We start from the raw sequence: 60,948 nt of genomic DNA, 5'->3' as shown, positions 1-60,948 counted from the left end.
GTACATTTTCTTGGAAACAGTAATAACTACAGCAAAAAGCCTCTTTTTTGTCTTCCCCTTTGGTAGGCATAGAAGATCTAGGCATAGAAATGCATACTTTGGGACATGAATGTTATTTGCTTGTGCTTATTTTAACTACCTGATATATTTTGCTGAATATTGGTTATGCTTTTGTCTCATAATTTATGGAAGTGTGTCGCTCGGTCACAGTGAGTGTGACCATTCTGTGGGAAGGTAAGAGTCAGACTGCTTGCTAGCAATGGGAAATACACAGCACTCAAACACACCAAAGTGAATAGCGCTGCTTTGTTAACCTGACTGCTAGGATTGACAAATACATACACCTAGGAACAGTTACTGGTATTGGAAAAACCAGCTCATCCAACATTCCTGTGATTTACAGGAAGCATGAGTCATGCAGTGCAAAACAGTGACCTTTGCACTTTTCTTGTATGCTGAAGAAATAACTTGTTAACTAACTTTCTCGTGTGCCGAGAACTTTCTTTCCTGACACCAGACTGGGCCATGGTGCAAAGAGTGGCAATTGTTGGAGCAGGTGTGAGTGGACTGGCCTCCATCAAATGCTGCCTGGATGAAGGGCTGGAGCCAACGTGCTTTGAGAAGAGCGATGGCATCGGAGGACTTTGGCAATTCACAGTAAGTGGCATAAACTCAATTTAAAGCTTTAAAGAAAGTGATGGCATTCTGCTACAGGAATGTATGCACGTAAGAGACAGTGGCCTTGCTTCAAAGTGGGTACAGGTGTACATCAGTAGTGTGGTAAACCTGCCGTGGAAGCAGATTTCCACATTTTGTTTTGACATTAGGCTTTTCATACTCTCCACCTGTGTAGACTGACCATGTGGGGAAACTGGACTGCATGCACAGTTCCCACCCTTCGTTCATCTGAAGGTCAGAACAGAACGTGCACAGGTAAGTTACTTTCCATGCAGCTGGGAACTCTGTAAAAGAACAGTTGTACTCGAGCAACTTCTACTGACACCTTGAGTGAACATGTGTAAATTAGGGGCAAGAACGGTTTGCATAATCCTGCTTCCTCCCCCGCACCCAAGCTTCATTCAGCTACACATTTCGAATGCATGAAAACACATGTACATTTTTTTGTTCTCCACCAGAATCAGAGGAATCCTGTTTTGTGCCTCCTTTCAGCAGACGCTGGCTTTGCAAAGTCCTAACAAGTTGGAATCTGGTGGCATCGTTGACCCACCTTATTGCCAAGGATTGCTAACAGAAAGTTATCAATGTCTTGTCAAAACTCTAACCCACAGGTGTTTGTTGTTGTTGTTGTTGTTGTTGTTGTTGTTGTTGTTGTTGTTGTTGTTGTTGTTGTTGTTGTTGTTGTTTGTTGTTGATATTAAGAGCCTAGGAAGCTGCTCTATACAAAGTGAGAACCTTTGTCTGCAGTGACTGGCAGCAGTGCTCAGGTGTCAGGGTTCTGCCCAGTGATCTTCTGTAGGCAAAGCAGATGCTCTGCCGCTATTCTATGACCCTTCTCACTTTGAAGTTAGTTGAAACCAGTGTAATTTCGCAGTGCAAATGGCTTACTTTGGCATCTTAGTTACTGTGTAACCGCTCTGTCACACAGGAAACACCTCAAAAGGGAAGAGTTGGTGTTTATAGATCGGTTCTGACCAATACCTCCAAGGAAATGACCTGCTTCAGTGATTTTCCGTTCCCAGAAGATTGCCCCAACTACCTGCGCCACTCTGCGCTCCTCGAGTACCTCCAGGCATATGCGAAGCATTTCTACCTTCTTGACTACATACGCTTCCAGGTGAGGGGGAAATTAGCAGGCAGGTATTTTGCAAGGAACAGGGCCAAAGAGTGCTCCATCCGTTCTAAGGCTCTCCTCCTGCATTGCAGGGGGTTGGACTAGATGACCTTCAAGGTCCCTTCCTTTTCTTTTTTAATTTAAAATGCTTTATTCATTTTACAAATAAAAAACAATCAACTATACAATCCACAACCAAAACAAATATAAATAATGGAAAATAAAAATATAAGCTCCACAAAAAAAAATGACAGAGAAGGAAAGGAAGAGAAAAGAAAAGAAATTAAGGAAAAAACAAACAACAAACGTTTTTTCCATTACACAAAATCATTCCTGGACTACAAACCATATTTTATATACCTATACACAAAGTTCCTGGACAGAATTTGCCTTATTTTTCTACTTTTCACGTTTTTCCTGTTCCTCTGTTGTGTCCCTTATTTGCTTTCTTTTGACTTCCCTCTAGCTCTTTGCAGTTTTTATACTTCCACTTCCTTTACTTCTTCATCTTTCAGATTCCAATCTAATAATAGTCTATATGTTTTTGATAGTGTCTTTCTATTATTTAATATTAATTATTTTTCTAGATCTGATATCTTTGTAACAAATCTGTTTTTTTAAAAATCTGATTTAAAGATTTCATTTAGGTGGTAATATTGTAGCCAATTCATCCCTGTCTGCTTGAGTTCTTCATATCTTTTAAGTTTTAATTGGTTATTTTCTTATTCTATTATTGCTTTATCAGTCGGCCAATTAGTTTCCATATTTTTCTTTTTCACTGTGATTGCCTCGACCACCAAGGGTTTTTTGGTTCTAATAGTTTTTTATTTCTTTCCCATACTGCAAAAAGCGATCTCCTTATTATATGGTTAAGGAATCCTCTATGCCTTTTGACTTTATTGTATCCTAAATAACCATGCCAGCTGAACCTGTTGTCCCAGCTTTCAATGTCTAGTATATTGTCATTTTTTAATATTATCCATTCTTTGAGCCATACTAGACACACAGCCTCGTAATATAATTTGAGGTCTGGCAGTACGAACGCTCCTCTATCTTTTACTTCCGTTAACAATTTAAACTTAATCCTCGGCTTTTTACCCTGCCAGATAAATCTTGCCAGGTTTTTCTGCCAATCTTTCAAACAAATTAAGCCATTTGTTATTGGTATTGTTTGAAAGAGGTACAACATTTTCTGCAGCACGGTCATCTTAATTGTGGATATTCTTCCCCATAAGGACAAATTTAGCCTCCTCCAAGTTTCCAATTCTGTTTTTCTTTCCTTCCATGTTTTGGTATAATTACGGTATTGTTGCATGAGTTTATATTCTTTGCCGTAATCCAAATTCCTAGATATTTTGCTTTGTTTGTTATTTTTAATCCTGTCATCTTTTCTAACTCTAGTCTTTCTTGTTCTGCCATGTTTTTCACTAATAATTTGGTTTTTATCTTTGTTCAATTTAAAACCTGATACCTGACCAAATTCATTTAATTTTTCCAATGTTTCTATTGTACTTTCTGTTGGGTTTTCTGTCGTTAATCATCAGCAAAAACCTTTAATTTGTAAGATCTCTGCCCAACCTAACTCCTTTTATTTTTGACCCCTCTCTAAATTAAGGTTACCAGATTTTTTTCAATGAATCCGCGGACACTTTAAATAAATAAATACTACACGTTTGGGACGTTGATGCTGCAGCGATGGCGGTGGCAAAGGGTCGGCCTCCACCTTGACCTCAACCGCCACATTTCCCCTTCCTCTGAGGCTTCTACCTCCTTTCTCCATGAGCCTGGGCAGCCCCTGAGTTGTTGGTTCTTCAGTGGTGGTGGTGATGGGGAAGCGGTGGTGGTGGGTCAGGCATGGAAGGCTGAGAAGGAAGGCCGAGAGTGAGCGGGGCAGAGGTGAGGCTCGGGCAACGCAATGCCTCCCTTCCCATCGGAGCAGCCCCATTCCAACTCCTACTTGCGTGCAAGCAGGAGGGGGCGGAGATCCCTCAGCTGGGAAGGGAGGCTTCACACTGCCTAACTGAGAGATCCCTGCCCCCTCCTGCTTGCACACAAGCTCTGGTAGGCAGCGTGAAGCCTCCCTTAACAGCTGGGGTCAGGGAAGGTGGAGGCAGCCCGGAAGCTGCATCTTAGAGCCCCTGCACCACCATCATATAGGGCAGTGATGGGCAACCTTTTGAGCTTGGTGTGTCAAAATTTGCCATAAAACCAAGCATATCTCGGGTGGTGTGTCACTTCGAGAAAAAAAAAACCATAATTTCGCAATATTTATAGTTCAAATAACAAAAATGTATAATCCTATATAATAATGTCCAAGATGTCCCTGCGTCCAAGCTGTCCCGTGTGTCCCTGGGTCACTGCGCATGTGCCCCAGGGATACAGGGATTGGACAGCAGAGACTGCGCGCTGCGCGCACTCTCCCCCCACTCTGCCTCCTCCAACCGCCGCTCCCGCCGGACACCGCCTCACTGCAGGGCACGTCAGGAAAGCGAGGGTGGAGGCCGGCGAAGGCCTCCTCACAACCCTCCCTGGCCGTGAGGAGCGGCGGTTGGAGGAGGCGGGGGGGGGAGAGTGCGCGCGTCCTTCCTGTCGGCGGCTGCGGGAGAGAAACGGAGGAGGAGAAAGCAGCGCTTTCTCCTCCTCCGTTCCTGTCCCCCTGCCGCCGACAGCAAGGACAGGTCCCAGGGTTCGGAGAAGCGCTGCGCAAGCGCTTCTCCGAACCCTGGGATGTCTGCTTCCTGTCGGCGGCTGCGGGAGAGGAACGGAGGAGGAGAAAGCAGCGCTTTCTCCTCCTCCGTTCCTGTCCCCTGCCGCCGACAGCAAGGACAGGTCCCAGGGTTCGGAGAAGCGCTGCGCAAGCGCTTCTCCGAACCCTGGGATGTCTGCTTCCTGTCGGCGGCTGCGGGAGAGAAACGGAGGAGGAGAAAGCAGCGCTTTCTCCTCCTCCGTTCCTGTCCCCCTGCCGCCGACAGCAAGGACAGGTCCCAGGGTTCGGAGAAGCGCTGCGCAAGCGCTTCTCCGAACCCTGGGATGTCTGCTTCCTGTCGGCGGCTGCGGGAGAGGAACGGAGGAGGAGAAAGCAGCGCTTTCTCCTCCTCCGTTCCTGTCCCCTGCCGCCGACAGCAAGGACAGGTCCCAGGGTTCGGAGAAGCGCTGCGCAAGCGCTTCTCCGAACCCTGGGATGTCTGCTTCCTGTCGGCGGCTGCGGGAGAGAAACGGAGGAGGAGAAAGCAGCGCTTTCTCCTCCTCCGTTCCTGTCCCCCTGCCGCCGACAGCAAGGACAGGTCCCAGGGTTCGGAGAAGCGCTGCGCAAGCGCTTCTCCGAACCCTGGGATGTCTGCTTCCTGTCGGCGGCTGCGGGAGAGGAACGGAGGAGGAGAAAGCAGCGCTTTCTCCTCCTCCGTTCCTGTCCCCTGCCGCCGACAGCAAGGACAGGTCCCAGGGTTCGGAGAAGCGCTGCGCAAGCGCTTCTCCGAACCCTGGGATGTCTGCTTCCTGTCGGCGGCTGCGGGAGAGAAACGGAGGAGGAGAAAGCAGCGCTTTCTCCTCCTCCGTTCCTGTCCCCCTGCCGCCGACAGCAAGGACAGGTCCCAGGGTTCGGAGAAGCGCTGCGCAAGCGCTTCTCCGAACCCTGGGATGTCTGCTTCCTGTCGGCGGCTGCGGGAGAGGAACGGAGGAGGAGAAAGCAGCGCTTTCTCCTCCTCCGTTCCTGTCCCCTGCCGCCGACAGCAAGGACAGGTCCCAGGGTTCGGAGAAGCGCTGCGCAAGCGCTTCTCCGAACCCTGGGATGTCTGCTTCCTGTCGGCGGCTGCGGGAGAGAAACGGAGGAGGAGAAAGCAGCGCTTTCTCCTCCTCCGTTCCTGTCCCCCTGCCGCCGACAGCAAGGACAGGTCCCAGGGTTCGGAGAAGCGCTGCGCAAGCGCTTCTCCGAACCCTGGGATGTCTGCTTCCTGTCGGCGGCTGCGGGAGAGGAACGGAGGAGGAGAAAGCAGCGCTTTCTCCTCCTCCGTTCCTGTCCCCCTGCCGCCGACAGCAAGGACAGGTCCCAGGGTTCGGAGAAGCGCTGCGCAAGCGCTTCTCCGAACCCTGGGATGTCTGCTTCCTGTCGGCGGCTGCGGGAGAGAAACGGAGGAGGAGAAAGCAGCGCTTTCTCCTCCTCCGTTCCTGTCCCCCTGCCGTCGACAGCAAGGACAGGTCCCAGGGTTCGGAGAAGCGCTGCGCAAGCGCTTCTCTGAACCCTGGGATGTCTGCTTCCTGTCGGCGGCTGCGGGAGAGGAACGGAGCAGGAGAAAGCAGCGCTTTCTCCTCCTCCGTTCCTGTCCCCCTGCCATCGACAGCAAGGACAGGTCCCAGGGTTCGGAGACGCGCTGCGCAAGCGCTTCTCCGAACCCCAGGATTCTAGCGCCCGTTATTGAACGGGCTGAAAACCACTAGTTGTAATATATAACTGTATTTAATAAACCAAAAGCTAATTATTTAACCAAACCAAACCAAAAAACCCTTATTTATCACAAAGTGCCCAGAGTTGTTGAGCTTTTGGGGGGGAGCTGTTTTGGAGGTTTTTTTGGGGGGTGAAAAAGTTGCTTTGTTTTTTTTTTGGGGGGGGGGAAAGAGAACAGAAATAAATGACGAATAATACCTTCGCTGGAACTAACACGCAGCACCGACATAGTCTGCCAAAGCGCCAGAAAATCCAGCACAGAACGGGTTAAAAAACGAACGCTGTTACACCCAATCATAGTCTGCCAAAGCTCCAGGGGAAAAAAACAGCACAGAAAGGGTTAAAAAACAATCTCTGGTTACCAGCAACAACAACAACAACAACAACAAAAGGATCCGGGTTCTAACAGCGGAGACAAGCTCTAGCGGAGACAAGCTGTAGGAGGAGCGGGAGAACAAATGGGGGGGGGGAAACCAACAACAACAGCGCGAATGGGCCGATGGGGTGTGTGCCAGCAGTGAGGGCTCTGCGTGTCACGTCTGACACGTGTGTCATAGGTTCGCCATCACTGATATAGGGACTTCCGAGCAGCTCCTGAAGCCAGCCAGACTCCAGAGCCAGCTGCTGAGACTGCCGCTGCTGTGTTAGATGAAATCCGGGGACATTCCGGGGATGGGATTTGTCTCGGGACGTCTGGTAACTCTACTCTAATTGCTTTAAATAATGTTTCCAGTATTGTAGTGAAGAGAAGCTGTGATAGCAGACATCCTTGCCTGGTGCCTTTAGAAATAATAAACATTTTGGATAACTCATTGTTTATTTATTATTTATTTTTGGTTTCTATATACAGTATCTCATTTATCCCTTCCAACTCTACAGTTCTTTTCTTGATTCTGTCCTTACATAAAACAGATTTTTTTGCACCCTATTTTCTTTTTTTAATTTTCTCATTTTTACAAAAATTATGACATAGGTACAGTTGCACATTGAAATCTAGAACTTCAAATCATTGACTGCTCTCCCCACCCTTCCTTCATATGTAATTATCTGTTAGGGATTTAATGCCGTGCAAGCTATCACAACAGCATAGTTCAAGAGGAAAACCACTTTGACCTGTGCACTTTCTAGGCACAGAACAGGCAAAAGTGTGGACAAGCCTAGCATGCATAATTTGAGTTGCTTTCTTCTTTTTTTGTTTTTTTGCTTTTGCTTTTACAAGACCACCGTATGCAGCATCAGAAAACACCCCCATTTCACAGCCACTGGTCAATGGGTGGTTGAGACGGAGACTCATGGGCAGCAGACATCAGAAATCTTTGATGGCGTAATGGTTTGCAGTGGCCAATATGCAGAGATCAATCTTCCATTGGATTCTTTCCCAGGTGTGTTTTGAATGCATTACCTGAAACAACACATAAGCTAGCACTCTCTCCTCAGAAAAAAAGAGATGTGTACTAAAATCTCAGAATATCTGGTACCTTCAGTCCAAGGAATTAACCGTACCGTGAAACTTTTCTCTTAAATCATTGATAGAAAAGTGTTACAGTGCCATGTCTGACTGGTACCAGAGGTTGGCCTGTCATCAGGCAGTGGAATTGAAGTCCATTAAGAGTGGCCGAAGGGATGCAGGTGGTGCTGTGGGTTAAACCACAGAGCCTAGGGCTTGCTGATCAGGTTAGTGGTTCGAATCCCCACGATGGGGTGAGCTCCCATTGCTCGGTCCCTGCTCCTGCCAACCTAGCAGTTCGAAAGCATGTCAAAGTGCAAGTAGATAAAGTGGGAAGGTAAACGAGAAGGTAAACGGTGTTTCCGTGTGCTGCTCTGGTTTGCCAGAAGCGGCTTTGTCATGCTGACCACATGACCCGAAAGCTGTATGCCGGCTCCCTCGGCCAGTAAAGCGAGATGAGCGCCGCAACCTCAGAGTTGTCCGCGACTGGACCTAACGGTCAGGGGTCCCTTTACCTTTAAGGGTGGCAGAACAGAAGGCACACCTGACCCACAGGGCATAATCAACAGGGAAGTTCTCCCACCATAGCTGCCAAGTTTTCCCTTTTCTCACGAGGAAGCCTATTCAGCATAATGGAAAATCCCTTAAAAAAAGGGATAACTTGGCAGCTATGTCTCCCACACAAGCCCTAATGAAATAATCACAAGCAGCTGGTAATTACAATTGCAAGGAGAAAGTTGCCATTTGAATTAAGACTGCCCTTTACATCTGAGAAGATTTGATGTTTCTGCTGGTAAATTTGAAAATGTTTCTACTGTTTCCAACAGAGGACATCTAAATATCTCTGAAAAACTCACACAAACAGGGCATGAGCTTAAAGGCCTTCCTAACTTTTTTTTAATCCCCAGCCTCTGAGATATACTGCATCTGAACATGAAGGATCCGTTTAGCTTTTATGGATGATAGCTGTTGACAGACCATGGATTATTATTTTTTAATCCTCTATAAGAGTTTGACAATCTCCTTGAGTCCTTGTCCAATCAGCCCAATAGTTGGATTCAGATGGTATCTTGCCTCGGAGTTTCCCCTTAGCTCTCTCGGCTGACAGCCTTTGTGTTATGTACTGAGCTGAATCCTAGAACAATAGGATTCAGAATCAGCGGGAGCTACCCAATCCAACTCCAGGTGGAAGTGAATCCGCAACCTGATTGGCCTGCTGGAGCAGCCAATCAGGCGGCTGGCAGAAGTGAATCTGCTACCTGATTGGCCTGTAGGAGCAGCCAATCAGGCTGCAGGCAGAAGTCAATCCACAATATAATTGGCCCACAGGTGTAGCCCTGAAGTAGCCAATCACGCAAGGCCCATTGTGTAAATAATGTATATAAGCAGATGGTTTTGGGAAAAGAGCCATTCGTCTTCTCTTCTTCTCCTTGATGAATATGAGCTGAATAAAGAGCATGAAATTCACTCTCGACTCCGAGTATATTTCACTGGCGACGAGGATGGGATCCTGCTGAGCTGACCGCCACCACGCACTGCACCGCAGCACCGCCACCTGCTGCACCGCTGCATCGCACCGTGCATCCAGGCTTCAGCTCCAGGACCCAAGGAACCCAGAATGGCAACCGACAGCAGCTTCTTGCCATTCAAACCAGCATCAGGAGACTGGGAAGGGTACGCCGCCCGTTTCAACTTCCTCCTGCAAGCGAAAGAAGTCACCAACGATGCCATGAAGAGGGCGACATTCTTCAGCGTTTGTGGAGAGGAGACGTTTGAAATCGCCCGGGCTCTCCTTGCACCTAGAGATGTCGCTACCGTCTCTTACAAAACAATAATGGAACGGCTGAAGGAGCACTTTTCACCACAGCCCTCGGTGGTAGCTTGCCGAAATGCCTTCTACGCAAAGCGGCAAGCCCCGGGGGAAACCATAACTGGGTTTGTGACCTCCCTCCGCCAAGCCGCCCGGTTATGCAACTTCTCAGAGTTGGAGAACATGCTTCGTGACCGCCTCGTCGGTGGCCTGAGGGACGAGATGTTGCAACGACGCCTCTACGCCAAAAAAGACCTCACGTTCCAGATTGCTCTGGAGGAAGCCCTGGCAACCGAAGCCGCCGAGAGGTCAACGCAAGAGGCACGACCGGCCCCGCCATCCCAACCGAGGGTCTACCACGAAGACCTCACCGACGGGACTGGCATGGTTTGGACCTCTGGGGCTAGCCGTTACTGGGGTGAACCGCACTAGCTTACAAGTGGACGTGGACGCCATATGCAAAGAGTTTCCAGGGGTTTTCGATGGGGCATTGGGACGATATACAGGACCCCCCATTGCCCTACAGCTAGACCCCGCTGTACGACCCATCAGGCACAAGGCCCGCCGGGTCCCGTTCGCCCTGAAACCCCGCATAGACGAGGAATTGGACCGGCTCGTGGAGCAAGGAGTGCTGGAGCCGGTGCCCAACGCCCCCTGGGAAACTCCAATTGTCACACCCGTCAAGCCTAACGGTTCGGTCCGCATCTGTGCAGACTACAAATGCACCATAAACAAGGCTCTCACGGCCCATGCATACCCAGTGCCAGTGGTCAGCCATGTCCTCGCCACCCTGGCTGGGTCAAAAATCTTTGGCAAACTGGACTTGGCCCAAGCGTATCAACAGTTGCCTGTGGACGAAGCCACAGCAGAGGCTCAGACGATTGTGACGCACAGAGGGGCATTCAGAGTAAAGCGGCTGCAATTTGGCGTTAGCGTGGCACCAGGCATATTCCAGAATCTAATGGACTCTCTCCTTAAAGGGATTCCTGGCGTCACCCCCTTCTTCGATGATGTACTGATCGCCGGGCCCACACCAGAGGAATTTGAGGACCGCCTCCGCTCCGTCCTGCACCGTTTCCAGACGGCGGGCCTCAAGGTGAAGCGGGAAAAGTGTTTACTGGGAGTGCCGCAGGTGGACTTTCTGGGATTTAAGGTGGACGCAGAAGGGGTCCATCCAACCGGTGACAAGGTACGGGCCATTTGTGAGGCCCCAGCGCCCAAGAGCAAGCCCGAACTTCAGTCATTCTTGGGACTATTGAACTTTTACCATGCCTTCCTTCCCCATAAGGCAGCGGTAGCGGAGCCCCTACACAGACTCCTAGATAAAAGGGCCCCTTGGGTGTGGGGCCAGCGACAAAGGGCCGCATTCCAGGCAGTCAAGGACTTGCTCGTCTCAAACTCGGTCTTGGCACACTTCGACGAGAGGCTGCCAGTGGTGCTGGCATGCGACGCCTCTCCCTATGGCATCGGTGCTGTCCTGGGACACCAACTCCCGGATGGAAGAGAGGTGCCGGTGGCATACTTCTCCCAGACGCTTGCTGCAGCCGAACGAAACTACTCACAGATTGACAAGGAGGGTCTGGCAATCGTGAAGGGCGTAACAAAATTCCATGATTTCTTGTACGGGCGGCCCTTTACCATAGTGACTGACCACAAGCCGTTGCTTGGCCTGTTTGCCCCCGAGAAGTAGACCCCCCAAGTGTTGTCTCCACGTGTCCTCAGGTGGTCAATTTTCCTTGCCGGCTACCAGTATGCACTAATCCACCGCCCTGGGAAGGCGATGGGCCACGCAGATGCCCTCAGCAGGCTACCACTACCAGAAACAGGCCCCGACCCAGCGCCTGCGCAAGAGGTTATGACCCTGGAGCTGCTTCCCGACCGACCCATTCAGGCACAAGAAGTTGCGCACCATTCCACAAAAGATAGGGTCATCTCCCGGGTCCTGGACTGGGTGTGGCGAGGATGGCCCAGCAGCAGCCCCGGGCCAGAATTCGCTGGCTACACAAACCGCAAACATGAACTGTCGGCCCACAAGGGGTGCCTGTTATGGGGAAGCAGGGTTGTTGTTCCCCAGCCCCTCCGCAAAAGGGTCCTCACAGCCCTACACGAGACACACCCAGGGGTAGTGAGGATGAAGGCCCTTTTTTTTTTTTAACATACTTTTTATTAATTTTACAAAATACAAAAAAACAAAAAAACGGTACATACTTAAACCCCTTTTCCACCTCCTTCCTACCCACCCACATGGGTCCTCCCCTGCCACAGAAGTATCCCATGTTTGTGAACAGTCAGAAATGGTCCATTTTATGCTTGGATTTCTGTCCTCCTCCCCCTCCCCTGACCCCAAAGCTCCCCCCTGCCACCAGGGAGCTCCAGCAAACCAGGGCAGTACGCAGGAGGACATCCATCCAACCATCTATTGTTATACCAAAAAAAGAGAAAAATAGATATAGGAAAAAAAGGGGAAAAAGAAAGGGCGAAGAAAAAAAAGAAAAAGAAAAAAACAATACAAAACAGAAAAATTTTTCTTGCATTCATAGTTGAAAAACCATATTTTATGGGCTTCCCCTCCCCCCCTTCCCCGGTTTTCATCCCTTTTTTATCATCTGCAACAGTTTCTTACTTTATAAAAATACACCTTTGTATCTTATACAACTTATAAATCAATTGTTAACATTTTCATCTAATATTCAAATCACTGAAAATTCAAACTCCCATTTTCTCTTCCCGTGCCTAATTTTTTTTTTTCTCCCTCTATAAGCCTCCATATTTTCACATTTTCCAAAATCCATTCACTTTTAAAACTATAACTATTCTCAATTTAACCTTACATCCCCGATTACCGGCTCCACCCCCCCCAATCCAGCAAATTCCAAAATCAGCAGACCAGTTATAAACCTGTTAATCCATCCTTATAATCACAACATCACTTTCCCTTCACCCCACCCCCTGTTTACAGTCTCTTGCCATCCAGGTCACCATACAGGACCCCTGAATTTCTTCTCTTCTCTGCATATTTTTTCCTTCTTCCCTGTGGGCGTTCTGGAGTTCCAATAATACCAATCGTGCCCCCCTCAAAGGCAGGGCACTCCATCCAACTTTTTGTAGAGTAGAGTCATCATTTTTTTCATGGTGTGTTTCATTTTGTGTTGAATCATCACAGTCCTCATCTTCATCTTTTCCTTCCCCATCATTGTCATTCTCACATTGCTCTTTTTCAGTGTCAAAAGCTTCATCTCCTAGAAAATCATATTCCGCCATCACCTCCTGAAATTTCTGCTGTAACTCCTGTCGTCGTGTCTCCTCTTGACATAACTCTATTCTTGTTTCCCACATTAAGGTCAAAACAGACCGCTGGAACTCAGGGGAACACTTTTTTGTTGACATATTTCAGTCCTGCCAAGGTCAAAACTTATCACGTGGGGTGGAATATGATCACAGTTTATTTTCTCGACTCCATTTTAACAAGCTGGCTGCATTCTTCAAGTCTTGTTAACAATAAAGTTCGAACTCACATTTCACAAGCACTTAAGCCAAAAAAGAAATTCCACAAAGTCCAGAAACACAAAGTGAAGTAAAATTTGACTTATAAATCCTGATCAACTCACTGAATTGCCTAGGCTGCCGGCTCCCGAGGGAAAGAAAGGTTTTTCTTAGGCTTTACCTCATTGCTGCAGGGCAGTCATAAACCACAGTCTCTCTCCCCTTTTCACCCTGCATCAAAGGGGATATTCTCTTTGATGCCTTTGAGGGATCCTTTTGAATTACAAATCTTCTGTTTATGGCTTCGGGTTTCTATTTACTGTCTCTTTGTTGCCGTGGGGGGGGGGGTGGCTTCCTCTTTTCTCCCCTCTTCCCAGACCAAATTGTTTTATAATCCAAATCGTGAGGTTACTTACAGTCTTTTCCAATCGTTTTATTTTCGGAAGAATCCAGCGCTCTCCGCCTTCGGCTTGAAGCTTCTCCCTGCTAGAATAACGTTGCCGCTCAAAATGGCCCCCGCGACTTCTACCCTCCTCGCTCCGGAGCTCTTATTAGAGCTAACCGAAGAGTTGGGGAGTCCGGATTGGGTCTGTGCCGAGCAAATTGCCCTCGGGACGCCCTTCCCGAGGTTCTAAGGGGCGCAGCGTTGCTCTCGCTGCCCTCCCCACTCCTAGCAGAGACGGGCCGTCTCGGAGACGAGACGAAACCCCGCCGATCGACGCTGGCGCTGAACCCGGAAGCCCAGTGAGGATGAAGGCCCTTGCCAGGAGTTATGTGTGGTGGCCGGGGATTGACAGAGAGATAGAGGCCTGGGTCCAACACTGCCAGACCTGCCAAGAATCCCGCCCGGATCCCCCAAGGGCCCCAGTCCAGCCCTGGGAGTCCGCCCGACATCCATGGTCACGCTTGCACGTGGACTTCGCTGGCCCCTTCCAGGGAAAAACATTCTTCATAGTGGTGGATTCCTACACCAAATGGCTGGAGGTCGCACTGGTACCGTCCACTTCTACGGCGGCAGCCATCCGGGTACTACGTAAGCTGTTTGCAACCCACGGGCTCCCTGACACCCTCGTCTCGGACAATGGAACCGCATTCACGTCAGAGGAGTTCCAGACCTTCACAGCGCAGAACGCCATCCGCCACATCCGCTCAGCACCATTCCACCCTGCCACCAATGGCCAAGCGGAGCGCATGGTGCGGACCACCAAGGACAGCCTCCGCCGCATAACACAAGGGGACTGGGAATACCGCCTTGCCGCATTTCTTCTAGCACAGCACAGCACCCCAAGCACAACGACGGGCCGGAGCCCAGCTGAACTACTCATGGGCCGGCGCCTTGCAACTAGACTGGACCGACTTCACCCCGACAGAGCTCAGGATGAGGTAGTGGTGGGGAAAGGCAGGAACCCCCGGACATTTGTGGCCCAGGACCCAGTGTATGCAAAGAATTTTGGGGCAGGCCCAGCATGGGTACCCGCCACAGTCACCAAGGTGACCGGTCCCGTGTCGTACGAGGTACTAACAGAAGGGGGGCAATGTTGGCGCCGCCACTGCGACCAGCTACGGCGACGATTCCCAGGAGGAACCCGGGAGGAGAGCGGGACAGAGGGGTCCCAAGGGGACAGCAGGGCAGTGAGGCCTGTAGAGCGAGAGGGGTGGGCAGGGGAAGCAGAAGCAGTAGGCACAGAGGGGCGCCCCGAGGCTGGAAGGACACCGGAACCAGAGTCACAACCTAGTGGTTCAGTGGCGCCAGACCAGACAGCCCCGGCACAGCCAGCAGCCTCGGAACACGAGCCAGAACCAGAACCCCTGACCAAGGAACACCCCAGGCCACAACGCACACGGAGGCGGCCAGCAGACCTTGGGGACTACGAATGCAACTTCCCGGGCAGGACTGGAACTTAGAGGGGAGGGGTGTTATGTACTGAGCTGAATCCTAGAACAATAGGATTCAGAATCAGCGGGAGCTACCCAATCCAACTCCAGGTGGAAGTGAATCCGCAACCTGATTGGCCTGCTGGAGCAGCCAATCAGGCGGCTGGCAGAAGTGAATCTGCTACCTGATTGGCCTGTAGGAGCAGCCAATCAGGCTGCAGGCAGAAGTCAATCCACAATATAATTGGCCCACAGGTGTAGCCCTGAAGTAGCCAATCACGCAAGGCCCATTGTGTAAATAATGTATATAAGCAGATGGTTTTGGGAAAAGAGCCATTCGTCTTCTCTTCTTCTCCTTGATGAATATGAGCTGAATAAAGAGCATGAAATTCACTCTCGACTCCGAGTATATTTCACTTTGATACATGGATATCATAAGAAACCTGTATACATCCGGCACTGTGCTGAGCAGCAGCTAAGAGACCTATTATCCAGTGGGAAATCCCTTGTGAAATAAGGGTATTAAAGCATTTCCTCTTTTTTTCCCTCAGGGATTGAAAACTTCAAAGGTCGCTACTTACATAGCTGGGAATACAGAGATCAAAAAGGGTTTGAAGGGCAAAACGTCCTTGTAGTTGGTGCTGGCAACACTGGAGGGGACCTTGCGACTGAGATCAGCCGCACGGCTGCAAAGGTACCACCATCCTTTATGGAGAAATAAGTGCTGAGGTTATTTCAGTCTTGAGTGGGAGATACAATCACATCATCACCCTGGAGCAATAATAATAGAAGAATAACATATTGATAGAGTGCTTTCAAGTTTAGCCCTTACAACAGCCTTTTAAAGTGGTTTTTAATTATTTCTACCAGTAATTTTGTTGCCTTAGTGTTTTTGTAAACTGCTTTGAGGGTGGTGGTGGTTTTTACAATCAAGTGCTGTAGAAATTTTATGGGGTCGGGAACTAACTAACAGCCTTGTAAGGTAGATCATTATTATTATTCCCATGTTACAAATGGGATTTGGTGTGTTGAGGTTGAAAGAAGCAGCTTGCTTAAGTGGGTTCATGGTAAAGGCAAGATTTAAACTTAGGACTCCTTGATTCATGACGGTTCCCATCTCTTAGCCACCGTGCTTCACAGCCAACCATGGTGTGCAAGCTACAGTTCCCAGGATCCTTTGTGGGGAGCCATGTGATTTTATTGTAGGGTGCAAATGTTGGCTGGAGGTCACCAGGTTGGGGGAGGCTGATCTAAATGATCCTCAAGGCAGATTATTATTATTATTATTATTATTGAATTTATATACTGCCCTATACCCGAAGGTATCAGGGCGGTTCACATAAAAATATATCAGTATATAAAATAAAAATAAAAAGAATAACCCAATAATACCTCCTGCAAAAGAGCCACATTTTAAAAGGGTATGGGATGTTGATCAGCTTTTACAGCAGAGGATGCAATTCATACTAAACTCTGGAAGGGTCTTGGTGGTGGGACATGATCTTCCGCACTCTGGTACTGCTTCCACCACTGACCTTAAGTATCATGTCAGGAAACACCAGATGTGATGCTTCTCCACACAGAGGCCAGATGGAACGTGCTCTTGGCTTGATTTTTATTGGTGGGGTAGCTAAGAGGAGAAAGGTGGCCTTCGAGCCTCTCCCCAGCTCTCTGGTGCTTCTTCCACTTTGAGGGGTCTGTAGAGAGTCCATTTGTTGCATTCCCTAGTCTGCACCCCATTCCACTTTTAGTTCTGCGATGCTTCCCCAATGTTGCTGCATTATTGCCCTCTAGGGGGGCATCTGCATTTCAACATTTGTGGTATAAAAAGTTGAAGGATTTCAGCAGGAAATTACAGGACATCATGCACTGATTGGAAATGTGGTGTCCGCCCTGAAACTTCTTCAGGAACAAACAGTATTGAAAGCAGGATCAGATATAACTGCCCCAATACTATTATGAGCACAAATACTCATGAATGCACAATGCAAAGGACATATGGAATGGCTCTTGGTATGATCTTGGTCTGCTACCTCATCAGCTCATTGCTATTTCCTGAGGAGTTACTTTTGCTATTAAGATAATGATATTGTGTGAGCAATATCAAAAGGAGCTGGCCAACCTTTGGTCCTTGGCCTCGTTGCCACTCCATCAGACCAGTTCTCACATGCTCTCAAATCATCTGCTTCTTCACTTTGAATCCTCTTCAGGTCTTCCTCAGCACCAGAAGTGGAGCCTGGGTGCTAAGTCGTGTTTCAGAAGCTGGCTGGCCCGTTGACATGGCCTGGACAACTCACTTTAATGGGTTAATTGAAAAGCTGCTTCCAGAAGGCACCATAAACAAGCTAAGGGCAAAGAAGTTCAATCAATGGTTTAACCATGAGAACTATGGCTTGATCCCTGTTAAAAGGTAATCTTCCGAATTAAGAATGTGCAAACAAGAATGGCCTGCTTACAGAGACTGAAGTTTCTGAGACTAGCATTCTTAAGTAGTAATTAACCTCAATGGGTGGACAGTATCTAGGGGGGGGGGGTTCATTTCCCAATGCTTTTTGAGCAAATTTCTCTTCTTCAGCATCACTAGCTACAGTTGTCAAGGCACATACATATTGTCAAGGAGCTCACTTCTTGTTTCTATGAGCTACTTCTACAAAGAAGATCATTTTGCTGAAAGCTCACTGTAACTGGAACAGTGCACAGTAACTAGGTATCTACCAGTTACAGGTAGGTAGCCGTGTTGGTCTGACGTAGTCGAAACAAAATAAAAAAAATTCCTTCCAGTAGCACCTTAGAGACCAACTAAGTTTGTCATATGGGACCCAGGTGGCGCTGTGGGTTAAACCACAGAGTCTAGGGCTTGCTGATCAGGTCAGCGGTTTGAATCCCTGCAATGGGGTGAGCTCCTGTTGCTCGGTCCCTGCTCCTGCCCACCTAGCAGTTCGAAAGCACATCAAAGTGCAAGTAGATAAATAGGTACTGCTCTGGCGGGAAGGTAAACAGCGTTTCCGTGCGCTGCTCTGGTTCGCCAGAAGCAGCTTTGTCATGCTGGCCACATGACCCGGAAGCTGTCTGCGGACAAATGCCAGCTCCCTCGGCCTATAGAGCAAGATGAGCGCTGCAACCCCAGCGCTGCAACTTTTTTCCAAAGAGGGCCAGATTTGATGAAGTGAAGGGTCATGAGGGCCAACCAAATTTGTTGACCTTTTTTTAGGATTGAAGTTATTGAGGTGTTTTTTAAGGATTTTACCCCAGAAAATAAACTTCCACAGGGGCCGGATTAAACCGACCGGTGGGCCCCCAAAATGGACTTTGGACATGTCTGCCCTAGAGTGTGATTCTTGTCATACGAAGCTTTGCTGAACTTTCGTCTCTAAAGCATTGAAGCATATAGACTGAGCATTAGAACCAGTGCGAAAGGAGAACCAGTGGCTTCTTGTAAGGCGTGACAAAGGTATGCAGAGGTCCATGTTCTCACGAAGGTACCAAAGAGTGCTTACCAGTCCCTTATTTCCAGCAAGTATCATTCCAAGGAAAGTCCAACAGTGAGTTGAAGAGGTAGAATGTAAAGTGCTTCACAAGCAACATTTAACAAAAAGTGTCAGGCAGTTTTACTATGAAAATATTTATGGTAACTGGGGAAGGTGGTGGTCTGGCAGCACCTGCCTCTACTGAACAATCAAATCCCAAATAAGGATACCTGCTGTGGTGGACGACCCTTGCTCCGAAAGGCGTGGCTAAAATTAAAGGGTCCAGGACCTTAGAGGAGGAAGAAAGGTTGTTTTCTGCTGCTCCAGAGCAATGGATTCAAACTACAAGAAAGAAGATTCCACCTCAACATTAGGAAGAACTTCCTGACAGTAAGAGCTGTTCGGCAGTGGAATTTGCTACCAAGGAGTGTGGTGGAGTCTCCTTCTTTGGAGGTCTTTAAGCAGAGGCTTGACAGGCATATGTCCAGAATGCTTTGATGGTCTTTCCTGCTTGGCAGGGGGTTGGACTGGGTGGCCCTTGTGGTCTCTTCCAACTCTATGATTCTATGATTCTTAGACCAGAACAAATTTCATAAAATCATACACACACTTTACAGAAACAAAACTATACAAGAGAGAAAAACTTCAAATAATTACACAGATAAAAATGGCTCAGAAGGTAAGAAAACAAGAAACACTATCTTATACAGCTAATTAACATAAACGCTTACACTTAAATCTCAGTAGGCTGAGCAATGGAACAAGATGCTGTCAAAAGCCCAAATAGACGCTGACCTCAGCTTGGCTGGCTGCCAAGAGCTCCCACCATTTCAGGGAGTTTTATGGGAATTTATCGACCATGGGCATTCACCTCTTCCACCCAATTGCCTGGCGGCTTCATCATATACCTTGAGGCGGCGGCAGGTGAAAACATTAATCTATAATAATAATAACAACAATAACAATAGTTTATAGTTATGCCCAAATTAAAATAACTGCCAACCCCAACTAAACATTTAACCAACCCCAACCCAAACAGAGGACCCAAAATTAAAACCATTTGAAATATTTTAAAACATTTTAGCCAAATGGCTCCTACCCAAGTTGTTCCAGCAATGTCCCTCTGGCTTCCCAGGAGCCAAAGGTGACAAAGAGGGTTTAGGACAGGCATCCCCAAACTGCGGCCCTCCAGATGTTTTGGCCTACAACTCCCATGATCCCTAGCTAACAGGACCAGTGGTTGGGGAAGATGGGAATTGTAGTCCAAAACATCTGGAGGGCCGGAGTTTGGGGATGCCTGCTCTTTGAGCTGTTCAGGGTAAGTGTGGCCCCGCCCTCCAGGCCAGGTGGAAATGGACCTTGCAGTAGGGAGCAGGTCTTTCTTCCCCACTCATGGCAGCAGCAATGTCCCTCTGGCTTGCCATAACCAGGCTTTGAGCTGATTAGATAATGTGTTGGGGGGGGGGTATTGGTTTATTTTGTTTTATTACATATTTTGTGTTCTCATTTTGTATTTTTATGCTGTGAGCCGCCCTGATATCTTCAGATAAAGGGCGATATGCAACTCTAACAAAGAAATAAATAAATTCCATGCATCCGCTCCTTCTTCCTCAGAGATCAGACCCTCCAAGTGTCCCTATTTCCCAGAGATGTCCCTGATTTAGAGAAGCCATCCTGGTTTCTGATTGGATCCCAGAATGTCACACTTTTCCTTAGGATGTCCCTATTTTCTTTGGAGCAGTGGTCCCCAACAGGTGGTCCGCGGACCCCCAGGGGTCCGCGAGCTATGCCAGAGGGGTCCGCAAGATGCTATTAGAATAAAAAATATATTAAATATATTTCGTATGATAACAGATTTTTTGTTTTGGCCGCTTCCTGCATGAGCAGAGTCTAGCGCAAAACTAGAATTAGATAGAGGCAGTAGTTCTGCTGTATGCCGTTAGGTGGCGCTTTACAAACTCTACTGTTTTGCAAAGAGGCAGCGCGCGCATTCTACTAACGCTCACCTCCCCAAGGTGCTTTGCGCGCGTCGCCTTCATTTGTGCGCTACTGCGCAGGTACCCTTTCTTCTCCATTCCACTCCCTCCTCCCTGGCGCGCGCTGCCTCTTTGCAAAACAGTAGAGTTTGTAAACAAAGCGTTGTTTTTCGCGGAAGCTACAGTTCGCATAGTTAAAAATGGACCGTTGGTTAAAAAGTGGTTCGTTAAAACGACAAAGGCCTACAGATGAAGAAGAACTGTAAAAAATGTATAAATATAAAATATAAAAAGACTCTTAATTTGGCTCTCACTTTTTAATTTCAGGATTAGGAATTAATGGGGGTCCTTGTCACAATAGCGGCTCGATGAGGGGTCCTCGAGAAAATTTTGTTGGGAACCCCTGCTTTGGAGAAATGTTGGAGGGTATGTGAGATTCAACTTGTAAAGGTCAGGGTTAGGGAGGAAACCAGAAGAATTCTTGTACACACCAACAACATATTTAACAGGCATGCCTATCATCTCTCAGTGGTGTAGTAGGAATTGACCTTGGTAAAGAGGGATACGTAGCTGGTAGTCACATATGGACTAATGGTGTTTCTTTCCACTTTCCTCTATTTAGCAGTTCATGGACATCTTTAATTTTGAACGATGAGCTGCCTAGCTGTATCCTCTGTGGAGCTGTGATGGTAAAGCCAAATGTGAAGAGGTTTACAGACACCTCTGCCATCTTTGAAGATGAAACAGTAGAAGAGAATATAGACACAGTCATCTTTGCAACTGGCTACTCTGCCACATTTCCCTTTCTGGAAGAGTCTCTCCGTGATGCCTGCAGGAGCAGCACATCTCTGTATAAGCAGATCTTTCCTCCTCACCTAGAAAAGCCCACATTGGCTTTTGTTGGCTTTGTAGCAGTAACTGGAGCCATTCTGCCAGCAGTGGAACTTCAGGCACGTTGGATCACAAGGGTATTTAATGGTATGAATGAATAATTTTATTGTCAGTTTCCAGTTTACACCAAGGGGAAGCACAACAACATTTAATGAAACAGCAATTGTAACAAGGTAGGAAGGAGAGGAAATAGTTGGCACTCCTCCTACCCTGTGACCTGTTGATGCTAACATCAGATCATGCACCACTCCTGCTTTGCATAAGGATGGGGTAAACATATGATTAATTTGGGTAATTTGGCCTTTAAATAGTTTCATGTGTGCCAGATTAAAAACTAAAAAACACACAAGAGCCCTGCTGGGTTGAACCAAGGAGAGCCAGTGTGGTGTAGTGGTTAAGAGCAGTGGACTCATAATCTGGTGAACCGGGTTCGCGTCTCCACTCCTCCACATGCAGCTGCTGGGTGACCTTGGGCTAGTCACACTTAGAATCATAGAATCATAGAGTTGGAAAAGACCACAAGGGCCATCCAGTCCAACCCCCTGCCAAGCAGGAAACACTATAAAAGCTTTCCTGGCAGATGACTGTCAAGCCTCCGCTTAAAGACCTCCAAAGAAGGAGACTCCACCACATTCCTTGGCAGCAAATTCCACTGTCGAACAGCTCTTACTGTCAGGAAGTTCTTCCTAATGTTTAGGTGGAATCTTCTTTCTTGTAGCTTGAATCCATTGATCCGTGTCCACTTCTCTGGAGTAGCAGAAAACAACCTTTCACCCTCTTATATATGACATCCTTTTATATATTTGAACATGGCTATCATATCACCCCTTAACCTTCTCTTCTCCAGGCTAAACATACCTAGCTCCCTAAGCCGTTCCTCATAAGGCATCGTTTCCAGGCCTTTGACCATTTTGGTTGCCCTCTTCTGGACACGTTCCAGCTTGTCAGTATCCTTCTTGAACTGTGGTGCCCAGAACTGGACACAGTACTCCAGGTGAGGTCTGACCAGAACAGTGGTACTATTACTTCTCTTGATCTAGATGCTATACTCCTATTGATGCAGCCCAGAATTGCATTGGCTTTTTTAGCTGCTGCATCACACTGCTGACTCATGTCAAGGTTGTGGTCTACCAAGACTCCTAGATCCTTTTCACATGTGCTGCTCTCAAGCCAGGTGTCACCCATCCTGTATTTGTGCCTTTCATTTTTTTTTTGCCCAAGTGTAGTACTTTACATTTCTCCCTGTTAAAATTCATCTTGTTTGCTTTGGCCCAGTTCTCTAATCTGTTAAGGTCATTCTAAAGTGTGATCCTGTCCTCTGGGGCATTAGCCACCCCTCCCAATTTGGTGTCATCTGTAAACTTGCTCAGGATGCCCTCAAGCCCATCATCCAAGTCATTGATAAAGATGTTGAATAAGACTGGGCCCAAGACAGAACCCTGTGGCACCCCACTAGTCACTTCTCTCCAGGATGAAGAGGAGTCATTGATGAGCACCCTTTGGGTTCGGTCAGTCAGCCAGTTACAAATCCACTGAATGACAGCATTGTCTAGCCCGCATTTTACTATCTTCTTTCCAACAATACTGTATCATGGGGCACCTTGTCAAAGGCCTTGCTGAAATCAAGATAGGCTACATCCACAGCGTTCCCTTCATCTACCAAGCTTGTGACTCTGTCAAAAAATGAGATCAGATTAGTCTGACATGACCTATTTTTCAGAAACCCATGCTGACTTGAATCAAAGCAGCAAGTGTACTTTCCTTTTATTGGCTGAAATACAAAAGTTCATATTTGCCATTTTCTTTCTCATACTCAGGGTCAAGTGAGCTCCCTCCAATGAGCAGAATGATCAATGAAGTTGCTAAAAGGAAGAACACACTTCTTAAAAAGTATGAAATGCTATATATTATTGTGCATGTTGTATTACTGTAATCATTCAGGGCTTATCCACACTTACCTTTTGCTGTGCTTTTCCTACACAAAGCTCCATGCCTTAAGGCTCTGTGTGCAAGCGTTTTCCTCCCCCCCCCATGAAAACCAGCTCTTTAAAGCTGAATCGGGGCAAACATCAATTTGGGTTTTCCATGGGTTGCTGTTTGCTCTGATTGAGCTTTAAAGAGCAGGTTTTTGCAGGCCTGGAAAGAGTGGAGGAAAGGCAAGTGGACCACAAAGGTGGTCATCCCCTTGGACTTTTAAAATTATAGAGTCTCCAAATTAACTTTGCTTTATTCCATTGGCCTCTTGCCAAATGTCCTGCATATATCCACTTCAAGGCCTTTTCCACTACATCCATAACTTTTGATTTTTGTTGTATCCAATTACTAATTTTTCTACCTTTTAATGATATTCCTAAAATTGCACGTTCCATGGCCTGCTGTGTTGTTCTTAAGCTGTTCATGTTTCTCTATGTCATAGTCCATTTTTTGGATCCATAACACATCAGAGGCAATATGCACATAATGAACACTTTAACTTGCAAATCCAACCAAATCTAAGAATGGCACACCTTAAAACAATGACTTGATTTTGGGAGTGGAGAGAGACTGGTTTGTTTCCCAATCAACTTTAACTGCACCACCTGAATTTGCTGATATGTCTGTGAATAAAAAAACAGAACTGAGATTTTATGGCAGAAAAGAAGAAAAAGCTTTGCTCATGCTTTTGGGAGGTTCAGAGATGACTTCAAAGAGTAGTGAAGGATATCAGGCACCTCCCTCCCCAGATATTTGCTGCTACCCCATTTACCCATTTTCAGAAACAACATGCTAAGGTCCCATACAACATGGATTAAATTTTTAGAAACCTTCAGGTGATTAAAGAGACCTCTTTCACTTCGTCCCTTTTGCTGCTCCTGCTCTGATTGGCTGCTCTCTAGAAGTTTTTCATCCATGAAAATAGTGCCATCATGTGGTTAAAGAAGAGTTTCCACCACACTTGAATTCCCAGTCTTTGTCCAGCCACTGAGCAGAAAATACATGGTCATCATTATCATCCTTGTGCCTGATTTGGCCATAAGGAGCAGTAATGTTTTTATGAGGAGCAAGATGAGAAAAACGAGCAGATTGTACAACTGGTCTCCCTTTCCCTTTCCCTTTTTGATTCCTTGATGCTAAAATGTTGTGGGTGAGAAATGGGGGAAAGGCAGCATTATCAATAAGATAAACTGGGGATTCCATTCCAAGAAACAGATGACCAGACTTCTCACCTGAACCCAGATGCTGAACCTAATGCAGTGAGTGAACTTCATTTGGCATCAAACAGGAAGAAGTTCATTTGCTGTTCAGACATATATCAGAAAGGCATTCAAGCTGCACCCTCACAAACTGGGCCACTGGGACAGTCTGGGCAGCCCTGTATACTTCTGAGCAATATTCTGAGTATTTGCTGCTTTGTTAATAAGGAATGACCTGGGACTCAGCTGTTTATGGAAGACAATCTTACTCGGCTATGAGTGATCGCCAGAGAAGAAGAAGACATTAGTAAAGATACAGTGATTTGAAGATGCTATAAACATACAACACCAGATGGCACCAGAGAGCAGAAAATTGTAAAACACGGTTTTCCATAGAGATTTCTTTCTTTTGTTATAATGACCTAATTTCTGACTTACTTATAGCGTTTCCCCCCTCTGTGTCTAGATCCACCCCTGGTTTTCTTATCATAGGGGTTTACTACTACCACTACTACTACTACTAATAATAATAATAATTTCATTTCGATACCACTTTATATTTTAAGGAAAAAAATCTCAAAGCAGTTTACAACACATTAAAGCATCAAATAAAACAATCCAGAATGAAACAAATTCAAGCTTCAAGGGAAATCTTTCAGATCCTTCTCCAAGTGACGTTTCCTTTCCCCATATTTATACCTTCTTAATTTATGTAGCTGCCTCATAGCAGAAGCAGGGAGGCAGTGTGCTGTAGTGGTTAGAGTGTTGCACTAGGACTTGAGAGGCCATGAAGCTTACTGGGTGAGCAGCTGGAATACTGCAGAACCAATAGAGGGAGGTAAAAAAAAGCTTCATCAAAAGCAAGCCAGGGGCTTCAGCATTGCCCCTCCTCTAATGGGCTTTACTTACCCCATTGAATTAGAAACGAATTCAATAAATTGGTGGACCATTGTTTTCACCCTTTTTTTATTCTATGCTAGCAGCAGCATACAGTGGTGCCTCGCTTAACGGATGCCCTGCTTAACAAAATTTCTGCTTAACGAAAGGTTTTTTCTAGCGGAGGTTGCCTCGCTAGACGAATGCGTTTTACGAAAAATTCATCTAGCGCAGTGTTTCTCAACCTTTTTTGGGCCAAGGCACACTTGTTCCATGAAAAAAATAACGAGGCACACCACCATTAAAAAAGTTAAAATTTTTAACTCTGTGCCGCCCTATATTGACTATATAATTATGACTGTAAGAAACACTTGCCAATTGCTGTGTTGGTTGCAATCTCCTGTAATAAGGCTTCACAGGCCGCTGATTTCTCTGCCAGCACAATCCTTTGCTCAGCAAGTTTCAGGTTGAGCTCATCCAGCCAGCTTCTTTAAGTTTGTCTAAATTTTAGTTTAGTTTGTCTAAATTTTGCCACGACGTGCGGTGACGAGAAGGGCGATTTGCATTGTCACGTGACCCGGCCGGCTTCCTTTCTGGCGGGTCAGTGTTGTTTATTGGCGGCCGCCAGGCACGTGACAATGCAAATCGCCCTTCTCGTCGCCGCACGTCGCGGCACACCAGCCAGCGTCTCGCGGCACACTAGTGTGCCGCGGAACAGCGGTTGAGAAACGCTGGTCTAGCGAATCGCGGTTTCCCATAGGAATGCATTGAAATTCAATTAATGTGTTCCTATGGGCAAAAAAATTTCAAAAAAATTTCAATGCATTCCTATGGGATTCGCTAGACGAATTTTTCGTTATAAGAAAAGACCTGTGGAACGAATTAAATTCGTCTAGTGAGGCACCACTGTATTTGATTAGCTCCATCGCATCCCAGCATGATTACATTTAGCAGTGGTCTCTGATTGACTAGGATAACTAGAGAAGAAATGATAAGGAAAGAGAGATACCAGTCACTGAAGCAACAGCATCGGCTGGAAAAAACAGCCCTCTAAAATTGCTATTTTTGAGATAAAGGTCAAATTGGGAAATACTTGGCATAATGCTAGGCTGTTGAAATTTGTTGGTGAGCACCTAGGTTCAAATCATTTCCTCAGCCATCAAGGCAATGGGCAAGTTGCTCCTCTCAGCCTAACTACTAGAAAAAATGACAAGTAAAGTTCTCCGGCATGTTGCCCTCACCTCCAGCACCCCATAACACTGGGCCCTGCTTCCTCTGCCCCTAACATTCCTGGGTTTGTCTAAAAGGGGCTTCTAACCACATTTGCCTTTGTGCAATCAGAAACTTCACATAACAACAACAACAACAACAACAACAACAACAACAACAACAACAGCAACAACATTATCGGAGTTCCCAGTCTTGAGGAGGCTTCAAACGGCCTCCAGCCTCTACACTAAACAAGCAAGCGTCGGAGGAGAGAAGAGGGCCTGCCTGGTGCGCAGGATACAAGGGGGTGGAGCTGGTCCATGCACACACCCAGCCCCCCCCCCGTGTATCTTGAAGGCTCCTGTGATCAGACGGAATAGTACTACAGTCACCTGGGGGGGGGCAGGGGCGGGGGCTACAAAACAGGTGAATTGTGCTTACTGGGCCTTAGAAGTTTGACATTCTTCCAATTTCTTTTCCACTTTAGGGGTATTCTTTCCAGCAAGAAAGACAAAACCAAGACGAGTTTCGTCTCCTACATGGATGAAATTGCTGCTTGCTTGGGCGTGAAGCCCAATGTGCCATTGCTTTTCCTATCAGACCCCAAACTAGCCTGGATGGTTTTATTTGGCCCCTGCACTTCTTATCAGTACCGCCTGACTGGACCTGGAAAGTGGGGGGAAGCCAGAGGTGCAATCCTGACCCAGTGGGACCGAGTTCTCAAGCCCCTGAAGACACGGGTCATAGAAGACTCTCCCCAACCTGCTACAGTTTCCCACTGGCTTAAAGCCCTTGCCCTGCCCACATTTCTGGGGGCCACCTGGATCATTCTTAAATACCTACCTCCTGCGTGGCTACCAAGAACAAAGTGATGGAGTGTATTAAATTTGTTTCACGTTTAGTGGTTTAAGTTCACAATGCCTCGTCACACCAGTTTTGAAAAATGAATCATGACCCATGTACAGCGAGTGAGGCTGTTCTTGTATTTTGTGGGTGCCGTAGGCTTGGGGAAATGATATTATAAACTTAGCATGTAGTTTGACTGGATAAATGTGAAGTCTTTATTTTCCAATTATTGTTTAGTTGTGAGGGTGATCTCTGTGTTGTAACAGTGTAGTCCGAGAATGGTTTACTGCCATGGTTCCCAATGTGGGGCCCACACAGGATCATAGCTGGGGGGGGGGGTGAGGTGAGGCCCCGCCAGGGGCGCAGGAGATTGTTTTTTTTTTTTTTGCAAAATAGGCTAAAAATATGTACATAAATATAAATATTGATTATTGCCTCATAAGAAATGGTTTTAAATAGAGGGTGAATTGAATGGGGGGGGGGGTTTGCTGGAGAGGCAGAAAGAAGAGCTAATTTGTCCATGGCTAGGGGGCATAATCTGGACGGTTCTGCCAGGGGTGCAAGATCACCTAGCTACGGCTCTGGGCATACGCCCCACAGGGGGGCAATTTGATTTTTATGGGGGGCAATTTGAGAGTGAGTTATTAACAGTGAGTGGTCTTTTAGGCTGCCTCCACGCGAATAGGAGTTCACTTTTTGAATGATAAGAATTATATGTCACCCGGGGGGGGGGGAAGCATCAGGATTTTAGAGATGCTTTGGTGGGGCATGTCCAAAAAAGGGTTGGGAACCACTGGTTTACTGGGAAATGAGTTTCACTGTATTCAGTGAGTAAGTGGGGCTTTTGAATTGCATATTTCATATAGGCCATGTGGCACAGCAATATTGTTGACTTATGAGGAAACAAATTTGGTGAGAGCAGCAGTTTATCTGACACGCCATATAGCTTTGATCTTCTGCAACCTTCTCCTCAGGTCAGATAGATCAAGGGATGCTAGTGTGGAATCTTTTCTTCCTTTGCCTTCAATTCTTTCAAACAGTGGCAGATTTTAGCTATAACAAATGCATATGTATGTATATGTCACTTCATAGTTATTGTTTAGAATGCTCCAATCTAGCTTCATTTGAGAATAAATATCTGCAGGCACGAACTGTAGTATAATCAGCCCTTTGCAGTATATTCCTCTACAAGTACACACTTTCAATATGTGTATGGCTGTGTATACGCACGTCATGCGGAACCCGGAAGTAACCTGGAAATGTCATAAAGCCAGCACTGAAGAAACATCACTAAAAGGGGTGGGGGTGGGGCAGGGCAGGAGTGGAATGGGGGGGGGTTGCGGACTTTTTCAATGGGTTTCGATTATATGTGATTTCACCGTGTGCGGTGCCTCAGAACATGACCCCCACTTAAATGGGGGGCTGCTTGTAAATTACAAATGAGATCACAGAATCACAGGCATTTGTTTTCTGTTTTTTTAATAATAATTTTTATTAGTTTTCAATTAGAATCCAATAATAGCCTCATCATAACAATACCAATTTATAATACAATTATCAATACCAATTGTTCAAATACCAAATTATATAATTTAAATAAGGTGGCCCCCCCACCTGCTAGAATTGATGGCTTGATTACTTGCTTTATTTCTGCATTCCAAAATCTTATTAATTTCCATTGCATTCTAGTCAAAATATTAATCCCTTGTACAACAACTGCAATATTAAAAACTTCTATTTGTGTTGACACATTAAATGATTTATAAAACTACAAGTGAGGCACTCAGGCTATAGCCTGGTTCTTCCAGTGTGTGGCAATTATTCTGTCTGTGGTGTTTCTTCCTGTAAAATATTATGCCTATCTTTCCCCCGGTTGTTGCTGTTATCAAATGAAGTCTTCTCTCAAGTTCAAACCTTAAAGTTGGTTTTGTTCCACAGTTTAGGATCTCATCTCTTCTAGCTCACGCCTGTGCTTTAGTCCAGTTAGGTATGCTCTAATTAACAGGAGAACCTCTGCTTCTTAATGTTGGAGGGTTTTTGGCAGGCAAAGTGCTTTTGCACTCAGCAGGGGCGTAGCCAGGATCAAAACTAGGGGGGGGGGCAAGCCATGGTCGTTCAGGGGCGAGGCCAAGGCATGGGAGGGGAGGGGCCACAAAGTGGGAATGTGGACGGGGCTACAGGGCCAGCGGGCCTGAGGACATCGTGGCGGCAGCGGCAGCGGCCACCTTGTGCTTCTGGGGCTGGCAGCGTTGGCGGCTACCCTGCTTGGCTGGAGAGGACGGGAGGGTCGGGCAGGCGAGAGGGGGTGGCAGGGCGGGCGAGGGCAAGGCAAGGCACGGCCGCAGCCACGACGGCTCCAAGGCGTTGCTGCATATCAGCATAATATTTCAACCATGTTGTGGGTTCAAACCCCACCTTAGGAAAAAATTCTTGCATTGCAGGGGGTTGGACTAGATGACCCTTGTGGTCCCTTCCGACTACAATTCTATGATTCTATTGATATATTACCATAGCATATGCATCATTCTGCTTTCTTGAATTGTCCTACTCCTAGGCATAGCAACCAACTCCTAGAGGCCTAGGTGCCTCCCCCCCCCCCAATTACTGGTAAATACCATATTTGAAAGAGTCATCCCCCCATGTTGATGGGCTTTCTATGTGGGGCTTATCTGCCCCCCCCCAGTATTTTATTAAGGATGGAAGAGGGAGGGAAGGAAGGAAGAAATAGAGAGAGGGATAACTCATATTTGTGGGTGCCTCTGGGTGACGCTGTGATGCTGGAACTCTGCAGCAAGAGGAAGATACCGGTACGCCTGTACAGGAGCCTTGTAAGCAGCTTTCTCTCTGCTTGATTTACAGCAGGCACGTCCAACAGGTAGATTGTGATCTACCAGTAGATCACTGGATGTCTGTGGTAGATCACTGGTAGGTCACTGGCACCCCTAAAAAAAGCTCACCCAAAATTTTCCTCCTCCCTAAAAAAAGTTGAACTATGACCTGAAGCCCTAAACAAAAATGGGCCTCCCTCCCTCCTAAAAGAAGCTCAACAAGTTTGACCTAAACCCCCCAAAACAGGGCTTCCCTTCCTTAAAAAAACTCAACAGCTTTGACCTGAACCCCCCAAAAGGGGGTAGATCACTCCCAGTTTTAAACTCTGTGAGTAGATCAGAGTCTCTTGGGAGGTGGCCACCCCTGATTTACAGTATACAGATGCAGGAGGAGGGGCAGACTGGAACACCACTGCTTTTTATAAACACCACTGTGTCTGTCAAAGCTACAGCCCCCCCCTTTCTTATTCACTTCCTTTTAGCCTTGCAGAGCCACCTTAGTCAAATTGAATAATCTGCACCCTCATTAAATCGTCAATAGAACTCTTAATGCGATTCCTGAATGCTCATTAACAACTCCCACTGAAGAACAATAGGGTGAAGTGGTCAGCTATTGAATATTGCCTGGGGATATCTGCTCCATTGTCTTAACTGCTTAACTACTGGTAGCCACTTTGCTTTATTTATTTGATGTGTTTTTGTTACAGCTGTGTGTCCCCCCCCCCCAGCAAGCAGAGACTTAGCTGCTCTTGCTAAAGCAAAGTCCTTTCCACTTCAGTTTTTGGAGTTATGGTCTGTAAAATACATTAATTTTTTGCTTCTAGGGGGAGCAGTTGCCCCCTCCTGCCCCCCCTGCCTACTCCCATGACCAGTAGTGGTCTTAATTCTTGTAGTGAGATGGCTGGCAAGATCCACCTTTACTTGTATCGATGTATCAGTATACAATGTTCTGATAAGAAATAATAGACGGCGATCTATATTTGTCTTCCCCAATTTCTGCCACAATGCGTGTCTCGGAATCGTATCAAAAGCCGATTTTAGATCAATAAAAGCAACATACAGTTTTTGCTTCAAATTATGGATGTATTTGCATAGCAGAAAGTTCATCACAAAGCACTGGTCCAATGTGGATTTCCCTCTTTGGAAACCTGCCTGGGCTTCAGATATCACCTTATTTGTATCTGCCCATTCTTCCAGTCTCCCAAGGAGGAGTCTGGCATATAATTTAGAGGCTACATCTAGCAAACTAATAGGTCTATAATTAGCGGGAATTTTCTTATCACCCTTTTTATATATTGGGGCAATTATGCTCAGCTTCCACCCTTCTGGTATGCAACCTGAGCTGTTAATATATGAGAACAGTTTTGCAAAAATGGGTGGCCAGAAATCCAGTCTTATCTTATAAATCTCTGCTGGGATCATGTCTTCTCCTGGGGCTTTATTGGCTAGTTGGCTTATGATTAGCCTCTTAATCTGGTTGGGCATGACGTCTGGCCATTCTGGCAGTTCTGATAACTGAATGTGGTCAACTTGTGAGGGTGAGTTGGTTCGGGGGCCATATATTCCTGTAAAATATGTAACCCAATCCTTTCCTTGGACTGATGCTTCTAGCGAGTAGCCCAGCCCATTTGTACCTTGGGCGACCAGATGCCCAAATTTCCGTGAATACTTTTGAAGTGCTACATCTCCCAATGCTTTCCACTGTTGCTCATAATATATTTTTTTCTTGCTTGTAAGTAGTAATTTATAATCATAACGTAATTGGGCTACCTCAGCTTGTATAACAAGATTGTGCTTAGCATGTTTTAACTTCAATTTTCTGAGTTCCCTAGATAAGCTTTTTTTTTTTTACTATTCTGACACTCCTTATAAACCAGGTATGTCTTTTAAACTTTTTATTTTTTGTCATACTAGTTGTGGTCATCAATGGGCGCATTCTGTTAATTATGTTCTCATACAGACCAATTACTAATTGTTTCTAAGAACAATTCCCCCTTTAATGAAACAAATTCATGGGAATCCAGGATCTGAATCGTTTTTTCTTGGACCTGTGCATTCCATTTTCACCTCTTATTTCCAAGTATCAGATATTCCGTTTCATCCAATAATTTAGGAAAAGCAGGAGAAACGAATGATATCAGAGATAACTCAAGTGGGAAGTGGTCACTTTCAGCTCTGGGAATTATTCTAAAGCTGTCTCGGTTGCTGTAGGGGAAATGGTTGGCCGTGCCTGACCCTACAATGCTGCTGCTGCGCGGGGAATTCCGTTAAAGGAATTCTGGGGCTGGCCATGCTTTCGTCCGTACCCCCTCCAAGGGGCTAGGGCCACGGAAGAGCCCCTGGGAGCAGTTGAGGAGAGGAGAGTCTCTGAACCCCGTCTCCATTCTCTCCTCAATTTCTATTCCTCGCCCTGACTTCCGCAGGCGGGCGGATGTCAGATAGTCGTAACCAATGCCTAAGCAACCACTCACATTTTGTATTTGAAATATGGTTGTGGCCAAAATTATGCCAAAAACCTCAAACTTAAATTTCTGTGTGAAGTGTGATTTATTGGGGGGTGTTTTGGAGACCTCTACACGCAAAATCGATTTTAAATCACGGACACCTTGGTTCTGAAAATGGTGTTGCCTGTATTGGTGTGAGTGATGGGGTCCCATGGCACAAATTTCATGTGGTCCCAGTGCAAAGGAAAAGAGCTAATATCTTGTCCCTTACTATAATGTCCAAACAAGTTGTGACAGCCAAGAAGAATGATAGGTTTGTAAGGAGTCTTCAATAATTTTGCCAAGGAAATTCTGATTGTTCAGGGCCTAATGCTAGTATTAGCTTCTCTTGTAAATGGAGATCCTTTATGAAATGCATGCAGGACCATCAAGCGAATCTATACTGAGATACACCAATCACCATTTTTACTCCTGGAACTGCTCTGAATCTGACTTCAGGAAGAACGTGTTTGAACTGCACAGTGTCCTGGAATAGACACTCTGCATTCGGAAAGAAGGGAACTGAGTTCCCTCCCATTTCCCACTTTCCTGCTGTTCCAAATGACCAGTACCCTGGAGTTATGATTTGTCTTGCTGTCAGGATTCTAACTGGACTGTAACTGACCTTAGAATTCTGCAGAGCAGTTGCTGCTGTGGCCGGCTGCTCAGGTGAACGTCAGCCCAGTGGCCAGCAGCTGAGTCTTTTTGAGGCTCAGGAGCACCTAGCAAATACCTGCTCTATTCCTGGCCCGCTAGACTCTAGCTGAGGAACGCATTTCAGGTAAGTGTAGGGATTAAACATTCCTCACTATGCCATCAGGTGTGTTTCTGCTCTGTGGGAAAGGTAGCAGATAGCAGTAGCAGATAGCAAAACAGCGAAATCATGAGCAGATTCCCATCCACAACAGGTTGCTGTGGTTAGGGCCATTTTCACAGGAACAATGCAACAGTATATTCAATCAGGAGCAGTGTGCTGGAAGAAAGTATGAGTGTCGGCTTCTCTGGATCAGATGTCTATACCTAACCAGGGGGTGGGAGAGAGCAGGGGAACTCTTTCTTTTGCTGCTTCTTTCTGGCCAGGAGGGAGGATGTCCTTCAATGACTAGACATGCTTGTTATTCCCTCCCTCACTGTATGTTGTCTTCTCTTTTGTTTCCAGGATGTCTGCCAAAGTCTCCCTGGGTCCTCTATTCTCCAAACCCCCCCTGCGGGTGAGAGAAGGCTCCCTGGTGGGGAGATTGCTGAGCGTAGTTTCTTGCCTCCAGTTCTGTGGGTTCTTGATGAGTATTTTGGCCTGCATTCTGTGCATTGCAACCACAGCCAGTGTCAACTGGAGAGTGTGGCGTGGAGAGAACAGCTCTGGAAACGTCTGGATTGGAATCTGGAATGTCTGTTTTTGGAGAAACCCTTCTGACGACGGCAACTCTTTTTGGCATTGTGAAGGTCTCACTGAGCGATATCCAACCCTCCCAAGGGAAATTTTTATTGCTCAGGACTTAATGGCCTTAGCTTCCACTATGAGTTCAGCCGCCCTAGTATTAATATCATTTGCCTTGTGCAATGTGTTCGAGCCCGGAAAACACGAGGATTTCCTCTTAACTTTTTTTAGGCTTGGAGCGTTCCTGAACATACCTGCAGGGATCCTTGTCCTGATTTCTGTGATATGGAACATGTCTTCTGTCTTGCAGAATGGGAAAATTGACTTCCCAGAAACTTTTGAATTGCCTCCAATTCCCAGCGAGCAGCATATTGGGCCTTCTATTTATCTTGGCTATATCGCTGCGGGTTTCCAGCTGCTGAGTGCAGCATTGGTTGGGATGGAGAGATTTTGCATCAGGACCACCACAACAGATCCATATCGAATAGACATTGCAGTGGTGATTACCCCAAGAAATTTGGTAAATAGCAAGCGTCTAACTACTTGTTCAAAGTGTGGTTCTCATCTGGATCTGGTAATTAAAGAGAAATCCTCCACAGTTGAGATACAGGAAAGCCAGGCAGAAGATCTTGACACTCGAAACCAATCCTGCATCGTAGAGATACCGGAAAGCCAGGCAGAAGATCTTGACACTCGAAACCAATCCTGCATCGTGGATATTCCGGAAAGCCATCTACAAGATCTTGACATTCGAAACGTATCCTGCATCGTGGATATCCAGGAAAGCCAGGCAGAAGATCTCGACACTCGAAACAAATCCTGCATCGTAGAGATACCGGAAAGCCAGGCAGAAGATCTTGACACTCGAAACCAATCCTGCATAGTGGATATCCAGGAAAACCAGGCAGAAGATCTTGACACTCGAAACGAATCCTGCATCGTGGATATTCCGGAAAGCCATCTACAAGATCTTGACATTCGAAACGTATCCTGCGTCGTGGATATAGAGGAAAGCTGTGCATCTCCAAGCCCACCTGAAGTTCCCAAACATACTATTATACATGTGACTCCCTGCAACATGGAATAGCATCAGATCCAGATCCACGCAGATCGCTCCCCCCCCACCATTGGGGTTTGGGTGGGTGGGTGTAGAGATCTGTGTGGACCTAGATCTGATAGTTCACTATTCCCTGTTGCAGGGAGTCACATGGAGGCCTCTTTTATGTGTTTTCTAGCATTTGTGTCCTTGTTCCCATTAGCTTCCTCCTCTTCTGGATATCTTTCCTGTGTCTACTCATAGATTTACATTTTTTATCAGCTCTTTCATTTCCTAAGCAACCACTCACATTTTGTATTTTAAATAAAGTATTTTAAATAAAGTTGTGGCCAAAATTATGCCAAAACCCTCAAACTTACATTTCTGTGGGAAGTTTGATTTATTGGGGGGTGTTTTGGAGACCTCTAGACTCAAAAGCGATTTTAAATCACGGACACCTTGGTTCTGAAAATGGTGTTTCACTCCTTGCATTTATTTAATATATGGTTGATTCATCACCAGGGGGCTTGCAATTCCTGGGAACTCACTCCTTGCCTTTATTTAATATCTGAAGATGCCTTCTTGCTCCAGCTCTGGGTTTTTATTTAAGCTGTTGCGTTTGACCTTGCTATGCCTGCCATGGGGTCGTCTGCTTTTGGGGCAGGGGCCTGGTAGGAATTTTTCCATTTGGCTGATTGGCTGGTGCCACTTGGTTTTCGCCTACTGCGCCTACTACGCCTACATTTCATCACAACTTGTAAGGTTGCAGTTAGGCATTGGTTAATAAATTGGTTGGTGGAGGTGCCAGGATTGGCTGTGCCGGCCCCTCCAATATTTGCTGTAGGTACCGGTATCAAGTTTATTGCTTATAGCCAAAGGCTGCTGCAATGTATACAATGTAATTCAGTAAAATATATACAAATTTGGTAGAAAACATAGGACATTTACATTATCAAAACATGACTTAATCAGCACAAAGCTATGGAAACACTTTAATATATTAGTTGAAACATTAAATAATAAAAAATAGTTATGTGGGGGTTCCAGACCAGAAACGTTTGAAGTGCCCCAAACCTCTGCACCATATAAAATATGGGCCATTGATTTTGCTTTGTACACCGATAGAGCTGGATTGACTAGGTTTCCCCCATTGCAAGCAGCAAATTTCAAAATAGCTTTTACCGATTTAAAGGCTTGCAATTTAATATTGGACAGCTGTGCATTCCAAGGTGCCATTTCTGAATGAACCAGTCCCAGGTATTTGAACGTCTTTACTTGGTTTATGATGTGTTTGTCCAGGTGCCAAACATGCTTTTTAGGGCGCTTCCCAAATACAATGACCTGCGTTTTATCGTAATTTATGGATAAGGCATTCCTCGTGCAATATGAGCTTATTTTTGCAAGCAATCGCCTCGGGCCCAACTGGGTTCTAGATACAAGTACTAGGTCATCGGCGTACATTAAAACAGAGAGTTTCTGATCAAGAATTGTGCCAGGGGCAAACTGCAGGCCCTCCAGTTCTTTAACTATGTCATTAATATAAAAATTAAACAAGAAAGAGGCCCAAATGCATCCCTGTTTAACACCAGTACTGTGGTCTTAATTCTTGTAGTGAGATGGCCGGCAAGATCCACCTTCACTTGTATCGATGTATCAGTATACAACGTTCTGATAAGAAATAATAGACGGCGATATGCCCCCCCCCTGCCTACGCCCATGGCACTCAGCGCCTCCCTGCCCCTTGCATTCCATGCCGGAGCAAGAGCCAGGTACCGAGACTGACTGTGAATGAAGGTCGTTTCTCCCCCCCCCCCATCCGTGGAGGCAATTTGCAAAGATAATTACCCTCAATCATGCTTGTTTTTCCTTTGCCAACGATCTCCTGCTGTCGTGGGAGATGCCTCCATTAATGCAGAGTGGAACCAGAAGCCCCCAGAATCACAGGCATTTGTGCAGCAGATTCCTTCTGGCCTTCAAGCCATTAAAAGGGCTAGACTTTTGGAAATAGGAGTTTGTCATTCCTTATGGGAGGGGCAGCCAACTCTGTTGGGCTCTGCTGGACTCCCAGCAGGGATAGTCTTCATTTGGTCTTTAACTTACGCCAGTGGCACCCAACTCTTAATAACACAGCAAAAGGAAAAACAAACAGAAGGAGTTTTTCTTTCCTGGTTCTTTTGGCAGAAGGTATAGGCAATGGCTTCGTCCGTCAGAAACCGCGAGAAGCCTTATTTTATTGGCTACAAGATGGATTAAGCAATGGCATGGACAAACCCTGTGATTCATCACTGAGTGATCTGCCTGCACACCATGAATCTGCAAGTATTACTGTTCCTAACCCAGAAAAATGTGAGTACAGAATCCAGCAGGTAGGCAGTTGTAGAGCAGTCATCTCCAGTAACAGATGCTGCACTAACCCATAACACCTGGCTCAACTGGTAATCACATGGAGACAACAGAATGGACCTGTGGGCTATTAGTTGTCAGTCCCTCTCCTCCCCACAAAAGGTCAGCAGTACCACTAAAGTTGCGTGTGGAGACTCTTTAACCCGGCCTAGAAATAAGCTCTGTGGGTTAAACCACAGAGTCTAGGGCTTGCTGATCAGAAGGTCGGTGGTTCGAATCCCTGCAATGGGGTGAGTGCCCGTTGCTTGGTCCCAGCTCCTGCCCACCTAGCAGTTCGAAAGCACATCAAAGTGCAAGGTAAACGGCGTTTCCATGCGCTGCTCTGGTTCGCCAGAAGCAGCTTTGTCATGCTGGCCACATGACCCGGAAGCTGTCTGCGGACAAACGCCGGCTCCCTCGGCCTATAGAGCGAGATGAGCGCTGCAACCCCAGAGTCGGTCACGACTGGACCTGATGGTCAGGGGCCCCTTTACCTTTACCTTTAGAAATAAGTTCAAACAGGACTCAAATTTTTTGTTTGGTTTTTGGCAGAATTTAGGCCACTTTATTGATTACAAATCCAGTGAGTGGTTGCATAGGCTCTGGTTTGGCTAGCTTTCTGCAGCATTGCAGGTAGTACTGACTGGGCAGCAACCATAAGTCAGCCTTGGGTGAACACCTGGGACAGAGGCAGGCAGCGGTGTCTGCCACGCCTCCCCCAGATGAGCCCTGAACTCATTCTTCTCGTGTTGGTACTTTTTCCCTCTGTGAAGCTTCCCTAATACACTGCCCTCTAATAACTAGGCTCTAATAACTAGTTTTATATGCCTGTTGTCTTTGTCCATGGAGTTTTCTTGGCAGGGATACTGGAGTGGCTTGCCAGTTCCTGCTCCAGGTGGAAGTGAGAAACAGGTTTAAGGATTTAGATTTGGTGCACAGAGTGCCTGAAGAACTATGGATGGAGGTTTGTAACATTATACAGGAGGCAGCAACGAAAACCATCCCAATGAAAAGGAAATGCAAGAAAGCAAAGTGGCTGGCCAATGGGGCCTTACAAATAGCGGGAGACAGGAGGCAAGCAAAATGCGAGGGAGATGGTGAAATATACATGATAGCTATGTTCAAATATATAAAAGGATGTCATATAAAGGAGGGTGAAAGGTTGTTTTCTGCTGCTCCAGAGAAGCGGACAGGGAGCAATGGATTCAAGCTACAAGAAAGAAGATTCCACCTAAACATTAGGAAGAACTTCCTGACAGTAAGAGCTGTTCGGCAGTGGAATTTGCTGCCAAGAAGTGTGGTGGAGTCTCCTTCTTTGGAGGTCTTTAAGCAGAGGCTTGGCAGACATATGTCAAGAATACTTTGATGATGTTTCCTGCTTGGCAGGGGGTTGGACTGGATGGCCCTTGTGGTCTCTTCCAACTCTATGATTCTATGATTCTATGAAATTCTCCAGCAGGTGGGCAAGGTGGAAGAAAACATTTTTGATATCTGTAATGGAGTTTGATGTCACCACAGAGCTACAAATTCTCGGAGTTGCCGGAGAAGAGGGATTGATTGTTAAACCATTCTGGGAATTGTAGCTCTGTGCAGGGAGAGGGTCACCCTAACAACTTCCAGGACCCTTAACTGCACTTACAATATACTTACAAAGAACTCACATTTTTGCAGTGAATAATGTAATTTTTAACCTAAAATAAAAACACCAACACTGTAGATCAGGGGTCAGCAACCTTTTTTAGCCGTGGGCTGACCATGTGGTGGGCCGGACTATATTTTGAAAATAAATATGAATGAATTCCTATGCCCCACAAATAACCCAGAGATGCATTTTAAATAAAAGGACACATTCTACTCATGTAAAAACACCAGGCAGGCCCCACAAATAACCCAGAGATGCATTTTTAATAAAAGGACACATTCTACTCATGTAAAAACACGCTGATTCCCGGTCTGTCACGGGCTGGATTGAGAAGGCAATTGGGCCGCATCTGGCCCCTGGGCCTTAGGTTGCCTACCCCTGCTGTAGATGCTAATTCTTCACCATCTCTATCAGTTTCAGAAAGTAACAGCAGATGGCAGTGTTGTAACGCCAAATGACCAGAAATTCTAATGGATAAAAATAAAGTAGGAATCTATGTGAGATGGGCACATTGCAGGCACACCCATGCAAACCAGCTGGGTAGTGCAATCTTCTTGGTGCCTACTTTAGCAATATCTGTATAGGCTGGCCAGAGAAAGGACGTCCTGGTTCATATGGAGATCGAGGTCCCACATCTAAAGCAATGCACCTTCATAATTAAAGGTTTGTCATCCCATAAACATCAGTCTAGTCCAGAATTCTCAACCATGTTGCCAGGATCAGCAGCCAGAAGTCTTTCTTATCTCACCTCCCCAAGATGATTTTACCTGAAGAAGTCAGGCTAAAATCTTCACTGTTAGGCACAGATCAACAATATTTTTGAGCAAAGCAGTCATTGAATACCTGTGGGGGGGGCATAGGAAGAGAAAAGGGGTGTGCTATTATTATCTATGTCTGTTGCAAGCCAAATATTTCTTGACTTGCCTATATAACAACCACATTACTTGGCTCTTTGACTGAAGAGCAAGCTGTGTGTGTTCTGTACATTAAAAATAATTTCACTTGTTTTGCATTATTTTTTGACTTCTGTGTAATTTGGAGTGTGCTTCTAGTCACAGGGAGGGGCACCCTCAACCACTGAGTATCTGGCACCTAAGATTTCAGAAAGCATTTTCTGCACACTTTCAAGCAAGTAGCACTCTGTAAGGGTTAGAAACTTGCTTTTATTTTTTTTTTAAAGGCAAACCTTGAGATCTCCCAGGAAATGTTAAACCTGTGCCCCTCAACACATTCCATAGTTTTTTGTGCTCTAGGTATGGTATAGACCAGGGGTAGGCAATCTAAGGCCCAGGGGCCAAATACGGTCCAGTCGCCTTCAGCGTGTTTTTACATGAGTAGAATGTGTCATTTTATTTAAAATGCACCTAGAATCATAGAATAGAATCATAGAATCATAGAGTTGGAAGAGACCACAAGGGCCATCCAGTCCAACCCCCTGCCAAGCAGGAAACACCATCAAAGCATTCCTGACAGATGGCTGTCAAGCCTCTGCTTAAAGACCTCCAAAGAAGGAGACTCCACCACACTCCTTGGCAGCAAATTCCACTGCCGAACAGCTCTTACTGTCAGGAAGTTCTTCCTAATGTTTAGGTGGAATTTTCTTTCTTGTAGTTTGAATCCGTTGCTCCGTGTCCGCTTCTCTGGAGCAGCAGAAAACAACCTTTCTCCCTCCTTTATATGACATCCTTTTATATATTTGAACATGGTTATCATATCACCCCTTAACCTTCTCTTCTCCAGGCTAAACATACCCAGCTCCCTAAGCCGTTCCTCATAAGGCATCGTTTCCAGGCCTTTGACCATTTTGGTTGCCCTCTTCTGGACACGTTCCAGCTCATCAGTATCCTTCTTGAACTGTGGTGCCCAGAACTGGACACAATACTCCAGGTGAGGTCTGACCAGAGCAGAATACAGTGGTACTATTACTTCCCTTGATCTAGATGCTATACTCCTATTGATGCATACTCCTATACTCCTCTGGGTTATTTCATAGAATCATAGAGTTGGAAGAGACTGCAAGGGCCACCCTGTCCAACCCCCTGCCAAGCAGGAAACACCATCAAAGCATTCTTGACATATGCCTGTCAAGCCTCTGTTTAAAGACCTCCAAAGAAGGAGGCTCCACCACACTCCTTGGTAGCAAATTCCACTGTCGAACAGCTCTTACTGTCAGGAAGTTCTTCCTAATGTTTAGGTGGAATCTTCTTTCTTGAAGTTTGAATCCATTGCTCCGTGTCAGCTCCTCTGGAGCAGCAGAAAACAACATTTCTCCCTCCTCTATATGACATCCTTTTATATATTTGAACATGGCTATCATATCACCCCTTAACCTTCTCTTCTCCAGGCTAAACATACCCAGCTCCCTAAGCTGTTCCTCATAAGGCATCGTTTCCAGGCCTTGACCATTTTTCTTGCCCTCCTCTGGACATGTTCCAGCTTGTCAGTATCCTTCTTGAACTGTGGTGCCCAGAACTGGACACAGTACTCCAGGTGAGGTCTGACCAGAGCAGAATACAGTGGTACTATTACTTCCCTTGATCTTCTAGACGCTATACTGTACTCCTATTGATGCAGCCCAGAACATAGCTGCCAAGTTATCCCTTTTTTAAAGGGATTTTCCCTTATGCTGAATAGGCTTCCTCGCGAGAAAAGGGAAAACTTGGCAGCTATGGCCCAGAATTGCATTGGCTTTTTTAGCTGTTGCATCACACTGCTGACTCATGTCAAGTTTCAGGGTTATTTGTGGGGTGTGGGAATTAGTTCATCCCCCCCCAAAAAAATATAGTCTGGCCCCCACAAGGTCTGAGGGACGGTGGACCGGCCCACAGCTGAAAAAGGTTGCTGACCCCTGGTATAGACACAGCCATGAGGACTGGGGGAGGGGCGGGGAGAAGATGCAGGTACAGCCACACACATGCAATGCTAGGGGAGCAACCCCAGCACTTGCAGCACAATCCTGTATGTGTATCTGTGCAAAGAAGTAAACTGCACTGTGTTCCTTGGGCCTTCCTCCCAGAAAAGTGTGTGCAGGGTTGCAGCCTGTCTCTGTCGCTTATTTGGATATTGCTCTTGTGGCTGTGAGTGATCAGTGGGAGTCTGGAGAGCTGGCCACTTTAAATGCAGGTGTAGGAAGATCTGACTTGGAAAATGGCTGCCTCTGATGTCTAGAAGGACTTCGTGTGCTAGGAAGGATCCCTTTATCTGATGGAGACTGGGCTGCATCCCCTACTCCACCCGCCCACACCTTTTATGTAATGGTTCTCTTGTGTCTTTTATCAGGCTATGTTGCTGAGCTGATGGAATTAAGAAAGGGAACACTTGAGGAAGACACAGCTGTTCTATAGTGCATTCTTCAGCTGAGAATCCGGGAGGAAGGGGCATGTGTGTGTTAAAGATTTCCATGCAAATACTGTGACCAAATAGGTTTATAGCTCTTCTTATCTTCTTACTCTTCCCTTCGCCCAGATAAACACACCTCCATCCAGCGGGGTCAGCAATGTGCTTTGTCAGCAACGGCAATTCATTTCATCACTGGGAAAACTAACAGCCACAAATCTCTGCGTACTTCACAGGCTTCTCTCTTAGGATCAAAGCCCCGTCTATGCTGTTTAAAATAGTACAGTGCCATGCTTACTTAAACAGCCATGGCTTCCAGCAAGGAATTCTGAAAGCTGTGGTTTGCTAAGGGTGCTGAGAGTTCTTAGGAGACCCCTATTCTCAGAGAGCTACAGTTCCCAGAGCAGTTTAGCAATCATTCTAATTCGTCTTCATTCTGAGAATTGTAGCTCTGTGAGAGGAATAGGGAGCCCTCATAGTCCAACCCCCTGCAATGCGGGAATCTCCGCTAAAGCACCCACGGCAGACGGCCATCCAACCTCTGCTTAAAAACCTCCAAGGAAGGAGAGTCCACAACCTCCCAATGAAGACTGTTCCACCTCATAACAACTCTCAGCACCCTTAACAAACTCCAGTTCCCAGAATTATTTGGGGGAAGCCATGACTTTAAAGTGGCGTCGTTCTGCTTTAAATGTATGGTGTGAACATGGCACTGTTCTAGGATTCTAGGGGAGACATTCTGCAATGCTAGGATAAGGAATGAGCAAATAAATCATGTACACCTTTGCAGGTCTAACAGTTGTTTAAGGTACAATGAGGTTTTTTTTACATACTGGCCATGTGATGCGCACACAGCCTGAGTTACGGTATAGGCCTGTTGCAATAGATTCATTGGTACCCACTGGCCATGGGCTTGGCTGCTGCCGTTTGGGGTGCTTCAGTGGCGAGAGGTTATGGCAACCCCCTCTTGCTGTTAAGGAGTTTTTAGGAGTAGAGGTGTTGGGAGATGGTAAGCCAAACGATTTCTTGGTTGGTCCAGGCTTCAAGCCCCTGTCCCTGACCTCTGCTTGTCAATCTTGCTTTTTCAACTGGAGAAAATGCACTAGATTATTTTTCCAGCTGTCTTATTCCAATCAGTTATAGTGGGTGATAGAAACTGGTCCACTGCCCTTTGGAGTGGGGGAGAAGTTTTTCTTTCTTTCTTGGAGACAAGCCAGTTTATAGTTTTCTTGCAAACTGGATTTCCCTGGTCTGTTCTTTGTGATGTCAGCACTTCAGAGTAGCAGCGAGTCAGCTCTGATCTCTTGCTCATTTGGACACAGTCCAAGATGGCACCATCCTGTACACGCCAGCAGCAATCAGTTTGAGATGGAAGTAGAGGAGGGGGATAGGATCTGATGAATATATATATCACTTTGGAATTTTACTAAGCATGCTTTTCTGTTAACTTTGGCCACCCGAACCTGAAAATTATTTTCAAGCTGATAATGATTTTTTGCTATACTAGTGAACTGCTGCTTTCCATCACTCCATACTATACACTGTAGCCTTTACATTTGCTATAAAAATTTCTAGAATTATTTTTGCAGACTACCAAATGATACGAGGATAGACTGCTGTGGGCTTCCTTCTAGTACATACAGTTAGCCCTCAACTGAAGTGGGGGTTACGTTCCGAGGATCGCGCCTAAAACCAAAAGCACATATCGTCAAAACATATTGGGTGGGATGGCCAAAGTCTTTCCCCCGTGTCTGCCCCTTTTCTGCGCCACCCTTTCGTTATTCAAAAATCTTTTTGCCAAGTGCGTAAAGCTGAATGCACACATAGGCTTACTGTCTCCAGCTCCTGCCTCACATGTACTCTGTGCTACAATAAGGAAACATCTGCAAGCTTATTATTCAATCTAATAATAATCCTGGCCATGCTAATCATGGGGAAGGGGGTATAAGGAACCTTGCAAGAAACTGAAGGGCCCCCCCTGCCTCCCACTCTCAGCCACTGACATCTTACTGGGCCACTGGTCTTGCCTTCCAATATTTCATCAGGTGTCCTCAGGTATATGTTCTCAGCTACAAGGGCTAGCTAGACACTGCTTTTAAAAAAAAAATGAGAGGAAGTTGAGATTTCTGCATGTTTTGTAGTGGGTATTCAGTGATTTCAGGCCAGTGCAGATAAGAAACTGGAGGCGAAGATCTGGTACAACATCTCTTTACTTCAAAGAACAGGTAAGAGCCAGAACAGAGGAATGGGGAAAACTGGGGCTTGACAGCCATCTGTCAGGAATGCTTTGATGGTGTTTCCTGCTTGGCAGGGGGTTGGACTGCCATAGAGTCTCTTCCAACTCTATGATTCTATGAATCCCAGGCTTCTGTGGGTTCCGATTTAAATGGCTCAATGATTTTACTCCCTGCCATGGTGTACTCAGGAGCATCTACGACTTCTTCCTCCTCTTCTTCTGACTCCGGATGCCGACCTCTGACATCCATTCATGGCAAGCCGGATCCTACCTTCGTCGCCAGAATGTTGTGTAGTGGGTATTTCAGTGATTTCAGCCCGGTGCAGATAAGAAGCAGGAGGTGAGGATTTGGTACAACATCTCTTTACTTCGAAGAACAGGTAAGAGCCAGAACACAGGAATGGGGAAAACTGGGGCTTATATAATAACAGAGGACTAGCAGGGAAAAGATACATTTTGGCAGGACCCAATAGCACGGACTCCCTCCCGCGGAAACCAATCCAGCAGAGGATCCAAATCCTGCACCCTGAACCAGTGAATGATAGACATTCCCGCTGGAACTTGTACATTCAAATAAACTCTGTAATACAATACAATAAGCTTTATATTACAATACATACTTGGCTGTGCTATTACTTTAATACACAACACTGCAGCTAGACTGTCATGTGCTGGTTCAGTTTTGTAATGGTTTCCTTGTAATGCCTTGCCTGTTCTTATGCTATGTCTCCAGCTCTTTATTTTTTTGTAAGTCAGAGATCCCCCCCCCTTTTGTATTGACTAACATGTTAGTTAAATAAATGAATCTCATGGGGCTGAATTCTGCACCAAAATACCAGATTCTTCGCTTTTCCTTTGCTATCGTGAAATTGCTTAGCACATAGACAAACTGATCATTGATCCACTAGTCATGTTTTATGGTCTCTTTCCCTCTAAACGTTTGGAAGAAAAAAAATAAGCTGTTCCAGAACCAAAGTGCTTAATCTCTTTCTTTGTAAGAGCCTCATCTCCATTAATCCAGAAAAGATATAGAAGATGGGTAGCAATTATTTTGTAAGAATTTCAGCAGCATATTCAAGAGACACAGCTGCTTGCTTGTGAGAATCAAGCTCTGTGATTAATATTCTGAAGAGGCAGAAGGCTAATTCATTTCAGTATAATTTTGCATTTGTGGCACTGAGCCTTTCCAACATTGTACGAAGCCATTTCTTTACCACATAACAAGAGGTTACCGTATTTTTTGCTGCATAAAACGCACTTTTTCTCTCCTTAAAAGTAAGGGGAAATGTTGGTGCGTCTTATGGAGCAAGTGCTCCCTATCAAGTAAGTGGCGAGAAGCAGGAGGCGGCAGAGGAGACGCTGCTAGTTCTTCCCCGCCGACTCCGTTTGCAAAAACAAGCCTGCTTTTGCGAACGGAGGCGGCGGGGAGCAACCAGCAGCATCTCCTCTGCTGCCTGCCCTTGCCCCTCCTTTCGCTGAACGCGGCGAGAGGCGGGGGTGGCGGGGGGGTGGGTGGGACCAGCGGCCCGAAAGGCGAGAGCTGCCCTGATGCTGTGCGTGGCGCTAGCGGTTCTTCCCCCTTGCTTTAAAGCCAGCTGGGGAGAAAAGACGGACCATAGCATCCTCCCCTTCTCCCCAGCTGGCTTTAAAGCCAGCGGCAAAGGGGCGGGGGAGGAAGGAGGAACGTTCCCCCCCCCGCCCCTTTGTCACTGGTGGCTGAGGCTGCGGAGGAGGAACGTGCAACCCAAAAGCTGCTTTCTCCTCTTCTGCAGCTGCCACCACCAGGTTTGAGGCAGAATATTTGTTTTCTTGTTTTCCTCCTTTTTTTTTTTTTAAAAAAAAAAGGGTGCGTCTTATGGTCCGGTGCGTCTTATGGCCCGAAAAAATGCAGTATTTCCCTTAAAACATTCAAAGCTGGTGTTATAAGCATATTGTGAGGGGGGAAGAGTACAGAGAGCCCCCTCCATCCTGAGGAGCAGCTCCTCCACCAGCAGCGGAGCCAGCGAGGAGGGGGAAGAGTCCAGTGGGGAAGGAGGAAGTAGGGAACAGGGCTCTGGCAGGATAGCAGAGCCTCTGCTGCACATGGGAGAAGAAGAGAGAGAGAGGGGGAAAAGGGGGAGAAGGAAAACATGGAAAGGAGACCCTTTTCCCCTCCGGTTCCGGAATTACGCAGGAGGAAACGCGGGAGGAGATTTGGGGTGCCCAGACTCTTATGTTGGAAGAAAACGCGGGAAGCGCCATTCCAGGGTTCTGGGTCAGACTGAGAACATGTATCCTGTACAGCTCTAGCACTGTAAATAGCCTGCACATAATAAAAGCATGAAAAGGCAACGGTCTGGAGAGTCGTTACTCTAGAGTAGTCGCAACGAAGCCCCTGTGACACATATGCTCTGAATGTGGAAATTTTGATGGAGAGTGGGTTTGCCTGCTGTTGCAAATAAGGAAAAGGTAAAGGATCCCTGGACAGTTAAGTCCAGTCAAAGGTGACTATGGGGTGCAGCGCTCATCTCGCTTTCAGGCTGAGGGAGCCAGCGTTTGTCCACAGGCAGCTTTCCGGGTCATGTGGCCAGATGGACTGAACCGCTTCTGCTGCAATGGGACACCGAGACGGAAGCCAGAGTGCATGAAAATGCCGTTTACCTTCCCTCTGCAGCACTACCTATTTATCTACTCACACTGGTATGCTTTCGAACTGCTAGGCTGGCAGGAGCTGGAACAGAGCAATGGGAGCTCACTCCGTTGCAGGGATTCGAACTGCCGACCTTCCAGGCAGCAAGCCCAAGGGGCTCAGTGGTTTAGACCACAGTGATACCCAGTCCCATCATTGCAGATAAATGATATGGTAGCTTTTCTTTTGAAGAGGATGTGTGCTACACAGCTAGGTACAACCATTTGTCATTCTCCTACAGTTTAATCTCCATTTGTTTAAGGCATGTGTGTATGTGCACTGTGGTTTTGACAATTTGGCCTGTGTTAGAAGGTCTATAGCTCAGTGACAGAGAACAAGTCCTTCTGTAGCTCCTCCCCAAGAGCCAGTTGCATGCTTTTCAGTTTTAGTTACTGCTGTTTCTCTTCCTGCCTGTCTCTTTTTTCATCATTGTTACTACTTCCACAGGAACAAACAGGCATCTCTTTGAAAGGCTCTGCTGCTTCACAACTCATTTGTCCCATGAAGGAGTAAGCAGTTTCCCAAGCCACACAGGTGATTGGCAGGGCTAAGATACAGTCCACATCCACACTTTAAAGCACTATCATTAGACCACGCTAAAGAGACATGGCTTCCCGCAAGGAGTTCTGGGAACTGTAGTTTGTTAAGGGTGATGAGAGGTCTAAGGAGGAACCCTATTCCCCTCAGAGTTACAGAGTGGTTTAACAATTCTTTCCCCCAGGGAACTCTGGGAATTGTAGTTCATCGTGTTGGTTACACACACAGAAAGACATTTTGTGCTTAAATGCTAAATATGACAACCAGGGCTTTTTTCAGGCAGAACTTGTTCGGTTTCTGATAATTGGTTCTCATGGGAAACTTACAGATTCTTGCTTCACACAGTTAACTCAAGGCAGTGTCAATTTACTCTTGGCAGAAAGCCAAGGTCTGCCTGGCCTGGCAACAGCTCTCTGATTGGTTAATGACCAGCACTGAACTCTGTTATCTAGGAATGCTAGCACAGTTGTTTCTTGTTGGGTGTTAGGAGTAGGAGTGCTGCGTATGGTTGAAGAGAGAGAGACAGAGAGGATTTATTTTGCTTTGCTTTGTATGCAGAAACTCTGCTGCTTTTATTTTCTTTTAATAAATCCTGTAAATAGTTATTCTGCGTCTAGCCGACTAGTCATTTCCACATTAACTAGCTTCTGCACTGTGCAGGAAAACTCTGCTACGTTTGGGCTAAAGCCACTAGAGCTATGCCTGACACTTCAAAATTCTAAGAGAACTCTCTAGAACTCAGTTTTGGTACCTCTTAGGTGGGTGCCTTTGCCATTATAAGCCAACGAGGGTGGCACTCATTGTGAGTTCCAGCACCTCTTTTCCTAGAAAAATAGTACTGGTGATGATCACAGACTTACTTCTGCTGTTGGTTTGAAGGAGGCGTAACCACTGAGGGCATTCTGGCCTGCTCTGAAAGCATTAGACTACCTTGAAATCCATGTTCCATAACAAGTGCAAGGTGACAAATGTACTCCAAAGAGCTAAGTACAAGGTGCCTGGTCCTCTGGTTTTGCAGTTTGGTGCAACGCACAATGAAGAGCTTCATCTTCCCTGTCGTTCTTCCTGTGACCTCCCCCTGGGCTTTTCTCTCTGTCTCTCTCAGCCACCCTCCTGTTTCAGTTACATAAGCAGCCATTACTGCAGGCAGCTCCTACCAGGAACAGACAATGACTGTCCCAACAAGGGTCCACCACCACGGAAGAGCTGCTCACTTTGAGACGCAGCTCTGTTCAGAACTTGGCTCCTGGCTCAGGGGAGCCTGTGCTAGACAAAGGAGGGCAAGTTTATACTTTCCCATGTTCAGCGAAATTGGGATGGGGTGGAGGGGAGGCAGCGATAGCTGTTGTTAGATAGCAACTTTGCTTGCCAAGAAGGAGAGAATAACCCTTCTGCATCAGGGGATGTCAAAACTGGCCTTTGTTCAGGAGTTGGAAAGGTGAGAGGCAGAACATGCCCATTTGCTTTACAGCTCGCCTGCCCTCTTTGTCCAAAGGATGCTGCCTTTTACTGTTTCTGCCTCACTTACACCACAAGGTCTTAGCAAAAAAAGGTGTTTTTCCTATCAAAGCCAGCAGAGGTTGTCTCTTAGCTGTTGTCTGGCTGATTGAAATGAAAGGATGTCATATGGAGGAGGGAGAAAGGTTGTTTTCTGCTGCTCCAGAGAAGCGGACATGGAGCAATGGATTCAAACTTCAAGAAAGAAGATTCCACCTAAACATTAGGAAGAACTTCCTGACAGTAAGAGCTGTTCGGCAGTGGAATTTGCTACCAAGGAGTGTGGTGGAGTCTCCTTCTTTGGGGGTCTTTAAGCAGAGGCTTGACAGGCATATGTCCAGAATGCTTTGATGGTCTTTCCTGCTCGGCAGGGGGTTGGACTGGATGGCCCTTGTGGTCTCTTCCAACTCTATGATTCTATGATTCTATGCTGTGAAGTAGGAGAGCTGCTGCTATCACATATAATAGATGTACAGGTAAAGTAAGGGCACACACTCTCAGACACACACACCATTGTGAGGGTGTTTTAATGACACACACACACACAAAGTGATTTGAAGCAGGGTATAATAATCTCTGATTCTGAGTTTGTTCAGCCGCTTTCACGCCCCTTGGCGAGTAGAAGGGGAGGGGGAAGACGACAGCGCAGGATTCCTGCACTCATGAACTCCTCTTATTGTTGATGTTTTTAGCAGGAGGGAAGGAACAGAAAACAAGCCTTGTATCAAACATGAAGTCTCGTGCTGAAGAATCTCCAGGCTATCGGATTATTATATTTAAGTCAGTGATGTAGCTAGAGCTGGATTTTGGGGGTCCAAAGTCCAGAAAGCTCCAAATGACCATCCATAGAGCCAGATGATGGAGACCCCCCCCTCACTACCTGTCTGGCACCTAGGCTTGGCACATCAGGACCCCCCAGGGTCAGTGCTAATCACTGCTCTGTCATTTCTTATTTTTGAAATTATTTTCTTGTCAGAAGGCAGCAGGCTAGGCATGTACACAGTTGCAGATGCTGCCATTATTATTACTGTATTATTATTAAACAATATATTGCCCTTTTCTACAACAAAATGGTGCTTAGTCCCAAGTGAATGTGTTTGGCATCAGGACAGCAGAAGCAAACACTGCATTATTCCCCGAGTTGTGATGGCGCTAGGGTTTTAAGTGAGATTTTAAGAGCAAAATGGCAGATACTTAGAGTATGACTGGAAAACTGTTGTTGGCTGGTGCGGAGGTGGGATGAATTTGCTGTAAAAAAATCAGGACTATGGAAGCTGTTATAAAACATGGAGTGGAGGGAAGAGAAGAAAAATATTAGCTTGTTGTAGTTGGCCTCCATCTGCCTGGGGAGACAAGGGAGGAGTGTGCCTTTGAAGATGTAGTCAAACTGTTGGAAGCGCCTGCTGTGGCTGCAGAGACTGATACAGGAGAGACATGTTTTGTTACAGCCGGGGCAGATGAAGGCGTCCAGTTGTGCTGATGCAGATGCACTGTGGCGTTTCTTCTCTTTGTGCTTCTCCCAGCGGTCATTCATCCTCTGGCCACTTCTATGGCTACACAACCTGTCTTTCTCCAGTTACTGTGCTCTGCAACTGGAGGGTCTACGTAATAATAATAATAATAATGATTAATAATATTTTTTAAGTTTTAAAAAATTCTTTATTTGATTTATTAAAATTCAATACAGAAAAAATAAATCATAAATTATATACAACCAAATCATATGTTATTAAAAAGAACTTGACTTCCAAATCACAACACTTCACTTATCTTTCCTATTCTCTTTAACTTGCGTCACTTTTTTCCAATTATAATACAACTCTAATACATTTTAAATTTTATTTCCCCCCTCCTTCTAATTTCCCCCCCATGACTACCTAATTCAAACAGACCATCAATTCAGTTCTTATATCCTTTATCTTAAAATACTCTTCCACCAACCCCCATTCTATTTTGGATTTTTGTATTGAAATGTTTCTAATTGCTGCAGTCATTCTCTCTAGGTTCATAAATTCTATTAACTTTATTTGCCACTCCTGGATTGTGGGTAATTCTTCTTTTCTCCATTTCTGGGCTATCAGCAATCTTGCTGGTGCACACGCATACAGGAAGATGTTCTTTTTATTATCTGGCATATTATTTGGCATTATACTTAATAAGAAGTACTCTGTTTTCCCCCCCAAAAGTAACCCCCAACATCTTTTTCATTTCTTCATATACTCCTCCCCAGAATTTGTACAAATACAAACACAAATAATAATATTTTATTTATACCCCGCCCTCCCCAGCCAAAGCTGGGCTCAGAGCGGCTAACACCAAACATAAAACAACTGGTCAAAATACAACTCAACAACAAAACTAAATACATCAAAATTAAATTAAAAATTAGAAATTAAAAATGCAGCCTCATACAAAAGGGAAAAAGAAAGGGAAAATGGGGGAGGGGATCAGGTTGGCTCCAGGCCAAATGCCAGGCAGAACAGCTCTGTCTTACAGGCCCTGCGGAAAGAAATCGGGTCCCGCAGGGCCCTGGTCTCAGGAGACAGAGCATTCCACCAGGTCGGGGCCAGTGTTGAGAAGGCCCTGGTTCTAGTAGAGGCTAATCTGATTTCCTTCGGGTCCAGGACCTCTAAGGTATTACTGTTTATGGACCTTAAGGTCCTCCGCGGAGCATACTGGGAGAGACAGTCCCGTAACTACGAGGGTCCTAGGCCGTAGCTGCATCACTGCAAAAAAATACAACATTTTAAAATACTCAAGAGTCCAAAACAATTCCCTTTCTGCTGCTCTCTTCTGAGGTAAATAAAAAGGAAGGGGACGCCTTAGGTAATGATTTTGATACTGCATTCAAAATCCCACTTTCCCCCAGTTTACAGCTGGCTGTGCTGATTTTGCATTTCTGAATTCTCAGCAGAGCAAACTAGGATGCAGAAATGCTGTTTATCCCCTTGGAAAGAAATAGATGGTCGTCTGTTTTCTATGCTGTATTCTGGACAGAATTTCCCCCTTCTATTCACAAGCCAGAGAAAGGATGTTGGAATGGTTTATATGCCTTATGATTGTCTTGTGACTAGAGGCATTTATAGATCCAGTTTGTTTCCTGCCCATTCTCCAAAGCATCCAAGATGGTTATCTTACCCCACAAGAGCTCTTTGAAGCAAACCAAGCTAACAGTGACTGACCCTCTGAACATCATGGCTAAGAAAGGATTTATTTGTTTAGGGAAAAATTCTATATCACTTTTTGGCTCTAAAAAAACCTCTCCGTTTAATGCCCACATCACCATACCACTCTCTGTGTGTGGTGTTTGGTGTGGTGTGGTGTGGTGTGGAGAGAGAGAGAGAGAGAGAGAGAGAGAGAGAGAGAGAGAGGTTTATTTCATTTTGCATGCTTCTATTGCCCACTTTGAATGTCTCCATTGGGAGAGGAAAATGTGGGTTACACGTTTTGTTCTTCATGCAAATAAATTTTTTTCACTGCATGAATATAACCTGAATGTAGTTTTCTCTGCTAAGGAGCTTTAAAATGATTTTATTCTTTTTTATGTTTGTCAGGAGTTTCAGACTTTCATTATCTTGCAGAGGTTATTCAGTCATATACTGGCAAAAGAAAGTTGCCCGATAAAAGAGCTTTTGGTGCACTTTTGTGGTAAGAAAAGTAAAGGGAAATTGCACTGGGAGGTGTCCCTATTTTCCAGGGAAGTCCCTGATTTTGAGAAACAATCCCTATTTCTGATTTGATCCCAGAATGTCCCACTTTTCCTTAGGATGTTCCTATTTTCATTGGAGAAATGTTGGAAGGTATGGAGCTACCTGACCCCCGAGCCATCTGAAGGCAATCCTGTACAGGATTTTTACTGTTTGATGTTTTCTTATGTTTTTATATATGTTGGAAGCTGCCCTGAGTGGCTGGGGCAACCCAGTAAGATGTGTGGGGTATAAATAGTAAAAGTATCATTATGGAATGGGACGTCCCTATTTTCATTGCAGAAATGTTGGAAGGTATGGTATAATAGTGGCATTAGAGGTCGCATGACTACAGAAACAAATCAGAATTAACACTCAATAAACAGCCATGTAATATAACCTCTGCACAAATTTTGTGCAGACGTTATATTACATGGCTGTTTATTGAGTATTAATTCTGATTTTGTGCAGACAAATCAGGATGAATGTCAGACTTATTTATGTGAGCTGTGTGTGTGGAATGTAAGTCTGCACACAAAGCCAGCTTGCTATACTGCATATTTCAAGGCTGCCAAGCCTGATTTTTGTTGCAGGAAGGGAACATGAACACACTGGTCTATTTAAGAGGAGAAAAATACATTCTGAATGTGGTTAGGAAAGTTTAGATATGAGATATAAAATGATATTTAGGATTTGTTTTTTTTTTAAAAAAATTGTGCTTCTAAGGAGCCAAAACAATCCTGTGATAATTTCTTCTGTTGCAGATTATCTCTTGTGCTGACCACAAACTTCCTTACTTTTGGGTGAAAAAGAGAAGCAAGTTAAACCAAGCCACATTCCAATATCTGTTCTAGACCAAACATGATGCTTGAAACAACTATTTTTAATAATTCTTAAATTTAACTCTTTTCCTGAGCACTGTTAAGGATGAGGTAAAACTTCTAAGCTTTTGGTGCCAGGCCTAGGCCTCTATGTTTTGAGAGCCCAGATCATTTCATTGCCTAGATCTAGAACAGCAGGAGTTTGGTAGCAAGGATAGAATCTGCTTGCTGATGTCAGGGGCCCTGAGCTTCAAGGTTTATTTCAAGGAATGGCCACCCGTGATGACCCCAGCCTTCTATAACAGATCCAAAGGACAGGAAATACCGAGCAGCAGGTTGCTACAGAAGGGACAACCCTTGGGGGCTGGGGGCAGAGGGAGAGTGACGCATCTCAGTCATGACTGGAGGCTTTCTGACAGCCATGGGTCATTCCCAAATCCCCAGCATCCATAATGCCCGAGCAGGTCTCTAATGGTCCCACTGAGGATCGCTGCCTCACCCCCCACCCCCCAGTTTGAGAGCCTAAGTAGTAAAGGCTAGGATACCACATGCATTTTGCTGCAGAACACCTTATGTCTAAACAAAATTCTTCAGTAGCACCTTAAAGACCAACTAAGTTTTTATTTTGGTATAAGCTTTCCAACTTCTTTGATTCCATTTCACCCAGCTATGCACGCAAGTTTCTCTTTCAGAGAGTCCCGGTTTGTAATCTGTATTCCAGCATACATTTTAACCCAGAACACCACTGGATCTCTTGAGTGATGGATGAAGTTCTGAAACAAGGACTGCACCTACTTTTTTTAAAAAAACAAACTGAACACCACTCCAATCCTCCATCTCCCAACTACTGCTCTTCACTAACCCACGCTTGCAGACTACCGCGCTACTGTGAAATGTGCAAAACTTAAACCAAGCCCTTCAAGATATACAAAGCAACCTGCCACAGAAGGGAAGCAGAGCTAATATGCAACACAAAAGGAAAAAGAAACATAAGCGACTTTCTCCTCCAACACTGTAAAAACTTTGGAAGCCACAACTTTAAACAAAGACAGTGTAAGAGAATAGGGGGGGGGAATGTGTATGTACAGTATGTGTATGACTGTAATTCTGTTTTTGTTATGTTTTTAAGGGAGGGCATTCAATTTTGTTGTACTATTTAAAGTACAATGACAATAAAGTATATATCTACATGCACACTTCATCAGATACACTGAAACAGAAGCCACCAGACCCTTATGTATATTCAGAGGGTGGGGGTGGGGGTGATGGGAATGGGTGATGGGCTGATAGGAGTGGTAAACCTGTTGATGACTGTTAACGACTGTTAATGACTGCAGTTGGTCTTGCAGGGGGGGGAGCAAGGGCTGAGGTGCTAAGGAAAGCTTGATCATGTATAATGAGATAAGAATCCTATGTCTCTGTTCATTCCAGGTGGCTCCATGGTTTTAAGCTTGCTAATGAGTTGCAATTCAGCAACTTCTCTTTCCAGTCTGTTTCTGAAATTTTTCTGTAATAAAACAGCTGCTTTGAGATCTTGTATAGAATGTCCTGCGAGATTGAAGTGTTCTCCTACTGGTTTCTCTGTCTTGTGGTTCCTGATGTCAGATTTGTGTCCATTTATCCTTTGGCGTAGGGAACTTATGTCTAAGTTCCACTATGGGGCAAGGGCGAGGATGCTGCTTCGAGAAACCTTTAGATGCACCAAATACAGAGGCCAAAAACATTCCTTACCTCCCCACACCTGACCCTCTGAACATGGTGACTGTAGATTTTGAATCTAGTTCACATGGCAAGTGGAAGCTGTAAATGGGCAGAGAAAGTGACGTGTCTAATGTTTGTTATCACAACTGTTCTTATTATTCATAATGTGGATCTTCTTGTCCCTGCGATGAAAGAATGCTCTTGTGGTCAGTGTGAATGTCCCTTGAGCCTCACTTTGGGGGAAGTGCGTGAACCAAACACACAATGGTTTATTTGAGTGGCTGCCTGTTTGTTGTGCAATTAATGCAAAATGTCCTCATTGGCTTCAATAGAAGTTTAATTAATCCCATTTGGTGCTGGCCAGATGAAGGAATAAACCGGACAAGATGCTGGACCAGGAGGGAGGAAAGGGAAAATAAAAGGGCATTATTCTCACATGAGGTCTAGGGGAACTGACTGCAGAAATTCTCCTGAGATGATCCCATTTGTATACTAGCACAATGTTGTTAAGGGACAATGGCATTGGCCAAAATCAGGCCAAAGTCAAGCACCTATAGGTTTCACACTGGTTTTAATGGGAGACAGTTAAGCATATGACTTAAATAATCTTCCCTTTTGAAATAAATGGGGCCCAAACATTATTTACTCTTAATTGGAGTGTGCCCAGTCAGACATGTGTAGAAACAGAATCAAACAGAATAATAGAATTGTAGAGTAATCTGTTCTGCTGCGATATCAAGCCAAAGGTTACAAACGGATTATGAGGGTTTATTGTACTTCTGCCAATCAAATATTTGAGAGAAGTCCATGAGTTGTTAATATCCTAATGAAGAGTCATGAGTAACAGGTTCTACTAAGTGCTTTTATGCCTGTTTAACGGGGCGTTTCTGGGCGCTGCTCTGGTTCGCCAGAAGCGGCTTTGTCATGCTGGCCACATGACCTGGAAGCTGTATGCCGGCTCACCTCGGCCAATAACATAAGATGAGCGCCGCAACCCCAGAGTCGGTCACGACTGGACCTAATGGTCAGGGGTCCCTTTACCTTTACTAACAGGGCTGTATGGAACCAGCCACCTTCCAGGATAGGACTACCGGTATGTGCTGTGCAAGCAGAGGAGCAGTACCAAATGTGGTGCTGCTTGCAAAATTTATGTGCAAGTTTATTGCTGTTACAGTTGCAAAGGTGTGTGGGCAATGAGTGGTGAATTCTCAGAAGGCAGAGATTAAATCTGAATAAACCTGCAGCTCTGCACACTTAACTTAGGTTGTTTGGACAGACAGACAGGCAGGCAGGCAGACAGACAGACAGACAGACAGACAGACAGACAGACAGACAGACAGACAGACACTGTAGATAGATACAGTATTGCACAATTCAGTGGATATGAAAATTGCTCATGTCCCATCTTCTCATAGGCCCAGTGCTTTCTTCTGAGGGAACGCAGGGGTACGCATACCCCTAAACATTTTGTGAATCTAAGCTTGGCCTCATTGGGGGCAGTATTTCAATATGAGTAGGAAAATGAGAGTACCCCTAAACATTTTTTTTAGAAAAAAAGCACTGCATAAGCCTAAATGAGAAAAAACATTTCTGAAGCTGGAGAAAAGAATGATTCTATCCTGTGCACTATCCTAATGATGCAGTGCTAAATTCAGGGGCAGATAACCGTCACATGCACAAATGGGACATCTATATATATCTATAATTATAAAATGTGCATGTTTGTGGGTCTCCACTTTTCTCCGAAACCGCTTGACCGATTGCATTGAAATTTGGACACAATGTTCCAGTCCAATATGCGAGTGTTTGCATGAACTTAGATTAAACAGATGTGACACCTGTCACAGGTAAAAACATGAATTTGTGGGGAAAAAATAGTGCCCTCCAGTGGACGTCAAAGGAACAGATGCAATTTGTGTAGTGCCACCACACCACACCACACCCTCCCCCTCCTCCTACCTCGCCACCCCCTACTCCTACACCTACCTCACCAGGCCGGCCCCACCATTGCCGCTGCCCACGCCGCCTCGAGAACCAGGCCGGACCTCGAGAGCCAGCCCAGGCCCCGAAGCCGCCTCTGCTGCCTCCTCCGACGGCATGAGAGGCAAGCTGGGCCCTGAAGTCACCACCTCCCCTGCCGCTGTCGCCTCGGAGGGGGCAGGTGGGGGAGATACTGCGCCTACACAGGAGAACCCTAACCCACCTCTGACCGACTGAGGGGCCGACCTACAGGAGGCTGGGAACGTCACAGGGGAGAGACCGGGACAGGAGCCCTCAACAACGCGGTACGAGAACCAGGAGGAGGGGGTGGGTGGGATGGCGGTCCTACTGGGGCCTCAGGGGAACATGGAAGCGGTCAGGGGGACATCCACATTCTCTTTGCTTTCTTTTCAATTACACAGACTGAGCCACAGCAATGCGTGGCGGGTACAGCTAGTGTATTATATTTATCTTGCCATATGATACCTTGATGCTGCTATTTGTAGTGCCCATTTTTTCCTGGTTTTGAAGGGTGAAAGCCTTAATTGGCCAAAGTGGGGCTTACTTTTGACCAGTGATGCCCAAGATTACACTGCTAATTGCAAAATACAGCAACATTTATGAGTATTTAAATCCTTTCAAAGAGGTACACTATCTCTAATCCAATTGTCCCTCTTCAGAATGTTTAAAAAGTGTTATCTATATGTTTATGAATGTTGTCTATGTTAATGCCTTAAGGTATCAAATATAGGCTTTTAAAATCTGAATTATTACCACCAAACACCACTTTTTCATACAAATGGAAGATCATTTGAAGGGAAAAAATGGCTTCCCTCTACCAGATTGTATTTGAAACAGGATTCACCTTGATTGTCTTAGCAGGTTGTGTACAGTGATTGGGGAGGTGCCTCCCCACATTTTTGTTCATGGCTTTGTGGAAAAGTATATTGAGGTTGGAAAATACATGCACTGTACACTCCAATGTACATCTGCTTAAATGCAAGCCCCACTGAACTCAGGAAGAACTTGGTCTTACTCCACAGAGTCCTAGAGAAGGCAGTCTCAGAGAAGGAATGGGCTACATTTTGCTTTTTGTCCTTTTGAGGTTTCTTTTATTGTGCTTCAAGGATATTGACTCCAGTTCTCATGCTTGCCCACAAGGTGGCGAGGGCAGCTTCCATCTAACTGAGAGCCAAAGGCTTGCCTCTTGAACTTTCTGTGCCACTGACCGGCGGTGGTTTTTTTTGCTAGGGTTTTTTTATTTTAAATGTGAGTACCCCCTAGGGCTTGCCGATCGGTACAGCTCCGGTGGGAAGGTAAACGGTGTTTCCGTGTGTTGCTCTGGTTCGCCAGAAGCAGCTTAGTCATGCTGGCCACATGACCCGGAAGCTGTCTGTGGACAAACACAGTGTTTGATGTTGTCCAAACACTGGTGTTGTAGAGGAGGGTGAAAGGTTGTTTTCTGCTGCTCCAGAGAAGCGGACACAGAGCAATGGATTCAAACTTCAAGAAAGAAGATTCCACCTAAACATTAGGAAGAACTTCCTGACAGTAAGAGCTGTTCGGCAGTGGAATTTGCTGCCAAGAAGTGTGGTGGAGTCTCCTTCTTTGGAGGTCTTTAATCAGAGGCTTGACAGGCATATGTCCAGAATGCTTTGATGGTGTTTCCTGCTCGGCAAGGGGTTGGACTGGATGGCCCTTGTGGTCTCTTCCAACTCTACGATTCTATGATTCTATGATTCTAACACCGGCTCCCTTGGCCTATAGAGTGAGATGAGCGTACAACCTCAGAGCCGTCTGCGACTGGACCTCATGGTCAGGGCTACCTTTACCTTTAGCCCTCTGTGCCACACAGATTTTGTGGAGCGCCTATTTTTTGTGGAGCCTTCTTACTTTTGCTACTCTTTTTCTGTTACAGCTAGCCAGGCCTCCTTCCTGCATCCAAAGCATGGAACTGCCACCACCAGCACATCCTTTAGCAGCTCAAAGTCCACCATTCCTGTCCCAGGACAATGGAGGATGCAAGCTCCAAACAAGTGCTGTGTGTCTGCTGCAGCCGGCACATAGCAAGCCTCTCTGTGCAGGCTCACCCCCCCTCCCCCAGCTTCCTCCTATTCTCCTGGCACACACCCCTCTTTCACCAGCTTCTTCCAAATATGCCCAGTAACAGCAAAAAAGAAAAAGAAAGCTGAAACGCCCCTCTCTTCTTCTCCAGTAGCCAATCAGCAAACAGTCATCACTCCGAGCATTTGGTGCCCCAAGCTATATAAGGCTGCGCTGTTCTCACTGAGAAGCGATCAAGTTTCAGGGAACAACTTGTTTATCTCCATGGTGGTTTCTTGCCCTTCCCCAGCCAATCAGCTGCTTTCCCATGTGAGGCAAATGAGTCCTCCGGTCTCTCACACAACTCTTCTTTCTTTCTTTCTTTCTTTCTTTCTTTCTTTCTTTCTTTCTTTCTTTCTTTCTTTCTTTCTTTCTTAACCCTCCCAACGCCTGTTTAAAATTCATCACGGACCTGAACCGCATTAGCTGGAGGAATTGCTTCTTCTAGTTTGTGGTTCTTCTCGAAACAGCAAAAATGCAGGATCCTAACAGGGAGGAAGGGGGAAAGCAACTTCTGGCCAAATCTTCCCCAGAGTCTCTCTCCTCCTGCCTGCCTGCCCTGGTGTTGTTTATTCCCCTGCCTTTGCTTAGCTCTTGGTCTTCCTTATCCACCCTGGTGCCAGGGCGGTGTGAACCCAGGCAATGTTTTCAGATCATAAAAGTTAGTGGCATGCTCTTAACATCTGTTTGGAGATGCAGCCAGCAAACCTTGGGCAGCATTGTTTGTTATTTATGGAGTGGAGCCTCCAAGGACCCACAAGCCAGATTAGGATCTGCAGGTCTCTTAATTTAGCCTCCCTCTAAAACCACAGCCAAACTTTCCCACAGCTGGCATCACATATGAGGACAGGTATGGGAAGGTAAAGATGCAAGGTTTGCTCCTGATAGTGCCTTGGCAACACCGCTGCACATGAGCCTCACTCGTATTGGCTGCACTCATTAAAAACTCCCTAGCTGAAGATGCTTGCTGTCAGTGTTGATCAGCTGGTGGGCACTGAAATCGAGCTCCTCCGAAAGTATGATGTTGTCGACCAGCAGCAACAAGAAGCCTTGTTCAAGTTTTTAATAGTCTACAGAGGAAAATGTTTGAATACAAACTGTGCTTCAGATCAGATCAGAAGAATCTTTATTTTCTTCAGTCACTAGACATAGCAATAAAACAAAACAAAATGTACTGAAGATAGAGGTAAAAACTGAACTATACAAAAATACATTTGGGGAGTTTACATCAATAATCAAATAATAGATCTTATTCTAATTGCCCCCACTAAAAACCTTGCAGGTTTTACTGTCACCTGATCATCTTGATCTGCATCTCTGGGTTATTTGTGGGGCATAGGAATTCGTT

At 45.9% G+C, this 60,948-nt stretch overlaps 1 protein-coding gene across 3 annotated transcripts; it reads left to right on the top strand.

Annotated features, from left to right (window-relative positions):
- The first annotated feature begins 436 nt into the window (after window positions 1–436).
- On the top strand, window positions 437–27,640 carry LOC118089249 (dimethylaniline monooxygenase [N-oxide-forming] 4). 3 transcript variants are annotated; one of them, XM_060276556.1, is made up of 8 exons: window positions 437–657; window positions 1,607–1,795; window positions 7,453–7,615; window positions 15,400–15,542; window positions 17,059–17,258; window positions 20,917–21,269; window positions 23,000–23,072; window positions 26,928–27,640. In XM_060276556.1, the coding sequence occupies exons 1-8, from the start codon at window positions 526–528 to the stop codon at window positions 27,310–27,312; spliced, it is 1,638 nt and encodes a 545-aa protein (XP_060132539.1). In that variant the 5' UTR covers window positions 437–525; the 3' UTR covers window positions 27,313–27,640. The 3 variants fall into 3 exon arrangements, with proteins under 3 accessions (XP_060132539.1, XP_060132538.1, XP_060132540.1); XM_060276555.1 differs by having other exon boundaries at window positions 20,914–21,269; window positions 26,928–27,638; XM_060276557.1 differs by lacking the exon at window positions 437–657 and adding an exon at window positions 889–933 and having other exon boundaries at window positions 20,914–21,269; window positions 26,928–27,639.
- Window positions 27,641–60,948: the final 33,308 nt, after the last annotated feature.

This window comes from Zootoca vivipara, chromosome 7 (genome assembly GCF_963506605.1).
Source record: "Zootoca vivipara chromosome 7, rZooViv1.1, whole genome shotgun sequence".
NCBI lineage: Eukaryota > Metazoa > Chordata > Lepidosauria > Squamata > Lacertidae > Zootoca > Zootoca vivipara.
This window is presented reverse-complemented; position numbering and strand designations above follow the sequence as displayed.

Coding starts and splice junctions, on each gene's coding strand:
- LOC118089249 (XM_060276555.1), top strand. CDS start 526: ATGGTGCAAAGAGTGGCAATTGTTGGAGCAGGTGTGAGTGGACTGGCC. Junction 658..1,606: donor GAGGACTTTGGCAATTCACA/GTAAGTGGCATA, acceptor TCTGTCACACAG/GAAACACCTCAAAAGGGAAG. Junction 17,259..20,913: donor GGCTTGATCCCTGTTAAAAG/GTAATCTTCCGA, acceptor TCCTCTATTTAG/CAGTTCATGGACATCTTTAA.